Genomic DNA, 72,089 nt, shown 5'->3' with positions numbered 1-72,089 from the left:
ACAAGGAGGCGGATTATCTCGACATGATTGCCCGAGACTGTTAGTTTGAGAGGCTCAGTGGTGTGGGTGATGCGACAGAGAGCACATCCATCCAGCGAGCGGGGCTCAATAGGGGTCTCCAGCAGGGTGAGACTGATGCCAGCCTTTCGAGCTAGGGCCCCGTCAATGAAACTCCCGTCGGCTCCAGAGTCGATAAAGGCGCCGATACTCAGAGACTGCTGACCCCAGGCGAGAGACGCAGGGAATAAAGGAGATGGGGAAGGCTTGTTCGGGGGCAGAGTCATGCAGCTTACTAGAAGCCCCTCCCCTAGTAAGCTCGGCCTTTTGGGCGTGTGGTACAGTCCCAAATGAAGTGTCCGGCCTGCCCACAGTACAAACAGAGCCAGCCTCGCATGCGCTGTTCGTGCGCAGCCCCAGTGAGGCGTGACTGAGCCACCTCCATGGGCTCCACCCCAGGCTCAGGTGGTCGTGGCGAGGGAGTGGGCGGAGCTGCTGGTGCTGGCTGGGGATCCCGGAGGGGGCGAGGTGACTGGGGTTCTCTATGAGCGGGCCCGAGAACCGGGGCTGGAACTGGTGCTGGGGCAGGTTGGTCCGCTTGAGGCGCGGGTTGCGGTGGGCTTACCGTCACGTCCAGGCGATCCAGCCGAGCGAGGACCCGAGCGAAGGCGGCGGTGAGACGGTTCTCCAGCGCCGTCATCCATGTGTCCTGTTGTTGGACTGCTGCGTTGAGTCCTACGATGAGCGGAGGATCGCCAGATCTGCTGGGAGTAGCCGCCGGAGTTGCGGCTGGAGTTCCTGCTGGACCCGGTTCCATCGTGGCCAGATTGTACTGTTGTGAGTCGGAAAGGAACCAGTGCAGGGGTCCTGCAGGGTCAAGCCCGTAGGCACATTTATTTCTATTCAGGGAAGGGAAATGCGGGATGTGTATGGTGCAACTAGAGTCCTGGATGTGGGGTGTGTAAAAGACTGTGTCTGTGTGCAGGGCGAGTGTGGTGCGTGTGTGCAGGAATGTAAATGACTGGAGGGTGTTTGTGCGTGTTGGTGAAGCGCAAGTCCAGGAGTAGGGGTTCTGCGGGAGGCAGTGTGGGAGCACAAGGGAGGGGTCCGAGGAACACAAGGGACGCGAGGAAGACGGAGCTTGAGAAGCACCGGCACCAGGGGTTCTGGGAGGACGGGGGAGAGAGACACAGAATTAGACTCAGGAATCATAACATAGGAATTGTAGGAGAAAAACACAGCCAAAGAGTCTAGCGATCTACTGGGTAACTACTGCACTAGATGGCACAATCTGGCAACAATTGCACGTCAGCGTCCTCTCTTATAGCTGGCTGCAGATTGGCTTCAGGTGCGCTGATCACCGATGAGCCTCTGGTGTGGAGCTGCGCTCTCAACGAGCGCGCTGATTGAACCCTGCCGGTAGACTCAGGCGGAGCTCAACGTCGCTAGATTTCTACATTGTCGACACCAGTGCCCCACCGGTCCTAGCAATGAGAACATGTCGTGATCTAAACTTAGTCAAAATAGTGATGGCTGTGAATGAGGAAAATGAGGGAACAGACATTGGCTCACAGAGAATACTGGAGGAGTACGCAGACGTATTTCAAGGCATAGGCGAATTTCCAGTCGAGTGCACCTTTCGCGTCACCCCAGACGCAACGCCCGTAGAGTGCCAACCACGTAGGATCCCCATTGCGCTATGCAGCAGACTAAAAGATGAGCTCAACAACATGGAGAAAAACAACATAATCTGCAAGGTCACGGAACCCACAGAGAGGGTGAATGCACTCGTAGTTAAAAAGCCCAAGACAGGAAAACTCAAGTGAGTCTAGACCCCAGATCCCTTAACAAGGCGATACAAAGACCTCACTACCCCCTTCCTACTTTAGAGGATGTCACCACGAAGCTTTCTAGGGCACAATTTTTTAGTGTCTTAGATGCTAGGTCAGGCTATTGGGCCATAAAATTAAGCACTGATTCATCACTGTTGACCAAATTCAACACAGTTTTCGGCAGATACCACTTTTTCAGACTACCATTTGGCATTATTTCGGTGTGCCCTGTCCTGGTCACCTGTGCCCAAAGTCCTTGATTGGCTCCCATATGTATATACTATTCCCCCTGGTTACTCTGGCTCCCTGTCGGATTGTCTCACAGAGACACAAACACACACAGACACGTGTTGACCCTTGGTCGCCGGATACGCCATGTCCCATTCCGAGCCTTCTCTGTCGTCTGTAGCGTCTGTACCTGCTGTCTGTTAAGTTCTTGGTTAATTAAAGCGTTGTTATTGCCCAGTCCATCTCTGAGTCGTGCATTTGGGTCCTCCATTCCTGCTTCCTGCATGAGAGTACGATCCGACCCTGCTATGGACCCAGCTGACTCTCCCACGCTAGAATTTGCTCTCCACTCTCGAGACAGGTGCCTCACTCAGCAGGGGGAACAGCTGCGCTCCATATGGCATGACCTCTGGGAGACGGACGCCCATCGCGCGGAGTTTGAGACCTGGCTGACTAACCAGTTGAGTGCACTTGCCGGTCAGTTGCAGCAGCTCCTGGTCCAGGCTGCCCCGCCAACCCCGACTGTAGTGAATGTTTCTCTGCTGGCAGAGTTGCTCAGCTTGCTGTTTACCTGGGAAGATTACATTGTGTTGAGGGTCACCTTCCTGAACGATAAGCCGGGCTTCCTTAAGCTCCTCAATGCCATCTGGACGAGGGATGCTGAGTTTTCCTGGGAAAGAGCTGTGACCCGGTCGCTGATCCTCCCAGGCTCGGCGTCTCGGCCTCTCATGTTGCCACATTGTCACAGCTGTCCCCAAGTCTCAGCTGCCCAGTGTCTTCCTGTAACACAGTGTTCAGCCTGTTCCTGCCGACGTGCAGCCTGTTCCCGAGCTGTCTGCCACCTTTGCCGACGTGCAACCTGTTCTTGAGCCGTCGGCTGCCTTTACCGAAGTGCAGCCTGTTCCCGAGCCATTGACCGCCTTTGCCGACATGCAGTCTGTTCCCGAGCCGTCGGGCGCCTCTGCCGACAAGCAGTCTGCCGAGCTGTTGGCCACCTCTGCCGACGACCAGTGTGTTCCCGGGCCTGTACCCCGAGCGGCTGTCACGCCGCCTCCAACGCCTGTACCCCAAGTGCCTGCTGCGCTGCCTCTGAAGCCTGTACCCCATATGGAGGTCTTGGCTGCGTCGCCGGCCTCACCAGCAGTGGTCCTTTCTGCGTCGCAGCCTCCCAAGCTGCTGTCCTGTCTGCGTCACTGGTCTCCCGAGCGGCTGACCCATCCGTGTCGCCAGCCTTCCGGTCATCCACCTGCCCGTCCGCCGGAGGTGGTCTGCCCTTCAGTCCTGCATCCTGGTCGCCTTCCAGATCAGTTGCATTCATCGGTCCGGCCCTCAGGCCATCCGCCTGAGCTCCCTGGCCCCATTCATCCACTCCCAAATCACTTGACACCGAAGCCATTCCACAGACCCCCTCCGTCCATCCTGCTTGGTTGTCCTGTTTCGTTAGTTTTGGACGTCTGGAATCCATCCCTTGGGGGGGGGGGAGGTTGATGTCATGGGTGTGTGATCTGGGTCATCGGGGCTCACCTGTTCCCCATCCCCTGATTGGTGTTTCGGTTCACTTGCACACCATACGCGTGAGTGACCCTGATTGCTCCTGATCACCCCGGCTTCACTCACCTGTCCCCCTTTCTCCGATTGGCTGTTCTGTTTCTGCCCTGTCCTGCACCCATGCGCCCAATCTCCCTTATTCGTTCCCCTACGTACATATTCCCCCTGGTTACCTTGGCTCCCTGTAGGATCGTCTCACAGAGGCACTCACAGAGACACGTGTTGACCCTTGGTCACCGGATGCGCCAAGTGCCGTTCCGAGCCTTCACTGCCGTCTGCAACGCCTGTACCTGCTGCCTGTTAAGTTCTTGGCTTAATTAAAGCGTTGTTCTAGCCCAGTCCGTCTCTGAGTCGTGTATTTGGGTCCTCCATTCCTGCTCCCGGCGTGACAGTATTGTTTTCCACTAAATGGCGCTTTTTTCAGTCTTAAATACTTTTTTTGACAGAGTAAACGTGGAGGCGGGGGTCTAACAGAAATCAGACATCAGAAACAAGCAGTGCAACACAAAAGGCAAAAACACATATCCAAAAGAAAACGACACCACCAAAAGCATACAAAAACGGAGAGAACAAAGCAACAAAAAATAAGACAACAGCACAGTCCACTCAGTAAATTACACCAGCTCCATGTTATTATAATCATCCAAAGATTGTTAGGGTTTGTGGAAGACCCCAAGCGCACAACACCAGACAGAGATGGGGTTAGCCGAAAAACTGGCGTACTTTATTCAAACATAGGAAGGCAATGAGCGACAAGGAAAAAACGGAAAGTCCAAGGGGGAAAAAAACTCGCGGGTAATCCAAACAGGAACACGGCAGGATACTTCCACGGGGAAACTTTGCAAGGGAAAAACTTGAACCAAGGGCTGGGATGAGTTCATAGAGAAAAGGACCGTGAGAGGAGAGTTGCCGCTACTGCGGGGAGGTTACAACACGAACTGACAACGGGCACGTGGGAGGCCACCAAACTTAAGCCCAGCCCTGATGACTAAGCCCGGCCCTGACGAGCCGATTGGCTGCCGGCGCGGGGTGGGCGGGCCACGGCGCGGGGTGGGGTGGGCGAGCCATAACAAAGATTCACTCAACCAATTCAAAATTGGCTTGTCCAAAAGCACAAGAGTTAGTGAAACAAGACCCCCCGCCGCAGCAGGTAAAGTGAAGGAAGTTTGTCATCATCCATTTACCCTTGTTACACATTCTTAAAGAAATACCGGATTTAAAACTCAGCCCGGGTTGGAGCTGACATTCAAGACAGTCTATTCATTCTCCTTTTCCATGATAAGGCAGATTAATTTATCTACAATTATCAGTCCTGAGAATCTTAAAAAAAAAAAAGACTTCTCGAAGAAAAAGTGCTTGGTTGTTATCAGGAGGGGCAGCACACTGGCGCAGTGGTTAGCGCGGTCGCCTCACAGCAAGAAGGTCGTGGGTTCAAGCCCCGGGGTAGTCCAACCTTGGGGGTCGTCCCGGGTCGTCCTCTGTGTGGGGTTTCCTCTGGGTTCTCCGGTTTCCTCCCACAGTCCAAAGACATGCAGGTCAAGTGAATCGGCCGTGCTAAATTGTCCCTAGGGGTGTGTGTGCGCGTGCACGTGTGTCGGCCCTGTGATGGCCTGGCGGCCTGTCCAGGGTGTCTCCCCGCCTGCCGCCCAATGGCTGCTGGCATAGGCTCCAGCATCCCCACAATCCTGGGAGCAGGCTAAGCGGTTGGGATAATGGATAGATGGATGTTATCAGGAGACATAAAAACACCCAAGTAATGGAAGTCACAAGGGTGCCGCTTGTGTACAAAATCATAGCATGAATACATTGTCAAACTATATCTAGTGAATATGCACTCGTGAGGACAGTATAATTAATCTTTGGTGACATATTTGTGAATATATTCAACCAGTGTATTATTTGCACACTCTGCACAGCTTCATGTTTTCCCCATATTCAGTGCAGCTGTGCTATCAGTGACCTATACATTACTGCACCTTCCACTCCAGTAAGTTTCTCCTGCATGTCCTGCTGCAGGGCGTCCCACACTTACCGGGTGGACCAGACATGCAAACATCTGGATCCTGCTGTCACAGTTCCCTGGGCAGAAACTCACCATCATGGCTCTGGAAAGGACTGGGGCAGTTTTTGTCCTACGCTCTTTGTTTTTCTCTCTGTCCCCAAATTCATAATAGTTGCAGGGAGGCACCACCTTCGAAAATGACATCTGTGGCGGGTCAGTGCGTCCAGCTAATCAGGGGAATGTTTGTTTGGAGTGGAAAACCAGTCCATGTCCCAAGTGTTGTGTTTTTGTTCCACGGAGTGCTTTTGAGATTCCTTTCATTGTGTCTGGCCCCGTTGTACGTCCAGCTTCAGCGCTCCATTCAGTTCTGCTGGCCATTCTCCTCAGGGGGATGTCTTTTTATTGCAGAGCATCACAAAAGCATATTGACTCTCCTTTTTCCATTGTTACTTTCTATTCTGCAGGCCGTTAAGCTGCTGACTCACTAATGAAGGCAGACAAGCGGAACGTCACAGGGAAAAGGAAGTAAGGACAGATTTTTATTTTCCTTTTTTTCAGTTGAAAGGGTGATATTTGGAGAGAAAAAAATTGGTTTAATTTTGTTTTTTTTTTGTTTTTTTTGGGGGGGGGGAGTCCCCCCCCTTTTTCGTCCCAATTGTATCCGGCCAATTACACCACTCTTCCGAGCCGTCCCGGTCGATGCTCCACCCCCCTCTGCCGATCCGGGGAGGGCTGCAAACTACCACATGCCTCCTCTAATACATGTGGAGTCGCCAGCTGCTTCTTTTCACCTGACAGTGAGGAGTTTCACCAGGGGGGGCATAGCGCGTGGGAGGATCACTCTATTCCCTCCCAGTTCCCCTTCCCCCCCGAACAGGCGCCCCGACTGACCAGAGGAGGCGCTAGTGCAGCGACCAGGACACATACCCACATCTGGCTTCCCACAAGGCTAATTGTGTCTGTAGGGACGCCCGACCAAGCCGGAGGTAACGTGGGGATTCGAACCGGTGATCCCCGTGTTGATAGGCAACGGAATAGACCGCTGCGCGACCCGGACGCCTGAGATGTTTCAGTTTTTGTTTCAAACTGCACAACAGTTGTATTTGTCTTACCAAAGATTGTGAGCAGATTATTCGTCCTGTTGCTAGTAGTTTTACTTTGGGTACACGCACTTGGCCCCTTAATGCACTGACACAAGTCAAGGCCTCGCGGACTCGGATGTTCCCTCGTCATGATCTGAAGTTCAGCTGTCACCAAACGAGCTGCCCGAGTGACAAACGACATGACACGGCTGACGTGTGCTGAAGTGACGCGTCTCTCCAGCCTGCTGTGTTGTTGTCCTTGCTCGTAATGCATCAGCTTGTGTGACTGTAATTCTCCTGATAGGACCGCGGAGACCCCCTGCTCTCCACCAATCAAAGTCAAAAGAGAGTCTCACATTGACAGTAAGAGGGCAGCTTTTTAAGAGTCAGCCTTTTTCCTCCGGTTTGTGCCACGGCGGCAGCATGCAGGGGGCACAGGTCATCAAGACTTTAAAAAGAGAGGTCTTATTTTTTATTCTGATAAAATTTCCTCTAACATGGAATTGAAAGTGTTAATTAATTAAATCTGAAAGAGAAAAATGTTTCCAAAAAAATAAAAAAATAAATGGAAAAAACAGCTCTATATTGCCCAAGGACACAAGAATGGCGCTCAAACAAACACCTATTTTACAAAGGGCATTAAAAAACATGCAAATAAATACGTAAAGAAAACAGAGGTCGTACCAACAGAACCACTCCCTGTGCTTTGGGTTGTTTTTTTTCCCCACAGTGGATGGTTAGGGCCAGGATAGGGTGAAAAAGGGAGGGCAAATATTAAAACCTCAGTAAGGGCACTACTTGTGTAAAAAATATTATACAGACATCAAGAGACAGAGGCTGCAAGGAGAAATTCCTGATGAGATGACGGATTCAACCTTTCATCATCTGATACCGTGGGATTGATCCTTGCTGTTTTTACCCTTTAATTAATTTCTGTATGTAGAGATGGCTTTGTAAAGAATACAGAGCTGGGTAGCATAGCTGTCTGTTCCATTGCCTACCAACACGGGGATCGCCGGTTCGAATCCCCGCGTTACCTCCGGCTTGGTCAGGCATCCCTGCGGACACAACTGGCCATGTGTGTGGGTGGGAAGCCGGATGTGGGTATGTGTCCTGGTCGCTGCAGTAGCGCCTCCTCTTGTCGGTCGGGGCGCCTGTTCGGGAGGGGAGGGGAATAGTGTTATCCTCCCACGCGCTACACCCCCCTGGTGAAACTCCTCACTGTCAGGTGAAAAGAAGCGGCTGGCGACTCCACATGTATCGGAGGAGGCATGTGGTAGTCTGCAGCCCTCCCCAGATCTGCAGAGAGGGTTGAGCAGCAACCAGGACAGCTTGGAAGAGTGGGGTAATTGGCCAAGTACAATTGGGGAGAAAAAGCGGGGGGGGGTTTATAGAATGGTTGTGGTTTACAGTAAGTCCCTTCAGGCATTTTCTCCATAGTGTTAACCTAATTCAAGCCTACTGACTAAACGTCTCCTGCAGTACTGAAAGGTGCAAAGGGAGAGCGGTCGTTCTCACAATCTCTCTGTCGATGATCTCACTAAATGAGTGGATGGCTTCCTACCTCATATACACTGACATGATTCTGTAGGTGCGTGCGCAAGCTCACATGCACAGACGCAGAAAGAACTTCCAATTAAGGTAATTGATCCAATGAGTCCTTTGGGACCATTTGCATTGTAAGAGCTGTGCCCTTTCACTGTCTCTCCCAGTCTTATCTTGCTCCGTCTCATTTAACAAAAGCAAGGGGGACAGACTAATGCTTTGTGCCGCAGAGAGACTGCGTTGACCTGGATACGTGCCAGAATCCCCCATCATTCTCCAAACCACACGAACCCGAGCCACACACACACTAGAGCGGAGTTGGATGTGTGCTGCCCTAGACAACACTGCCAGGCACTCAGATGTTGAACAGATGGGGACCTTTTGAGTTTTCCCTTTTCCTCACATGCCCGTCCAACTTGGAGGGCGATGCAGAAACAGCTGCCCTCTAGTGGGCCCAGCTGTCTGGAACTAAACCATTGCACAGACTGTCCCCAACTAGTCACTTATACTGGAGCCCTGTCCGTCACTCCGGGTAATTCGTTTTCCCTTAAAGGGCAACAATTTATATAAGCCACTTATTTTAATGGGGGAAGAATTGAAGGGGGCTGATTCACACAGAAGTAAAGATTCTGTCTGAAGCTGGGTGGCTTTAGGTATGTCATTTGTGGCTCGTAGGGATCGGAGTGATATCAGAGTCAATGTCTTACTGCTTGAGGAGCGGGGGACCGGGCATCATCCATCCATCCATTATCAACATGTGATGAGGTATCTGCTCCTTGTTGGCAGCGCTTTTGCACAGACATGTGGCAGTAGTTGGATGGGAAAACCCTAAACAAGTTGCTACACAAACACAGTGCTGTGTGTTAGACTGTTGGATCTTAGAAGTTGGGATGTGGGGTCACCCAGAGGTAACCGAGGATGTTTCACTTGAAATGGTCCCTGTTAGAAAATGTATAAAAAAAGTATTTTGCAGTCATTTCATGATTACCTCTACTTGGGAAGATGGTGGCGCGAATTCATGTTTGCGGCGGCCTCACCCAGTAGCGTCCGTGCAGTGTCTTTGTCCACGTCTATGTTGAAGTCTTGTCTTAGTTTGATGGCTGGGAGAGCTTTGTCTGCTGCGTCTTTGTGGGCCCAGGAACCAAAGCCCTGCCTGGAGCTGCCACCGAGGAGGTAACACCGAGGGCGGTCTGACAGGACATGGAAGCAGAGCAGGCTAAGCTAACTGCTAGCCCATGCAGACCGGCAGTTCCGATAATACTGAGGGCGGTCTGGCGGCGGCCTCACCTGGCATTGACTGTGGTGTTTTTGGGGTCGTCGTGTGGAGTGCGGAGAGGTTTGTCGAGGGTGTCTGGCTGGGAGAGCTGGCCCTGGATCGGCTGGGGGAGCCTCGTCTGCTGCATCCGGTGGGTCCAAGGACCACGGCCCCTGTCTGGAGCTGTGCCCAAGGAGGAAGCACCGACGGCAGTCTGACAGGACGTGGAAGCAGGGCAGGCTAAGCTAACTGCTAGCCCATGCAGACCGGCAGTTCCGACAGTCATCCTGGCTGGCGTTCCTTCCCTTGAACAGTGATTTTTTTTATTTATTTTTTTTAGTTTGGATATATGTGTTAGTTTTGTTATGTGTGTTTTTGTAGTTTTCGGATATGGGTTTTTGTCTGTGTTGCACTGCTGTGGGCTGGGGGAAACGATGTTTTGTTTCATTGCATGTATGGAAGGACATGAAATGAAATGACAAATAAAAAGTGTTCCTGATTCCTGATTCTATTATCTCTCCACATGCAGTGTAGTCATGATCTGTGCATGTCTAGAGGTACCCATGTGTGGAGACCACTTGGGGAAAAAGCAAGGAAAAATATACTGCACAACTGGGAGGCCCACACTATGGGACTGATGCCGGGGAACAGCCAGAGCTTTCACACAAGCTTTACTTAACTAAGAACAGACCCCCCTTCCCCCCCCCCGATCTGCTGTCATAAAATAAATAATCAATCAGAGAAGTGCAGCTTGTTTAGAAAGCTGCTGTGGGGCAAAGCTGGCCATGATTTGCATCATTTGACTCCTTGTCTCCTTTCCCAGAGCCATCTCACAAGCCAGCCATGCCACACAACGCGACTGATCAGTGCATCGCAACAAAAGAACAATGTTAGAAAAGGATTCACCCTGTTTATTTGCTAAAAAAAGAAGAACAAAAAGAGAGAAAACACAGCCCAGGGCTTTCCTACATACATTAAACACCAACATCTTAACATACAGGGACGGGGTCTGGCATTCTTTCTTGTGTCTCATTAATTCAATGCTGCCTCCATATTAGAAAAATATACTATGTGCTATTTAACATTTTTACAGTCAGAAGGCCATTCAAAAAAAAACAAAATATCCATAAATATTCTTGCAGGTCATAATTTCTAAAAAGAATTTGCTTTCAATTTTTTTTTTGTAAGGTTACAAAAACTTTATTGGCAATAAAAAAAATGTTTTCATAAAAACACCTCTTTTTTTACCTAATTTAATGCAATTCAAAATTGGCTACTTTTTTCAAAAAAGAAAAATGAAACACAGTACAAACAAAAACAAAACAAAACAAAAACAGCAGACTTTAAAAAAAGGATTGGTCTCACATAGGCAATTGCTTTCACAGGTGGAACAGTATGGCCTCAGTATTCCAAAGCTACAAACAACCAGGCTTCCTCGTAGCCCGGAGGAATATCTCAGCAATATCTTGGCACTGACACAAAACAGTGTTTGGTCTCGCTACGCTATAGTAATGGCTTTAAGACTTATCCATCACATTTGACAGTTTGTTTGTTTCTTGCAGCCTTGTACTGGAAACACTTATACCGTATGGAAGACGTAAACACACAAGGCTCGTCACTAGAAAATGAATACTATAGCTGCACAGCCGGGTGCTAGACGCTTGTAGCATTGGCGTCTGGTCACTTCTCCTCGATAAAAGAAGCCCCGTGTACAAGGTGCCACCAGGGGTCAGTCAATTACAAGGCAGATGAAACACCGGTTGAGTGCCGAGACCGGCTCTGTGCATAACTGTAGTCCACTGACTTCCGGTTTCTACTACAGCGGTCATACCAGTTTCCTGTTTGTTGGCGTGTGCTATTGATAATGGCATATTTTTCCGCGATGCTTGCAAGATTTATCATGGATAACTGTCAACGACATGCACTTAATTGTTGACAAACTTTCACCTGCACCTAGCAGCAAACGGGTGAAAAGTTTCAACTTGTACATATCAAGTTACGTCCACAATTACGAGGATGAGGATACTCATCCTCGTAATTGTGGATGGACGTAACTTGACATTTATCCATGGCAAATATTGTAGGCAACACGAAACATATGCCATTGTCAATAGCACACGCCAAAAAACAGGAAACTGGTATGACCGCTGCAGTAGAAACCGGAAGTCAGTGAACTACAGCGATGCACAGAACATGTGGAGGTCGACAGACTGGATTGCAAATGCACTTTCATTAATTTAAGAAGCCGTTCTCGTCTGTTGCCGAGTGACAGCTGGTAAAGCAGTAAAATTGTCATACTACACAACAAACATTCACAAACACAATCAAATGCAGAAGTCACGTCAACATAAAACCATCAGTTGGCTCAGAGAGATAGACACAGAAGACATAGAATGTAGGGACAGACAGAACACAGCTGGACAGAAGCCCCCAGGGAAGATTACAAAAGTTGTTGTGTTTTAAAGTCATTGCTCTTGAGTAGTGTCATTGCATTTTGTTGTTGTTGCACGTTATTGCCTTTGCATTTTCGTGATGTCATGAAGTCACTACAAAATTAAGTCATTCCTTTAGCTTGCCAGGGCATTATTATGATGACATTGCATTCAATTTCCTTTTGCATAATGATGATGCTTCATTATGTTATAATTTTCTTATGTCCAAGAAGTATCATGCAGACAGATTATGAAGTCAGTGTTTTTGCAAAGACCCAGCAAGAAAAGTAGCTAAGCCAAATCTGGGGTCAATCTGATTTACAGCAAAACTCATTATTATCATTCAGTAATTTTCCTCAGCTCGAAATCCTTAAGAATGGATGAACACGGAAGACCACGGAGGTCAAGCATCTGCTGCAGGACTTTGGGAATACAAGACGTGTAAACGACAGACTGTTGCCTAATGTAACTTGTGTTGTGTGATGTTTCAAGTTGGACAGTGACAGCTCGGACAACACTTAGCGCCAGCTGCAGCGCCACGGCTTCTTTACACCTTTGTACGAAAACATCTTCTCCAGCTTGCAGGATTCTCGAAGGCACTACGGTGTTATAAATGTTGACCAAAAAAAAAAAAGGCTGCAACAGCTTTTCTTTTGTTTCATGTCATCCCTTCATTGGTATATACAGGGTGTATATGTCTGTATATTTCCTGTGAGTTAAATCCACACGGAGGGCTTGCCCTCCCCTGACTTGCTGCTGCTACTGTTGCTGCTGCTTCCTCCTCCGTTGCTACCTCCCTTCCCGTGTTTGAAACGATGTTTGCGCTCCTTGTGTGGCTGCGGCTGCGGCTGCGGCTGCGGCTGGGCTTGGGTGATGTTACTCTGGGGCTTGTCGTCCTGGTTGTCTGCAAGCTGCTCCTCGGCCCGGTGCTGTTGACTGTAGGCCTGGATGGCCGCCTCCAGTTGAGCTTGTTGGATCAGGTCTTTATTCAGGGCCACACGGGCCTCCCCTCCGGTGGGGAAATTATCTTCATTACTACCAAACTGCTGCTGCTCCTCCTGCGCGATGTTTGCCCTGTTCTGCTTGCATGCCATCTTGGCGTTGCTCAGATCTGTGTAGGGAATCTGCTCAGGTTTCACCACGATGTTGTAGCCAGGTGGAGCCGACGGCGTGTTCCAGGAGAAGGGGTAGCCTACATAATCGGCGCCCCCATCTCCCACAACCCCTCCCACCGAACCCGCCTCAGGCCCGGGTACCCCTACGGATCCCTCCACGCCCCCATTGGTTCCCAGTAACCCCAGTTGGTACTCATCCTCCTGCGGCGGGCATCTCCGGCGACGCAGGATGTCACAGATGGAGCCGATGCCCAAATGAAGAATCTCCCACACGTTGAGGGTGAGGCAGAGGACCGTGACGCCGTACATGATGCGCAGGAAGATGGTCTTTTCTGTGGGCCGCGACACGAAACAGTCGACGTTGTGGGGACAAGGCTTCCCCGAGCACACAAATATTGGCGCGACGCGGAAACCATAGAGCAAGTACTGGCCCGCCAAGAAGCCCGCCTCCAGCATGGTACGTGTCACCAGCTGCAGGACGTAGATGCGCATCAGCCCCTCATCTCGAATACGCTTGCGCCCATCGTGGCGCACTTTGGGTCGCGGGGTGGGTTGCAGGGGATCTCGCGGCCTTCGTGGGGGCTCGATCTCGGGCACGTCGTAGATCATGGGGTCATCTTCTCTGTCTTCCTCTGTCTCCTCGATACCCTGGTGTTGCCGCGCTGCAAAAAAGATCTTCCTAGCCTTCCTGTGTGTGTACTCCCCTCCGCCCCCCATTCTGACCGTGGTGGTGCCCGTCCCACCTTTGGCCTCATCCAGCCGGGCGATCTTATTGACAGCGTAGCCCATGTACATGAGGGAGGGCATGGCCACCAGGATGATCTGGAAGACCCAGAAGCGGACGTGGGAAAGAGGGGCGAAGGCGTCGTAGCAGACATTCTCGCACCCTGGTTGGCCAGAATTGCACACGAACTTGCTCTGCTCGTCATAGTATATGGACTCTCCCCCAACCGCGGTAAGGACAATGCGGAAGACAATGAGCACGGTGAGCCACAGCTTCCCCACGAAGGTGGAGTGGTTGTGGATCTCCTCCAGCAGCCGCGTGAGGAAGCTCCAGCTCATGGTGTCGCTGGACAGTGGGGCAGACAGGGTCCCTCTCTCGCCTGTTCACAGACTCTGCACAGAGAGAGAGAGAGAGAGAGAGAGAGAGAGAGAGAGAGAGAGAGAGAGAGAGAGAGAGAGAGAGAGAGAGAGAGAGAGAGAGAATAATGGAGGGGTAGTTGAAGAGAAAACGGGGAAGAGGCAAAAGAAGGGAGAGAGAGAAGACAGGGTATGAAGGATTCCAGTTAAATACTCAGCCTTTAACAAAGATTTTTTTCTAGAGCAAAGAATATAGCAACGAACACTGTTTTTTTGTTGCTCTTATCACACAAATTATGAGGAGGCTACATGAACAAAAAGGAGACCAAAGTAGTTTGCACTTGTAGAGAAACAGAGATCGCATGGATTGGCTAAACTAATGCAAAGTGTTTTCTATGAGAAGAGACTTTCATTTCATCTGCTCTACCTGAGAATGTGCGGGTGGCATCGGCTACACGTCCGGGTTTCCAAACTCTGAACCCGGTGCCTCGGCTATCATATTTTCTTTTCTTTCATTTTTTTAGGACATTAGTGTGTGGATTAAGGATATCAGTATTTGAAAACAAACACCATCAGGAAGAAGGAGGAAATGAGAAAATGGGGAAATAACCCCGGCAGGGATCATGCTATCACCAATAACACATTTTATTTAACACCTTCTCTCTTTTTCAGGAAACAAATCCTCTTACTGAGCCCTGTTCTGTGTGAGGTCCTGTTTTGGGGATTGTTATTAACTTAACTGGTTTGTGCTGCTTTAGAAGGTGAATTGCATTATGTGTGTGTGTGTGTGTGTGTGTGTGTGTGTGTGTGTGTGTGTGTGTGTGTGTGTGTGTGTGTGTGTGTGTGTGTGCATGCGTGCAGAGGGACATGTTGCCTATGTAGGTTAGTACTGGGCTCCAGGCGGTCCAACTAAACCAGAAGAATCAGCAGGTGGCCTGGCACAATCCAATGGAGCAAGGAGTCACACAGCAGACCCACATTAGCCCAGGCAGTGGGGTAGAACCAAAGCACTGCTATCCCCAAGGGAGGCTATTGGAGTGTTTGTGTGTGTGTGGGGGGGGGGTATGGACACCTCCAGAGAACTTCCCACCTTACGTAGCAGCAAAGACACATGGCTTATTGTCAGTGGGACTGAGAAGAAAATCCAACCGTGAATACAAGCTTAGTGCTGGAGTTTATACGGCATCCAGGGACTACATGCTTGACAAGCCTGTTGGGGGGGGGGTAACCCAGGGCTGCTGGATGAAAGTTTGCTTTGGAGGGGAGGAGTGGGTGCAGAAGCGCCTCGGCCCCCTGCTTTGTGTCTCCTGCAGATGCAGAGCAGGAGGAGAGATGGGCCGGGAATGTTTGGAAGTGGGCTCGCTATAAAACATGCAGAGTATTGGTTACTCTGACCATAGAAGGACACGGCCCGGGATGGGGAAGGCGGACATAAGAATCCCGAGTGCATGTCTGTGTCTGGGTGCACACACACACACACACACACACACACACACACACACAGTGGTCTTGTGTATAAAGGGGTCTTCGTCTCGCCGAGAGAAGAGCAAGTTTGCGTATAAAGTGAGACCAGTACTACAGTCACACTAACTGGTGATGTTCTGGTGATATTGCACTGCCACAAGCACATGATGGCGTCTTTCGATGATTCGTGAGTGCTGCTTGACTTTTCCCGCATTACGTCAGGAATCAGGAATATTTATTTGTCTTTTCATTTCATGTACGCAGCCCACAGCAGTGCAACACAAAGAGAAAAAACGTATATCCAAACTACAAAAACACATCCAAAATATCAAGAGAGTAAACGCCAGGATGACTGTCCGAACTGCCGGTATGCATGGGCTAGCAGTTAGCATAGCCTGCCCCGCTTCCGCGTCTTGTTCGACCGCCCTCGGTGTTTTCTCCTTGGGCACAACTCCAGGCACGGCCGTGGTCCCTCGGCCCACCGGATGCAGCAGACCAAGCTCCGCCAGCCAATCCAATGCCAGCTCTCCCAGCCAGACACTTTTGACACACCTCCCCGAACTCCACATGACGACAACAAAACCACAGCCAATGCTAGGCGAGGCCGCCGCCAGACCGCCCTCGGTGTTATCAGAACTACCAGTCTGCATGGGCTAGCGGTTAGCTTAGCCTGTCCCGCTTCAGCATCCTGTCAGACTGCCCTCAGTTTTTCCTCTTCAGGCACGGCTCCAGGCATAACCGTGGGCCCTGGGCCCACAGGACAGCAGACCAAACTCTCCCAGACGATCCAGCACCAGCTCTCCCAGCCATCAGATGAAGAGACAACGTAAGCACAGACGTGGACAAAGACACTGCATGAACAGTACTGGGTGAGGCCGTCGCAAACTTAAGTTCGCGCCGCCATCTGGATCGATTCTGGCCTTTGATGAGCTTTTCAAGGGCAGCAAGGCAGTCTAATAATATATTAGTCCATGCAACAAACAGGAGCATCCCAGTTGTAGCCCCTACATCAGCTAATACTGTGTCGTGCGTTCGTGCAAGCAAAGATTTCTTTTTTTTTAAGATGTTTTTTTTTTTGGAGCATTTTCCACCTTTATTGGACAGCGACAGTAGAGAGAGACAAGAAAGACAGAGGCGAAAGAGGGGATGACATGCAGCAAAGGGTCCGCACCAGGTTCGAATCCAGGCTGCTGCGGTAAGGACTCAGCCTTCTGTGATACACGCTCCACCAGGCGAGCCACCGGTGCGCCCCCGCAAGCGAAGGTTTTTGCGGAGAGTGAGTCATTTTATTAAACCAACTGTAGGCCGCATCTTGCAAACAAGGAAGGGGATGTGATTAAAGACTGGTAGGCTGAGGTATTTCCTGCCTCGGTCTGAAAACGCTTTGCAATCATCATTAACCTGGCTTTGTATCTCTGGTAGGGATGATGCTAAAGGCTGTCACACTTCCTCCCGCCCAGAAGAGAGAAGCTCTAACCTCGGCACATGTTTGCCCCTATCCCTCCTGCTACCTCGGTCACATAGAACCTGGTGTTTTGCTTTCTCAACCAATTTATGTCTGCGGGAGCTAGTGGGGGCAGTTCGGAGTAAGGAGCTGACTCTGTGCATTACGTTAGCCTGGGTGAGTCAGCCCACCAAAAAGCACAGCGCGGACATGGTGCATGCAGACACAGATGCAAACAGTGCACATCAACTTGGTAGAAGCCACATCACATGTGACAGCATCAAGGAGACATTTAGGTCCGGGTATCGCAGCAGTCTATTCTGTTGCCTACCAACATGGGGATCACTGGTTTGAATCCCCGTGTTGGTCCCTACAGACACAATTGGCCATGCCTGCGGGTGAGAAGCCGGATGTGGGTATTTGTCCTGGTCGCTGCACTAGCACCTCCTCTGGTCAGTCGGTGCGCCTGTTCGGGGGGGTAACTGGGCAGAATAGCGTGATCCTCCCACGCGCTACGTCCCCCTGGCGAAACTCCTCACTGTCAGGTGAAAAGAAGCGGCTGGTGTCGCCACATGTATCGGAGGAGGCAGTAACGTGCAGTGAGGTTCATGGCTGGGTAGGCAGAAGACGGCAAGCCAGAGGGTGTGAGGGAGTCAAAATACATCCGTTCACAAAACGGGAGGCAGGTTAGCGATGTGCCTCATCGTTGACATTGAAACACTGTAAAAACAGACTACGCATGCGCAAAACTCCGAAAACCGTTCGCTTTCATTCCACACGCCAAAGAGAGGCGCAAGCAGACTCTGCTTCACTAGCCTGCATTCACGAATGCTAGCTTGGGGAGCAAGCCATCCTGAATAGGGCATGCCTTTTATTGATATAACAAGTTTTACATGATTCTTTAAAATTATTTTTTTCAACAATCTTAACAAGTTAAAGTTACAAAAAATAAATAAATAGATATTTTTTCAACTATCATATTTCATTTTTTTCATTTCATTTTTTTCTTATTAGCCTGTGTGAGGCACTGCCTACCCTGCTTGTCCTGACTGCACATCACTGGGAGGAGGCATGCGGTAGTCTGCAGCCCTCCCTGGATCGGTAGAGGGGGTGGAGAAGTGACCGGGACGGCTTAGAAGAGTAGGATAAATTAGCCAAAAAATACAACTGGGGAGAAAAAGGGGGAACCCCCCCCCAAAAAAGGAGACATTTAGATGTGTGCCCAAGTAATCCCTTTTGTTGTTCAGTGTGAATATGTCTTTATATAACTCTGGACAAAGGCCTTCACACGGGAGTCACTTTCAGGATAAATGGTTTTGTTGCCATGAGCCTGCGAGGTCACGGCTGTGTATTCATGTGTCGTCCCACCGGCGGCCCTCTGTGATGTGTTTGGCTCACGCTGCCGCTCCCAGGTCTTGGCCAAGGCCACAGAGTGCCCAGGGACAAGGTCAGGGGTCAACAGAGTCATTTCCCAGGGGCTAGTTTCTCCACATGGCTACCACACACACACACACACACACACACACACACACACACACACACACACACACACACACACACACACACACACTGACTCAAAAAGACAGTTTCAATTACATTCAGCATCAGTGGATGGACCGCCTCCATTGCTGGCTTTCCTCCTCGCACATCTGCATATGCACATGTCCCGCATAAACATGCTGACAGACTACTGATATAAGGACAACCACACAGACATACAGAGAGACACACTCAATAAACACAAACCTACTCATATTCAAGTTTGCAGATATTTCTTTTGTATTACCGGCATCCACGGCCTCCTATCAATGCAGTCAGGCGGGCTGTACAGAGGCTGTGTACATGATGTAGAGGAGACCCCCTATTTTCTAAATTTACATTTTTGTTTGTATTCATTCTCAGTCTTACTTATTCATACATTTTGTTTCAGTTCATATACTCGTACATATCATTATTCTGAGCAAACTTGCTTTTTTGATGAAATAGATACCTATTACTGCACCAAACACACACACACACACACACACACACACACACACACACACACACACACACACACACACACACACACACACACTAACACACACACACAAACCAACACAAATGCAAACACAAAGGCGTACTGGGCATGGCTCCAGTGGGGACAGGCATGGAACCAGAGGAGCGGGACTCCGGGGGGCTTTGAATTGGGCTCAGCTGAGGTGTTCCTTATTCACCACAATGACTCACAGTGTGGACACAGCGGTCCGGCTACTGGGCCCAGGGCTGGGGAGGTACGCAGGGGAAACTAGCCTTCCAAAAGACAGCCCCAGACCCTTGGGAGAGGACAAAATTGGGCGGCAGTGTTAGAATTACATAACAGATGTGCTGTAACTATGGTGGTGCTAGAATCGGCAGGTTGTGCATGTATCAGGTACTCATGACAGTGTGACCATGGTGCCAGTTCAAGGTCCATGCGTGTTATTCAGAGACACAAAATCCTCTGTCCGTCTGTCTGTCTGTCTGTCTGGCTGTCTGTCTGTCTGTCTGTCTGTGTCTCTTCTCTAATATGTCCCCAGTATAGCACAATAAAGCAGTTCTAACATAAAGTTAACCTTTACAAATTGAAGCATCACCTTTTCCCTCTTCGTTTCCTGTTGCCATGGCAGCCTGCTTTTACTCATGGCATCCGCTCTCCCTCTCTCCGTCTCTAATCCCCGCCCCCCACGCACACACACACACACACACAGCTACACTCTCTATCCCTGTTTCTATTGTGTATTTTTCCTTTCAAGGTTGAAATGACTCTTGCCCCCTGAGGGAATGAAAGACTTTAAAACCATTTGCCTACATATTCCTACCAGGCCTAGTTGCAGAAATGCACTTTGACACACAGGCATGTACAAATAAACATACACACACACACACACACGCACACATGCGCTACCCACAGAAACTAGCCAACAGAAGTCTGAATAATGAACATCAGTGGCAATGAACATCAGTGTAACAAAAGCCTTTAATCCGTTTCCAGTCTAGGAATATGGCGGCGCGAATTCATGTTTGCGGCCGCCTCACCCAGTACCGTCCATGCAGTGCCTTTGTCCACGTCTGAGTCTAAGTTTGTGTCTCCGTTTGATGGCTGGGAAAGCTGGTGCTGGATTGGCTGGGAGAGCTTGCTCTATGGCGTCTTGTGGGCCCAGGGACCACGGCCCTGCCTGGAGCTGTGCTCCAAGGGGAAACACCGAGGGTGGTCTGACAGGACACGGAAGCGGGACAGGCTAAGCTAACTGCTAACCTATGCAGACCGGCAGGTCCGATAAAATTGAGGGTGGTCTGGCGATGGCCTCGACTAGCCTTGACTGTGTTTTTAGTGTCATCATGTGGAGTGTGGGGAGGTGTGTCGAAGGTGTCTGGCTGGGAGAGCTGGCGTTGGATCGGCTGAGGGAGCCTGGTCTGCTGCGTCCTGTGGGCCCAAGGACCACGGCCCTGACCGGAGCTGCACCCGAAGAGGAAACACAGAGGGCGGTCTGACAGGACGTAGAAACGGGGCAGGCTAAGCTAACTGCTAGCCCATGCAGACCGGCAGTTCCAACAGTCATCCTGGCTGGCGTTTGTTCTCCTGGACAGTGATTTTATTATTTTTTTTAAGTTTAGATATATGTGTTAGTTTATATATATATATAGCTTTATTGTAGTTTTATTGACAGCTGATGATTGCTTATGGCATGAAACAGGTTTGTTCTGTCTCATAAAGAATTTACTTGAATCACTGGATTATATATATATATATATATATATATGCACACACACACACACATTTATATATATATATATATATATATATATATATATATATATATATATACATATCCCCATGTGTTCTTGCAGTTCTTGCAGTTCTTGCAGTTTTTGGATGTGTGTTTTTGTCTTTGTGTTGCCAGCGGGCTGGGGGGAAATGATGTTTCCTTTCAATTCACGTGTGCAAGTGCATGAAATTAAATGACAAAGTGTTTCTAATTCTGATTAATGAGCGTTAAGAGATTTCCTCTGCTTTTAACATTACCAGCGAAGATCCCTTACTTGCATGGTCACAGGCAAAGCACAGTGTGTTTTCTAATGTTCCTTTAGTTATTACTGTAAGATATTCAAACAACTGTTATCCAACCATAGTATGAAAGAGTTTCTTTCCAGCCTGACACTACACCAGCTGATTTGACTAAGCAGCACAGCATCAGTGAAAGCACGGGGTAAACCAAGTAGTGAAATCAAGCTGGCGAGGTTTTATTCAGAATTTAAAACAATCCGTCTTGAGGGGGTTCATGGTGTGTGGTTAGAGATCACAGTTCATGTTGTTCATGTAAGTTCACACTGTGTCAAGATGGAGGGAGTCGCTGTAAACTGATATTCACCCACTGATTGTTTCAGTTTCTCTCCCCGTCTCTCTCTCTCTCACACACACACACACACACACACACACACACACACACACACACACACACACACACACACACACACACACACACACACACGTGTTTCACACCTGCCGCCAGTTGATGTAAACACATCAAGAGGTTTACGTCCCTTCATTACCATCCCCATGACTTTTTTCCAAGTGGGTTTAAAGGGATTCTGGGGATCCTGGAGCAACGGCATTAAATGTCTACGGCTTCTTTAAAGGTTTTTAAACGCTCTATGTGGCCTGTATTCCTGCCCCCCAGTTATAGGCCTTTCCCTTTTATGTGATCAAGATGACGATTTTTTTGCCTGAACCTGTTATCTCTGGCTTTATCCACTTTTGCGTTTTATCTTTTATCTCTGGCTTTATCAATCAATCAGTCAATCAAGCTGCATTAATTCACACACATGACTGTGTAAGATTTTGTGAGAAAATACAAGATTGAATGCAATATATTGCAATATATTTAAGATATGCAATATATTTAAGAGAATTGGGCTATGTTGCCCACTTCTCTCTTAAAGGAAGGATATTTAATCTCAACGGGACTTTGTGGCTCAATTAAGATTATGCAAGAATTGTTACTGTCATTATCATCACCAACATTGTCTTTGTTAATATCATCATCATCATCATTATCATCTTCTTCATCCTCCCCTCATAAGTATAGCTACTTAGCATACGGATGCCAGTGTGTACATAACAATAAAGAGTTTTCACACGGAACGTGCAAACCTCCTCTCTTCACAAACACATCCATTCATGTCTTGGGCTCAGACTGAGTGGACTTCTACCCAGAGGTCAACCAAGTTTTAAGCCGAGCGCTGTGACATCATACCGCGCGTCCAATAAAAAAAACAAAAAGAGAAAAATATGCTCTAAATTCAAGTTTCCGCCGCTTCCGGTGTGGGAAGATGGCGGCACGAATTCAGCTTCACCCAGTATCGTCCATGCAGTGTCTTTGTCCCAGTCTGCTATTACTATGTTTGAAGGATGACACCATGACACAGTATCATCATCAGCGCTACGTTCATTTTACTCTCCATTTCACAGCCCCTTACCGCAGACTCAACCAATCAATCCAAGAACCGTAAAGGCGTTACATAGCGATTTGAGCACAATAGCACAACAGCACAATATTTAACAGAACTCTGTGGTGACCCACATCTATATAACGAGACATTCACCTAAGAGGACGGTGTACCTTTAAGGGTAGAGGCGAGAGGTCAGATAATGCACTTCCGCTTCCGGTACACAGTTCAGTGTCGTTGTCGAATGTATGACATGCAAAGTTGGAGCTAGTAAACTACCTCGACTACGTCTACTCTCACGTCTCCTGTCTCGTTGTTTTCTAACTCCACATTGGTGACCCCGACGTGATCGAACTACTAATACGAGTATGTCTGACAACGACGACGCCGGTGCTAACAACATGGTTATTGCTAACGCTAGCATTTACACCGCTACTGTGAAGCTACCCGACTTTTGGCAGCATAATCCACGGCCGTGGTTTCAACATGTGGAAGCCCAGTTCCAGCTGAGAGGGATAACGCAGGATGCAACGCAGTACTTCCACGTAGTGGCGGCGTTAGACGCATCGACAACGGCGCGAGCAATGACACTGTTGGAAGCTCCGCCAGCTGCTGGCAAGTACGATGCTATAAAGACATTCCTCCTGAAGCTATTTGAACTGTCGGAGCTGGAGAAGGCAGACCGTTTACTGTCCCCGAATGGCCTCGGCGACGGCAAACCGTCTGAGTTAATGGAAAAAATGCTGTCTGTGCTGGGATCGGCTGATCCGGCCTTTCTTTTCACACACATTTTTCTGAGGCAGCTCCCCGCACCTGTACGCACAGCACTGGCCAGTTCTCCTCTCGCCGCCTCCAAGGACTACCGTTCTCTGGCTGCTGAAGCAGACAGGGTTTTCCTGGCCAACCGGCAACAGTTTGTGCATGCCCTGCTACCCCACCAGACCGCCCCACCACCACCTGTGTACGACTATATGGACACCGCGGCTGTGGTGAAAGCCCGCCGCCAACCTTACGACGGGCTCTGTTATTACCATGCCAGGTTTGGGGCAAAAGCAAAACAGTGTCGCAAACCCTGCAGTTACAGGGTTCAGGGAAACGCCAAGGCCGGCGCTCGTTAACGGCTATGGGCGCCGGCCGTGACTGCAAGCTGTTGTTCATCAGAGACTCCTTGTCGGGCCGGCGGCTGCTGGTTGACTCTGGCGCTCAACGCAGCATACTACCAGCACAAGCTGTGGACACGATGACCGACAGTCACGGTCCCCAGATAGACGCCGCCAACGGCACGTCCATTCGGACGTACGGTATCAGACATGCGGACGTGTGTTTTGGCGGCCGACGTTTCGGCTGGGACTTTGTGATGGCTGCTGTATCCACCCCGCTCCTAGGTGCGGATTTCCTCTGTGCTTTCAACCTGCTGGTGGATGTTAAAAACTGTCGCGTGATTGATGCCGTCTCTTTTGCGTCATACCCCTGCACGCTTGGGGGGGCTGGAGTGCTGTGCCTCGCTAACACACTCTCCACCGGGGATCCATACCAACGCCTGCTCGCCAATTTCCCCGAGCTCACCACACCCACCTTCTCCTCGGTGGTGGCCAAGCACGGCGTGGAACATCATATCACCACAGTGGGCCCCCCAGTTTACGCCCGGGCCCGACGCCTCGACTCGGCCAAGCTCGCAATAGCCAGGGAGGAGTTTTCGACTATGGAGCGCCTCGGCATTGTCCGCCGTTCTGACAGCCCGTGGGCTTCCCCTCTTCACATGGTTACTAAGGCCGACGGGGACTACCGTCGCCTAAACAATGCCACGACCCCCGACCGGTACCCCATACCGCACATACAAGATTTCTCTACCCACCTGGCGGGCGCTGCCATCTATTCCAAAATCGACTTAGTGCGGGGGTATCACCAAGTGCCGGTCCACCCACTGGATGTCCCAAAAATGGCTGTCATCACACCCTTTGGGCTCTTTGAGTTTTTACGTATGCCTTTCGGCCTTAAAGGGGCGGCGCAGACGTTTCAGCGCCTTATGGATTCTGTGCTCCGCGACATGCCATTTTTGTTTGTGTACTTAGACGACATCCTCGTGGCCAGCGCGTCGGCGGAGGAACACATGACGCACCTCAGACAGCTGTTTGACAGGCTCAGCGAACACGGCCTCATCATCAGCCCAGCTAAGTGTCAGTTCGGGGAGTCGTCCATCACCTTCCTCGGGCACCACATCACTCCACAGGGGGCCGTTCCCCTCCCTGCCAGGGTTGAGGCTGTCACCATGTTCCCCCGCCCCCGCACTGTACAGTCGCTGCAGGAATTCCTGGGCATGGTGAACTTTTATAACCGTTTCCTGCCCCGTGCCGCCCACATCATGCGTCCCCTGTATGAGGCCCTGCGGGGTAAGAAGTCTAAGGACGAGCTGGACTGGTCTTCGGGGATGGACGAGGCTTTTGTGGCCGCCAAGACCGCGCTGGCCAACGCTGCGCTGCTAGCTCACCCGTCGCCTGCCGCCCCCATAGCCCTTACAACGGATGCCTCCGACTACGCCGTGGGGGCCGTGTGTGAGCAGTGGGGGGGGGGGCTGGCAGCCGTTGGCGTTCTTCAGTAAACAACTCCGTGAGAGCGAGCGCAAATACAGCACCTTTGATAGGGAACTACCGGGTCTCTTCCTCGCAACCAGACACTTTAGGTTCCTATTGGAGGGCCGACAGTTCACCGCTTTCGTGGACCACAAACCGCTGACGTTCTGTATGGCCAAAACCTCAGAACCGTGGTCTGGGCGTAAGCAGCGCCATCTCGCTGCGGTTTCCGAGTTTACCACGGACATACAACACGTGTCGGGCAAGGATAACTTCGTCGCCGACTGCCTTTCACGGGCGGTTGTTAACGCCGTTCACTTGGGACTCGACTACGCCGCTATGGCAGCGGACCAAGCCAAGGACGCGACCGTTCAAGACTACCGGTCGACCCCTACGGCGCTACGGCTGGAGGACGTGACGTTCGACGCGGCCAACACCACCCTCCTCTGTGACATCTCCACCGGTCAACCGCGCCCCCTGGTGCCTACTTCCTGGCGGCGCCGAGTTTTCGACACCGTCCACGGCCTTTCCCACCCGGGAGTGAAGGCCTCGATCAAGCTGGTGAGCGTCAAGTTCGTTTGGCCTGGGCTCCGTAAGGATGTTAGAGCCTGGGCCGGCTCGTGTGTGGCGTGCCAACGCGCCAAGGTGCACCGCCATACCAAGGCCCCTTTGGCGCCGTTTGTGGTTCCAGAGAGGCGGTTTGACCACGTCAATGTTGACCTGGTGGGTCCCCTGCCCCCCTCCCGTGGTTATACGTTCCTCCTCACTATTGTGGACAGGGCCACCAGGTGGCCAGAGGCTATTCCCTTGTCCTCCACGACGGCAGCAGAGGTAGCACGGGCGTTCATCGGCTGCTGGGTGGCCCGTTTCGGCACCGGGGCTCCCAGTTTACCTCGGAGCTCTGGACGGCGGTCGCTGAGCACTTGGGGGTGAAGATCCACCGCACTACGGCGTACAACCCGCAGAGCAACGGACTTTGTGAGCGGTTCCATCGGGACATGAAAGCCGCTCTGCGGGCAAGCCTCACTGGCTGCGACTGGATGGACCGGCTCCCGTGGGTCATGCTCGGCCTGCGTTCGGCCCCGAAGGAAGACCTCCAGACCTCCTCCGCTGAGCTGGTGTATGGCCAGCCCCTGCGGGTTCCGGGGGACTTTCTTCCGGATGCTACGGCTCCCTGGTCGGCCGCCTCAGTGCGTCCCGGAGCGCTGCCGGTGCCTTCGCTCCCGTTCCGATGTCTCAACACTGCCTCCCCCGGTCCTACGTCCCCAAGGATCTGCCATCGGCGAGGTACGTCTTCATTAGGCACGACAACCATCGGTCCCCGCTGCAGCCCCCATACGACGGGCCCTTCCGCGTCCTGGAGGCGGGGGATAAGAACTTTGTGGTGGACATGGGGGGCAGGCCGGAGCGGGTCGCTATAGACCGTCTCAAGCCCGCTCACTTGGACATCGGGGAGCCAGTGCAATTGGCCCTACCCCCGCGGCGGGGACGCCCTCCTAGGTCGGCTCCGGCACCTGCCTCTGTTCCTGCTTCGGCCCCGCCTATGGCCCGGGTTTCGGCCCCATCTGTTTCCCCTCCTGTGAAGCGCAGCCGTTATGGCCGCAGGGTCCGCCCCCCCGACTCGTCACCTGTTTTCCCCGTGACTTTGCACTATGTCACTGACTGTTCTGTTGTAGAGTCTATTATTATGTTCATGACTTGCGCTTTTGCTGTTTTGCATTGTTTTGTGTAGGTGAATTCTGGGGGGGGCCTGTGTGGTGACCCACATCTATATAACTAGAGACATTCACCTAAGAGGACGGTGTACCTTTAAGGGAAGAGGCGAGGGGTCAGATAATGCACTTCCGCTTCCGGTACACAGTTCAGTGTCGTTGTCGAATGTATGACATGCAAATTTGGAGCTAGTAAACTACCTCGACTACGTCTACTCTCACGTCTCCTGTCTCGTTGTTTTCTAACTCCACAACTCGTTGATTTTCCGGTTTGCCTGTCATTGTCTGACACTATATTTCATTTATGTTATGTAGGCTTGATACAAGCGCATGTAGGCCAATAGATTCTTTCGGTCGTGTTTCCCCACTCCAAATCAAGGCTACTCCCCATAGGGGTTAGGCTACTCACTTATATTTGAATCGGAGTTAAAACTGGGAATGTCTTTCATGAGTCTCTTTTCCATAGACAACATGGCAAGTGAGACGCTCGTTGGTCATTGTGTTTCTGAGAAATGTTTTGATTCTTTTTAGCGTCGAGAAACATCTCTCAGCCTCCGATGTGGTCATCGGGGTTGTGATTTGGATGCGAAGGAGTCTAACGGTCTCGGACAGGGTGAGTTGGAGGTGGTTTTCCACTATGAAGTGGAGCAGAGCCACAGTGCCACTGCACACATGGAACTCCTCTCTCTCGTAGACGCAGCTTGGTCCTGCTGATCATCGGGTATGCCTCAGCTGTGCTGTTGAGTGCTGCGTGAGGGAAGTGCTGTTTGTGAATGATGAATAAGTCGTTCTGCATCAGTGTAGCACTTTGTAGGTGTTCCGTGAATGCAAAGCGCTCCTTAGCATCAGCCAATATGATATGGAACACCTCAGTTTATTGAATAATTTATTTATTACAATACTTATTTTCCAGTTGAAACTGTAGGTAGGGCGGCGCCCTGGCGCCCCTAGTGGACGACACGCCACTGGCGCGGACAGCGGTAGTGAACTGGAAAATTGTCTGTAAGTATCAACATTCAGAAGAGACACGCTTGCTCCAGTGTCCAACAGCAGAGGAATGCACACATCATTGAGGTTGACTGTGCATGATTTGAACGCCACTGGCCCAGGGGTCACATTGGGAATAACGGTGGGTGCAGACTGGGAGGCGTGGCTCTCTGACCCAGCTGGGGAGGAGCGACAGACGTTAACAAAATGATTTTGCTTACCGCAGCTAAGGCGTGTCTGGCCACGGGCTGGACAGCTCTGGGCCCTTGAGGCGTGAGACCGAGATCCACAGTGTACCGCAGGGCTGTTGTGGGCGGAGCCGAGAACGCTGTCGTTGCCCCAGTTGCATGACATCCGAGGAGTCAGGGTCTGCTTCGCTCTGGCTGGGAAGCGTCCCGGGGGGAAACCTCGAGTAAAGAGAGCAATCTGAGGAGGCAAATTGACTGGGGGGTGGCCACTTGCTGTGTAGTTAGCATAGCTGCACACTCAGCTGCACTCTCCACTTGCGATGCAATGGTAATTGCTCTAGACAGCGATAGATCATCTGGTTGAAGTATAAGTGTCTCACGCACCTTCGCGCTTTTGGTGTGTTCAATCAGCTGGTCGCGGACCATCTCGTCCTGCAGCGCGCCAAACTTGCACGAGCTAGCCAGCCCTCGGACATTAGCCACATAGTGCTGCACAGACTCACTCGCAGTAGGTGGTGACGCTGACGGAATAAAAATCGCCGAAGGAGGGCACTTTCTGGAGCAGCAAAATGGGTGTTCAGAAGCCCCACAGCTGCCATAGTCAGTGATGATCCCTAGCGTCCCGAGCACACGCTGACCCTCAGCTCCCAGGCAGTGCTGGAACAGAGCCTTCTTCCGAGCCGCGCTCGCTGCGCTCGGCCCCGAGGCCATGAGGTAAGTTTCGAAGGACTGTAACCGGCGAGTCCAGGGTATTGGACGCTCGCCAGGCAATGCCAGAAAGGTGGCAAGTGGTGGAAGAGAATTATCAGCCATCTTCGTCGCCACTATTATGTTTGAAGGACGCCACGTTCGTTTTACTCTCCATTTCAAAACCCCTTACCGCAGACTAAACCAATCAATCCAAGAGCAACCATAAAGGCGTTACATACCGATTGCAGCACAATAGAACAGTGCTAACCCAGATGCAGCACTGATGACCCAGTGTGCAGACATAACATCTGCGTCTGTTTGTTTTGTCCTCGTTTGATGGCTGGGAGAGCTTGGTCTGCTGCGTCCTGTGGGCCCAGGGACAACGGCCCTGACCGGAGCTGCGCCCGAAGAGGTAACACCGCGGGCGGTCTGACAGGACGGGGAAGCGGGGCAGGCTAAGCTAACTGCTAGCCCCTGCAGACCGGCAGTTCCGTCAGTCATCCTGGCTGGCCTTCAGTCTCCTGTTTGGACTGTGTGGCACTGAGTGGCCTGTGTTATTAACTGTTTTTGTTTTTGTTTTTTGCTTTGTTCTGTTTTTGTATGTTTTTGGGGGTGTTATTTTTGGGGAATTCAGGATGTGAGTTCTTGTCTTTTGTGTCGCACTGATGTGGGCTGGGGGAAACGGAATTTCGTTTCTTTTTGTGTACGCAAGAACATGACAGAAATGATAATAAATTGTTGCTGATAGTTGAGGAAGGACAGAAAGATTAAGAGCTTTGTTTGAAACTCAAGAGACATTCACGTCGCTGAACATGGCGGCCTTGTCAAATATCGTTGGCAGCCTGTTGCTTTTGTCTGAGAAGCAGCGTAAAGGAGTCCCCGCAGAGATGAATAGTAATCTGTAAGTACACACGCCAAAAGTGACCGTGCTCAGTGAAATCACACACACTCTCTCACACACACAAACAGCAGAAAACATATACATCTCATACACTCTCTCTCTCTCTCTCACACACACACACACACACACACACACACACACACACACACACACACACACACACACACACACACACACACACACACACAAACAGCAGAACACACACACAAACACACAAACAGCAGAAAACACGCACACACACACAAACAGCAGAAAACACACAAACCCCTCTCACACACACACACATACACACACACACACACAAACAGCAGAAAACACGCACATACACGCACACACACACACATAATAATAGCATTTAATGTTGCACACAACTATGAAGACTTATTTGAAAAAAATAAAAGTGCATCCAGTTCTCAAATGTAAATAAGTGGTAAATTCCCCACAGCTGAGGAGGAGACAGTAGCATCACTACACCAGCATCTCCCTTATAGAAAGTCCGGTGGAACACTTGATGCATCTCAAACCCCCAAAATTACACAGTTGGCCGTGTAATGCGGGTGATATGAGAACAGAGGGCTATACGACCGTACATCGTTTTGTCAAGGAGGTGAGACTATCATTCAGACAAATGCTCCGGTGGGATGAGGAGGTCTTGAACCTGTCAGTGGGATGGGTGTGCGAGGGTATTCTTTGTTAAGAGGGAGAGAGGAGGGTTCATAAAAGGCCATTTCTCTCTGCAATTGTGAGAAAATAATAATAAAAAAATCTCATTAACAGTGTCCGAAGGGAAGAAACACAAACATAGAAGAGTTCCAGATGTTACAAGAAGAATCCGAGGCAGCACCCGCCCCCCCCCCACGCGGCAATCAAGACATATGTGCTTGTCTGAAACTTTACTTAGATTTTTTAAAAACAAAAAAAAAACAAAAAACGGATACATGATAATTAACTTTTCAGCTTTGCGTATCAACGTGCTCTGGATGAAATCAAAACGGCGTGTTACGCAATCGTAGCCTGGTATCCTGGTAACAGTAAATCTCCGTTGGTCAACGGGATTCTGCTGTGGATGAAGGTGTACTTGACTCATCATCAGTGAGGGACCGCGGTCTTTTTCATATCCCGAGATCTGATTGAGCTGACCGAGTAAAAGAGAAACATGCTTACATGTGTATAAGCGCACCAAATTAAACACACAATTACAGACACACTTTCTCACGCACACACACAGAGCAAAACGTAATGATGAAGCAGCATACTCACAATCCCCCTCACCCCAGTCCCATCAGGTACTGATGGCTCGGACAGTGAACCTGGGCTTGTTAATCTCTCCCTCTCTCCTTCTCTTTGATGTCACCGTATTTCCTTTCTGCGTACTCCTTAAAATAGGTCTACCGGGATTTCACTCCTACCTAACACGACCATGGGCGGTCAAAATTACCGCCGGTTTTCAACTCTGTATTCTATTAAGATAAATACCCAGTTGAGATATTAATGCATTTCATGTGTTAGTATGTCTGTTAGGAAACGACTGACACTAAAATGAACATTTTAACAACTATAATACTACTTTTAAACTATTTAAACTTCAGAGACACATGGTCAACCTTGAATAGCAAAACTGAAAAAGGAGAAATATTACCTGAAAAACAAAACGCAAAACACATATTGCTAATCTAACAAACGTAACAAGGCCTATAAAATGTGAAATGTAAAAAAAATAATAACTGAAAATAACCGTTGAAACAGCCCCAAACAACGACCGGAACTTAACAACTACGGTTTTTAAACTCTATAGTCTGTCAAGATAAATAGCCAATTGAGATATTAATGCATTACATAGTATGTTAGCATGTCGGTAATGAAACTAACTGACAACAAAATTAACATTTTAACAACTGTAAAACTATTTATCAAGCAATTTAAAATCGCCGCTGTCCAACGCCTGTAAATACTGTAACGCCTCGGTGGTAGTCATGGTGCGTCTGTAACGGCGTCTGTAACCAGACATGTTGGTAATAATCAAAAACCAAGTTTAGACTATTATGCTACACTGGAGAACGCTGGTTTTTGTTTTTTATTATTATCTTATTTCTGTAGGACAGAGCAATGAACTTTGCGAAGGAAATGATGTGACCAACACTTCCATAAACAGACGTCATAAATAATGATATGACGCGCAAATTACGAGCGGTCACTTTGACCGCTCATGGTCGTTTTAAGTAGATCTTATCATAACTTTTTGTGCAATTGATCTAAAACTCATCTTAATGCAAATATATGCAAATGTATGCGCATTCAGGGAGCGTCAGGTCTGTATCACCCCCCCCCCCCCTACAAAGTTATTCAATTTAAAAATCCAAAACCGTCAAAATGACCGCCTGGTCGTCTGTCATGCACGGCACCCTGACCTAAAACCAATAACAGTATCAACACAACAACAACTAAACACACGCGCACACACACACACACAAACACGGCTCCACATCCCTTCTCTCAGGCACAGCTTCAGTGTGTGTGCTTAACGGAGCGTGAGCTCTTCTTGAAAGGGGAGCGATGTGTGGGAGAACATCTTGCCTCCCCCCTCATCTCCTCCAAACTGGTTCATGGATGTGTGTGTGTGTGTGGAGTAGGATTCGACTTTTTTTTTGGGGGGGGGGGATTTTTCCCCCTTTTTCTCCCAATTGTACTTGGCCAATTACCCTATTTTTCGGAGCTGTCCCGGTCACTGCTCCACCCCCTCTGCCGATCCGGGGAGGGCTGCAGACTACCACATGTTTCCTCCGATATATGTGGAGTCGCAAGCCGCTTCTTTTCACCTGACAGTAAGGAGTTTCACCAGGGGGTCGTAGTGCGTGGGAGGATCACGCTATTCCCCTCAGTCCTCCCCCCGAACAGGCGCCCTGACGACCAAAGGAGGCGCTAGTGCGGTGACCAGGACACATACCCACATCGACCAAGCCGGAGGTAACACGGGGATTCCAACCGGCAATCCCCGTGTTGGTACACAATGTAATAGACCGCTACGCTACCCGGACGCCCAGCAGGAGTCGACTTGTCGACCTCTCTGATGACGCTTTAAGCTTGACGTCAACTAGTCGCTGATCACGTGATTATGACATTAACAGCATGGACGTCTAAGAGAAGAAGACAGGTGAGGAGCCTGGTGGCGGGTCATCGCAACAAACCAGTAGTTCAGGGGTTGGCAACATGTGCCTGCGGTGGCACGGGAGGCCATTAACACGGGCACGTGGAGCAATTGAATTTAAAAAAAATCGTTTTTGATAACAAACATTTTTAATACAAAATTTTGCCACACATGACTATACCCCTTATGTATAGTCACGTGTGGAGGAGTTTGGGTGGGGGCTAACACCCCCCGGACAGGTAAAGGGAGGGGAAGGGGAGCAGTGTGGGCAGACAGACAGGGTGTCGCTGGGAAGGAGGGGTAGAAGGAAGGATCCGTGTCTTTTTTCGGAGTAAAACATTCACAGTTTATTGGCCGTCTACGATCTATAGTGGCTGTGGCCTTCAATTGCTACGCCACTAATTTTAAGTGTGTTAATAATGATACAGGGAAGAAAGATATGATACTATAACAATGCAACATTACCAGCAGGGGGCACAGTTCAGTGGTAGAGCAATTGACTGTATATCAAGAGGTCCCTAGTCACGTCAACTCTGCTGGGAAACACAATTACAATGACTTTTTGACCGTCTTACTCCTTACTCACTGTCCGTGTCAAGTGTGCTTGTGATGTTTAGGTCTGTGAAGTCATTCTTGTTTTTAATGCACTTTTTGTTTTTAATATTTATTGTGTTATTTTTTTATGTGCCACTGAGGTCCTTGTGAAATGTTATTTTGTTCCCTTGTATGTATGAGACATGCATACAAGGCAATGACAAATAAAAGCAGTCTAGTCTAGTTCAAATCTGGGTGCCACCTAAAACTTTTGTTAGTTAGTATTCATATTTCATAGTTTGTGCAAGAAGCATACTTCCATGGACCACTGAGTGCCAAAAATGTGCAGCTTTTCATTTGCTACACCAGGTGGTTTCACTGATCAAGGTCATTGATCAAGGTTGCCTGAATCCCAAAAATCTGTTAGGGGACTTCTTCCTTTGTGATCAGATGAACTGATGCAACATAGAAACAACCAGCAAGAACACCTGCACGTAACAGCAGGTGTTCATTAGATCAATTTTATAAACATAGATGCATCACGGTACTGATTCCAGGCCCTTTTCCAAAGGCGAGGGTGAGGAGGAGTTTATTTTTCTTGTTCAAAATTGTTCCATAAGTCATTATCGCCCATGTGGATAGAGCACTGTGGATGAAGAGCCCTCCTCCATTTGGTGGGATCGCATAGAGAACAACATCTTTAATGAGAAAGACTGGCTGGAAAACTTCAGGATGCATAAAATAACTTTTACATGTCAAATGTTAAATTTCAAACTTTTAAAATTTAAATACTGGACCAATCACTGGTTCATTGGTTTAATCATATGCACTTTGGCAAGCTTTTCAGCAATCTTCTTGTAAATATACTTCTTTTTCACACACCCCTACAGTGTTTTTGACTATTCCCCTCCCACCTAACATCAAGAAATAATGCTTATCTCCTCATCGAAGACTCTGCAGCCATACGCGTCTTGTCTCTATTATTGTCAGGTGAACGTTTAAAGAATTGCTTGTCTCTTTACTGTTGCTAAGGAACCAAACAAACTCTCTGATGGACTCATCCGGATACCTTGCCATCCAAGTGAATTCACTAGCTTTCACCCAACAATGCAGACAGGACCGGACTGATGTGGACTCATTCCATGGTGTGAAAACCCTACTGGTTGAAATCATATTTGGAACATACATAATTTTCCTGTGGATCAAGAAATCCTCATTTCATCTCTGGGTTCAATTTTGCTCCTCCTCTTTTGGCTGCTCCAGTTAGGGGTTGCCACAGAAGATCATCTGTTTCCACCTCTTCCTGTCCTCTCCATCTTCGCCTGGCACGTCAACCATCTGCATGTCCTCCCTCACCACATCCATAAACCTCCTCTTTGACCTTCCTCTTTTCCTCTTCCCTGGCAGCTCCATATTCAGCATCTTTCTCCCAATATACCCAGCATCTCTCCTCCACACATGTCCAAACCATCTCAATCTTGTCTCTCTTGCTTTGTCTCCAATCTGTCCAACCTGAGATGTCCCTCTAATATAGTCGCTCCTGATTCTGTCCTTCATCACTCCCAATAAAACTCTTAGCATCTTCAACTCTGCCACCTCCAGCTCATCCTCCTGTCTTTTTGTCAGTGCCACTGTCTCCAAACCATACAACATAGCTGGTCTCACAACCATCTTGTAAACCTTCCCTTTCACTCTTGCTGGTCATCTCTGGGTTCAATGTCTTTTTAAAAAGACATGTACATGGTAGCCGATGCTGAGGATACAATTCATTTGAAAAATCAAGCAAAAACATATCTTTCCCTGAGGTCAGCCATTCAGGAAAAAACAAGTGGGTGAAGATATCAAGTGCTACCCAGCTGGCAAAGTTTGGTGGCAGAGCAGTTCAGCTGTGGCTGCCGTTGGCACCTCTAACAACATTACCTAAACAGATACTTCTCCAGCGGTGGCGCTGTTTCCCTCCTCACTGCTTTTATTCCACTGAGCCTGGTCGTTTAACATGTTAACCTGTTGTACCAGGTCTGAAAACCCTCTGACTGGATAGATGGATACCTGGCAGAATAGAAAGCCTGAAGTACTGTGCAGGCCCAAGTACTGAGATTTTTTTTAAAAGTGTTTCATAGTTTATGTTGGAGTCACGATTGCTGTGCACACAAATCCCTCAGTCGCCAGGCTTATATCTGTGTATGTGTCATATACACACATTTATTTCAGGTTGTTAAACAGAAAAGGCCTAGTAATTGTGATTGTGTGTGTCCAGGAAAATACAGCAAAAACGGTTTGTCCACAAGACACACAGTATTGAGATAACAGCAGAAACTTAGCTGAGGGGGTATAGCTCAGTGGTAGAGCATTTGACTGCAGATCAAGAGGTCCCTAGTTCAAATCTGGGTGCCCCCTAAACATCTTGGCTTACAATCGTTATCATATTTCATAGTTTGCAGTTGCTCGGCTTCGTAACTTGACTCTGGCCAATAAAAAAGGCTTGATAGACTCATCAAATGGGCTAGGAAGATGTCAGGGAGAAGTTAAGCCCAGCTTACCAACTGTTATAATATAGTGGGGGAAAGTTAGCAGGAATTTGACCAATCTGGGAAGTAAAGTGTTACCAATAAATTTCTTCACCAATGTGTTCCTTAAGGTGTGTAGTAACATGTATTAAAATGTTGAAATTCAACTCCCGGGGGTAACCTCCGAAAAAATTGCTCAAAGTCAGGGTACCGATAACAGATTTTCGAAAATTGAAAAAAGCTTAAATTGGACTTAACTTACGTTTGAGGGGTCAAACTAGGAATTTGTCATGATTCTAAGTTGATTGCAAGCATTTATTTTTCACCAAGACCCTGGTAGAAAAATATTCACATCCACTTTCCCACTCATCATCCCCCCCCCATGCCGTAGAGGGCACCCGACATGTTGAAGCCATTTACATCCTTTTTCTTTATTGATCACGGGCTGACTGAATATACTGCTTTCAACACCTGATACGTACGCATTCTCAACAATTTTTCTAACAAGCTGAAATGTCTCTCTGCACAACACTGATGATTCTCATTTGTTACATAAAAGGTGTAACTTTGCTTGTTCTTGTTAGCTAGCTAACAGTAAGTAATATGATCGGCTAACGTAAATGTTAACTTCCACTAAAAGTTGTCATTCTAGCTTAACAATACTTGTTAGCTGGCTCATAGTTGTCATACGTTGTCTGACTCTCATGTGTGTACTATACTCCAAAACTTACATCTGATTTATTTATTTAGTTAAATGCTAGCTGTCTGCTCCATTAACTACCTAGCTAGGTTAAAGTGGTGTAGCCTGTACTGCCTCAGATTTTTTTTTTAAATTTATTGTTACGGTTAAGCAAATCTATTCTTTTACACCTCAGTACAATATTTCAGAAACTATGCCTCTATGACAGATTCGGTCTTTATTCTACTTTGTGTAGGCTATGGGTCTTCAGTAGGCTAATATGGAAGACGATGTGAACCCACCTCTGCTCAAGTGCTTCTTCTGTGAAGGCCTGGAAACGCCAGGTGAGAGGCTTTTGCAAGGAACTTCTAAAGGCTACGCTACTTTATTGAAACATGCAGAAGTCATGGAAAATGCTACAATTTTGGAGCGTATGAAGAATGATGAAAATGAAGGAAGACTTAGATACCACATAAAGTGTAAAGATTATTTGTACAACAAGTTTGTCAAGGTCACCAAGACGTCAGCTCAAGCATCAAAGGCAGAGGAAGAGACAGCAAAGCTGAAGCGAAGGCGCACTTGCTCTGAGTTCAGTGCATCAACTGCATGCACCTCTTCAAGTTCACGGTCCGTTCAGCTTCTGTACAAGAATGTATGCATTCTTTGCAACCAACCCGCTCATCTCTACGAACATAAACCAGCAGACGCTAGAAAGAAATATAGAGTGCCTGATAATGTGACTGTGGATAGACTAAAGGCAAGCTTGCTGAAGATAGCAAGGAGTCGTGGAGATGACTGGGGCACAGAAGTCCTTGGACGTCTGGAAGGGATCGATGACTTAGTAGCAGAAGAAACCTTGTATCATTTGCGCTGTAAACTTCTTTTTGAAAAGGGTAGGCCTTACTACAAGACTGCAGATGAAGGACCAAGGAAGAGAGGACGAAAGAAAATAGATGATGAGCGAGAGGTTGTTTTTATTGAATTATGCGAATGGCTAGACACAGAACTCGAGCATGGGGTGATGACGCTTGACCAAGTCCACGAAAAGATGCAGCAGTTTGATCAGTCACCCGATAAGAGCCTCTCTTATTCAAAGAAATGGCTAAGGATGAAACTTCAAGAGAAATATCATGACACACTGTACTTCACATCACAGTCGAAAAGGTCAGATTTACTCTGCCTCAAAGATAACACAAGCAACATTCTGCGAGAGCATCATGCTAATCTTCAGCAAGGAGATGAGAAGGCACAAATCATAAAGACAGCACTAAAGTACATATGCAACGACATTGCCATGATTAATCTAGATCCAAAGTCATACCCCACTGCATACAGTATGGCTGATATCCAGAGTCAGCTGGCACTTGTTCCTGAGAGCCTCCAGATGTTCTTGAGACCAATAGTGAAGACCGATGAAAGAGTAGCTGTTTGGGGGCAGAACTTTATCAAGGCTCATCGGCCTTGATCAGGAGTATTGCCATACCAAATGGGGCTTGCCATACAACTTGATCATAGATTTGGGTCAAAATGGATGATCGACAAGTTACACCGGCTAGGATACACTGAGTCTTACTCAGAGACACAAAACTACAAATACTGCTTCCTCAATGACAGGAATGGAGATGGCATCCCAGATACATCTGGCACACTTGATACCATTGTAGAAGAAACTGATGACCAGATCAATGATGAGGCTGCGATTGATGCCACACTTGAGGATCCAACGGTTCCGGCCGCCAGTGAAAGTGACAATCAGGTGGTCTCCATGGAGGTTGCGGAAGCAAACAATGCAGTCACTCAGTTCGTTGGGGACAATATAGATTTAAACATTGTCTCTGTCAGTGGAAACACCCCGTTTCATTCAATGGTTTGAAGAGAACAACCCATTCGACCACGATCGAGACAAGAATATGCTTGTATCTTTCTCTACAGGATTCACAAGCATGGGGGATGACTCTGATAAAGCTGGATGGACAGTCAGCAACATCAGCCATGGAGGTGAAGTCAAATGTAAGAGCCCTGTCATCACTCAAAAAGATTCCCAAGATCAATGAGAAGAAGATTCATCTTGACTCACTCAAGTTGTTCAACCGACTGATCATTTTTGCTCAACGGGATATGACAGTTGAGACAAGCTTGGAGTATGAGCTAACTCCCGTCCCATTGTCCCTTTTCAGCAACAAAGATCACAAAATAAACAAGGCAAACAAGGCAGTGTTTTCCAAAACTAGCCTGAAGGAGTTGACTGATCCACTTGAACTCACTAACCAACCCTGTTCCACTTTGGTGGTTGATGGAGGATGGCTTCTCTACATGGTGAAGTGGGAACAAGGCCAGGCTTGGCAGGAGATTGCCAACAGTTACCTAAGGTACGTGCAGCGTCTTGGCTATAACTCTCAAAGGATCATTGTGGTCTTTGATGGCTATAACAGATCACCAAAAGATCATGACCACATCCGACGTAGCAAGAAATCATGCTGTGATCTCCAGATTCAACCAGATATGATGCACTGGACACCAAGAGCAAAGTTCTTGGACAACATCCATAACAAGAGTGAACTCATTCACCTCCTCTCCTCAATGTTCAGAAAACTTAACATCACTGTGGAGCAGATTGACAATGATGCTGACACTTCGGTTGTGTTAGAGGCATTGGTTTCTGCTAAAGATGGCTCTGTTGAGGTCAGTAGTTTGTGTAGATATTTAACTTTCATTTGCTTAACTACTTTAAAATAAGAGTTTTGATTTTTTAAAATATTTTCACATGCTCTCTTTACAGTTGCGAGCAGAAGATGCAGATGTGCTGGTAATGCTGGTGCACCATAGCTCGAGCACCAACCACCCACTCTTCTTAACCACATCCAAGGGCTCTTATGATGTCAGGAAGATCCGGGAAGCTCTCTCAGAAAGAAAGAGACGCTACCTGCTCTTTTGTCATGCGTTCACTGGGTGTGATACAGTTTCTGCTATTTCTGGCCATGGGAAAACAACTCTGTTTGACAGGTAATAATAGTAGGCCTATAATAATAAAAGTAATTGTATTTTAGTGAAATATTTGTATATTGAAATATCTTTAAAAAACCTTGAAATGCACTTTTTCAGGTTTTGTGCAGGGGACATTGATAAACATATGGACATCTTCATGGACATTCATGCTACCAAGGGTGCAGTGGTTCAGGCTGGAACTGCGATCTTCCAATATATTTACAATGGACCAGGTACTACTTTGGGTGAAATTCGGTACACCGTGTTCTCACGGAAGGCAGCGGCTGGGCTGATCAAACCAGAGACTTTACCTCCAACAGAGGGTGCGGCTGCACAGCATTCTCTCCGTGCCTACCTACAGACCCGGGACTGGATTCTTCTACAGAGCATGTCTCTGGACCCCAGTGACTATGGATGGACATTCGGTGTTCATGGTTATGAGCCAGTTCCAGCACTAGACCCAATGGCTCCTGGGGAGCTCCTCCAGTTCACAAGCTGTAATTGTAATGGAGATTGCAGCAACAGGCGATGCAGCTGCAAGAAGAATGGTGTCAAGTGCATCTCAGCATGTGGAGTTTGTGTTATGTATGCACACATCGACAGTGCTGCATTTGATTTGGTGCTGTTCTATTGTGCTGGGATCGATTGGTGATGCCTGCGGGCTCTGGGTTGTTTGATCGGGTCTGCCTCTGATGCTGGGTCAGTCTAAATAAAGAATGCCACGGAGAGGTTGTGTCGAGCGACAGCGCTGTGTCCTGACGTGATTTAAAAATACAATATTGGCGACGAGGATGGCTGATATCTCTCTCCCACCACCTGCCCCCTTCCTGGCATTACCTGGCGAGCCTCCGGTACCATGGACTCGCTGGCTACATAGGTTTGAAAATTACATCATCGCCTCAGGGCTCGACGACGTGAGCCAGGCTAGGAAGACGGCTCTGTTGCTACACTGCTTGGGAGCAGAGGGTCATCGTGTGCTCGGGTCTCTGGGGAACGTCACAAGCTTTGCCGAAGCTGTGGGACTTATGAGCACCCATTTCGCTGCTCCACAGAGTGCCCTCCTTCGGCGATTTATATTCCGTCAGCGACACCAACTGCCTGGTGAGTCTGTGCGGCAGTACGTAGCTAATTTGCGAGGGCTAGCTAGCTCATGCAAGTTTGGCGCGCTTCAGGACGAGATGGTTCGCGACCAGCTAATCGAACACACCAACAACGCAAAGGTGCGTGAGACTCTCCTGCTGGAAAAAGACGATCTGCTGCTGTCCAGAGCAATTACCATCGCACTACAGGTTGAGGGAGCAGCTGAGTGTGCTGCTATGCTAAATACACAGCAAGTGGCCACCTCCAGTCAAGCTGCCAACGACTCCTCCCTCTACTCACGGCTGCCCCTCGGGACGCAACCCAACCAGAGCGAGGCGGGCGCCGACTCCACTGGGGACGTCTTGCAACTGCAACGACGGCGTTCTCGGCCCCGCCCTCAACAGTCCTGTGGTAACTGTGGGTCTCGGTCTCATGTTTCAAGGGCTCAGAACTGCCCTGCCCGTGGCCAGACATGCCGTAGCTGCGGTAAGCACAATCACTTTGCCAACGTCTGTCGATCTTCCCCGGCTGGGTCAGAGGGCCACACCCCCCAGTCTTCAACCGCCGTCATTCACAAGGTGAGCTCTGGGCCAGTGTCATTCAAATCATGCACAGTCAACATTAATGATGTGTGCATCCCCCTGCTGTTGGACACCGGTGCAAGTGTGTCTCTCCTGAATGTTGATACCTACAGTCAATTTTTCGGTTCACTGCCACTGTCCGCACCCTCAGCTGTCCTCTGTGGGTATGGTGACTCCAAAATCGATCTGGTTGGCTCTCTCCAAGTGACTGTCCGCTATGGAACCAAGCTGGTGCCCAATGCAGTTTTTCATGTGGCACGCTGTGGGGCCAACCTGATGGGCCTGGACCTGTTCTCCGCTCTGGGGTTCTCCCTCTTAGACACAAGGGGGGCAGCAATCCTGACTGTCGCCACACCTTGGCAGCAGAAGTGGCCATCGCTGTTTATGGGGCTGGGCTGCCTCTCCACCTTCACCCATCAACCTCTCCTCAACCCTGCTGTGAAATCTGTCATCCAACCACTGCGCCGCATCCCGTTGGCTCTCCGTGATGGGGTCTCCGCCGAGCTGCAACAACTGCTGGAAGCTGGCATCATTGAACCGGTGGACGCGTCACCTTGGGTCTCAAACCTCGTGGTGGCTAAGAAGAAGTCGGGGGGCCTGCGTGTCTGCGTCAATCTACATGCAGTAAATAAGGCAGTGGTCCCTGATAAGTATCCACTGCCCACCTCAGAAGAACTCACTGCTCAGTTCTATGGCTCTGAGGTGTTCTCCAAGCTCGACCTCAGACAGGGGTACTTACAGGTGCCCCTCCACCCCAGCAGCCGAAACCTCACAGCCTTCGTGACACATGCAGGAGTGTTTCGCTACACCAGGATGCCTTTCGGTCTCAGCTCCGCCCCTAGCTGCTTCCAGAAAATCATGGTCTCCGTGCTGGCTGGCATACTGGGCGTGGCCATTTATCTGGACGATATAGTGGTACACGGGCCCACCAGTGAAATCCACGACATTGCCTTAACATGGTCTTCGCAGCCCTGTCCAAGCACAAGCTAACTCTCAATACTGAGAAATGTGTCCTCTCTGTGCCAGCCATCGACTTCGTGGGGTTCCGGCTGTCAGCGAGCGGTGTAACTCCACTACAATCCAACGTGGACGCCATTCAGGCCATCCCTGAGCCCAGCTCGGCCGCCCAGGTCGCCTCCTTCCTGGGTATGACAAGTTACTACCTGAGGTTTCTTCCCCAGTACTCTGCGACCACAGCCCCCCTGCGCCAGCTGCTGCGTAAGGACGAGCCATGGGTGTGGTCAAAGGCATGCAGTGACGCTGTGCGTGATCTCAAGACTCAACTGACTTCACCACCAGTGTTGGCTCACTTCGACATCTCCAGCTCCACCTTTGTGACCTGTGACGCATCAGCCACAGCGATAGGGGCTGTGTTGTCTCAAACCCAGAACGGTGTGGAGAAGCCCATTGCCTTCGCCTCCCGTGCCCTCAACCTGACCGAGCAGCGGCACTCCGTGGGTGAGCGTGAGGCGTTAGCCTGTATCTGGGCTTGTGAAAGGTGGCAACTCTACCTCTATGGCCGCTCCTTCACCCTCAGGACAGATCACCAGGCCCTGACAGCGCTGCTGTCCACATCTGGGACAGGCCACAAACCCCTGAGGCTGCACCGCTGGTCTGACCGCCTCCGCCAGTACAACTTCAGCCTGCAGTTCACCCCAGGCAGAGACAATGTTGTCGCCGACCTGCTCTCTCGCTCTGTCTCCACCCCAGCTCCACAGACGGACGCTGACTGTGTGGAAAAGGACATTGTCCAAATGCTACACACACCCCTCCAGGCCACTGTCTCTCTGCAGGAGCTGAGGGCAGCCTCCGAACAGGACCCTGTCCTCTCCCAGCTCCGCACCTACATCCAGAACGGCTGGCCTCACAAGGTCCCAGAGGAGCTGGCTGCGTTCGCCCGAGTCAGACAGGAGCTCTCCTGCTGGAACGACACCTGCGTGGCACGTGGGTTTTGCACAGTGGTCCCAGCTGCTCTCCGTGCACGTATTTTGAATACGGCGCATGAAGGCCACCTGGGCATTGTGAAACTGAAACAGCGCTGCCGAGACCTGGTGTGGTGGCCGGGGATAGACAGAGATATTGAGGCTCTGGTGAAGGACTGTTCTGCCTGCCTTGTGAGTGGCAAGACTGGCCACCAGGCTCCCCCACCCCTGCAACCTCTCGCCTGGCCCTCTCAGCCCTGGGAACACCTGCAGTTGGACATTTGTGGTGAGATCCATGGAGTTCCCCACCACCAACGCTTCATGGTGGTCGCCTACGATCTACACTCAAAATGGCCTGAACTCACCACTTCCGGCACTGTGACCTCACAGATCATCATCGACTTCCTGGACTCTCTTTTCTCTCGCTGGGGCCTCCCAAAGGCCATCACCACTGACAACGGCCCTCAGCTGGTCTCTGCTGAGTTCACTGCTTATCTCGAAAGCAAGGGCATCCGTCATATACGCACTGCGTACTACCACCCCCAGGCCAATGGCGGCGTTGAACGTTTTAACCAGTCACTGAAGAACGGCCTCAGAGCACACATGGCCCAAGGGTGCTCTTTCACGCAGGCCATCCGTCACACTCTGCTGCACTATCGGGCCACACAGCACTCGACCACAGGCGTCTCCCCAGCCTCTCTCATGCTAGGCCGGGAACTGTGCATGCCCCTTGACAGGCTCTGCCCCTCCACACCTCAGGCACCTCCCTCTGGGGTCAGAGCCTCAGTCACTCGTCAGCAGACGCGGATGAAGCAACGGTTTGACCAGTCAAAACGAACCAGGGTGCCAGACATCAATGTGTCAGACTGGGTCAGGGTCCGCAGGCCCCACAGGGACAATAAAATGGCTTCATACTGGTCCTCTCCTCTCCAAGTCACCCGTCAGCTGGGCCCAGCCACTTACCTCCTCAGCGATGGCACTCGGTGGCACTCCAGTCGTCTACGGAAGGTGTCAGCTCCGCCACACACAGCTGGTGACACAACCATAGCCATTCCCTCAGCATGGCGAGACGCCCCGGGGCTTCATGCAGCTCCTACACGGGCCCCAGACATTTCTGGGCCTCAGCTTCCCCTGCCATCTCCCTCCCCACCTCGGCCTGCCCAGCCTCAGGCTGCCCCGCGACCTGTTCGCACACGTTTACGCCCTGGCCACCTAGAGGACTTTGTGTCAACCTTTCATGTTTGAAATCCTGCCGGGGGGGGGGGGGGAATGTTATGTATGCACACATCGACAGTGCTGCATTTGATTTGGTGCTGTTCTATTGTGCTGGGATCGATTGGTGATGCCTGCGGGCTCTGGGTTGTTTGATCGGGTCTGCCTTTGATGCTGGGTCAGTCTAAATAAAGAATGCCACGGAGAGGTTGTGTCGAGCGACAGCGCTGTGTCCTGACGTGATTTAAAAATACAATAGTTTGTAAAGGCATTACATGCAAGAATGGTATTCATGATGGTCTTGAAGAAGACTCAGATATTGACTTGTGAAGCATTTGACATGGATTTTCTCTGACTATTGCAACTATTGTAATAAAGGCAAAAAAAATATATGCAAAAGTTGGCATGGCAGTTATTCCACTAAGGAGTAGATCTAGAGAAAATTAAATGCTAGCAATCAACTCAGAATCATGAAAAAAGTAAGTCTATAGCATTGCTGTGATTTGTTATGATACAAAATTATTTATCTAAATCTTTTTCAAAAAATCACCCTCACCCGGACTCCCCCACTTCCTCTCTATTTTACTACAATATTTTCAAAACAAAAAATGAAAATAAAAGAATAGATGAATTAAAGAACAAGGGTCTCTCACTGGGAGGGGGTGGATGGAAAGGGCTTTAAGAACGGAATAAAAAAATAAAAAGAATAAAAAATAAAAAATCTTTTAAAAATCATAAAAAAATCACACGAGTGAGTTAGAGACTTACCCCAAGAGACTTTTTTGTTCAGAAAATTATGTACAAAAATGTTTTGGTAGCCTTTTTTCCTAAACCGGAAGTTGATTTTTTTTAATACTGGTGTCAATACCCCAAATTTGATCAGGTTTTTTCAGGGTTTCCCCCTGGAGTTGAATTTCAACATTTTAATACATGTTATTACACACCTCTATGAACACATTCATGAAGAAATTTCTTCGTAATGCTTTACTTCCCAGATTTTCCTAATTTTCCCTCACTAATAGGAAGGTGTTCAGAAAGGCTACTTCCCTTCTGGAGCGCCAAGGTCACCCACTTCAGCCAGAGTTTGAGCTGTTACCCTCAGGTCGTCGGTTGAGGATGCCCTGTATTAGGACTAAGACATACAAGGCTTCCCTCGTCCCCACTGCCATTCAATTGTTAAATAGTAGACAGTATGCATCTGTTGTCTGCAGATCGCTTGTCTCCATGGTCTGACTATTTGAACTCCTTTGATTCTCAATGCCCGCTATGTCCTGTTGTTTTGTTTTTGTTTCTTGTTTTTTTTTTTGTCCATGTGTCAGTTCTGCTTTAGTGTTTGTATGTTTTGTTTTGTGAGGGTTTTATATATACTGGCTGCAAACTAATTTCCCTGAAAGAGACAATAAAGATACTTTAACTTTAACATCAATGGACCATTGAGTACCAAAAGTGTGCAGCTTTTCATTTGCTACACCAGGTGATTTCACTGATCAGTGCACCTTCAACCAAACATGACAGACTCATTAAGAGCACCAGGTGTACACTTGGCACTCCATGGCATATGCTTGCATTAGTCTGCTTTACAGTGACCTACAGGGCTTTCACACTTGTCCACTCTGTCATGGATGGACTTCATGAAGCCGGTTGCCTGAATTCCAGAAATCTGGTAAGTGACTTGTTCCTTTGTGATCAGATGAATTGATGCAACATAGAAACAACCAGCAAGAGCACTTAATAGCAGGTGTTCATTTGGTCAATTTTATAAACATGGATGCATCACGATACTGATCCCGGGCCCTTTTCCAAAGGCAATGACGAGGAGGAGTTTATTTTTCCCGTTCAAAAATGTTCCATAAGTCGTTATCGCCCATGTAGATACAGCAGTGTGGATGAAAGAGCCATCCTATACTGGACCTTCCACTGGTCCATTGTTTTAATCATATGCGCTGTAGCGAGCTTTTCAGCAATCCTCTTGTGAATATACTTGTTTTTCACAAACCCCTTCAGTGTTTTTGAATATTTCCCTCCCCCCAAACATCAAGAAATATGCTTATGCCATCATGGGTCAAAGACTCTGCGGCCATATGTGCCATGCCTCTATTATTATCAGCTATCAGCTATCCCGTTAAAAATAATTGTTTTTGTCTCTTTACGGCTGCTAAGGAAACCAACTCTCTGATGGACTCATCCAGATACCTTGCCATCCATATGAATTCACTAGCCTTCACCTAAAAATGCAGAGAGTAGTGGACTGATGTGGAGTCATTCCATGGTGTGAAACCCCTTCTAGTGGAAATTATATTTGGAACATACACAGTCATACTACATAGACATATTACACACCAAGACTAACATCAACCATGGCACAAAAAACCCCCCAAAAAACAAAACACACACACACATACATGGACTTTTAAATTGCTGAATAGGTACGTAAGATATCAAGTTCAGATTCCGGGAGATCTGGCGAGTGAAGCTCAATGATTGATCATTTTCCTGTGGATCAAGAAATCCTCATTTCCTCTCTGGGTTCAATTTTGTTCCTCCTCTTTTGGCTGCTCCCGTTAGGGGTCACCACAAAAGATCATGTTTCCACCTCTTCCTGTCCTCTCCATCTTCCCATCACGCCAACCATCTGCATGTCCTCCCTCACCACATCCATAATCCTCCTCTTTGACCTTCCTCTTTCCCTCTTCCCTGGCAGCTCTATATTCAGCATCCTTCTCCCAATATACCCAGCATCTCTCCTCCACACATGTCCAAACCATCTCAATCTTGCCTGTCTTGCATTGTCTCCAAATTGCCCAACCTGAGCTGTCCCTCTAATATAGTTGTTCCTGATCCTGTCCTTCTTTATCACTCCAAATGAAAATCTTAGCATCTTCAACTTGGCCTCCTCCAGCTCATCCTCCTGTCTTTTTGTCAGTGCCACTGTCTCCAAACCATACAACATAGCTGGTCTCACAACCATCTTATAAACCTTCCCTTTCACTCTTGCTGGTCATCTCTGGATTCAACATCTTTTTAAAAATATATGTGTATGGTAGCCGATGCTGAGGATACAGTTCATTTGAAAAATCAAGCAAAAACATATATTTCCCTGAGGTCAGCCATTCAGGAAAAAACAAGTAGGTGAAGATACCAAGTGCTACCCAGCTGGCAAAGTTTGGTGGCAGAGCAGTTCAGCTGTGGCTGCCGTTGGCACCTCTAACAACATTACCTAAACAGATACTTCTCCAGCGGTGGCGCTGTTTCCCTCCTCACTGCTTTTATTCCACTGAGCCTGGTCGTTTAACATGTTAACCTGTTGTACCAGGTCTGAAAACACTCTGATTGGATAGATGGATACCTGGCAGAATAGAAAGCCTGAAGTACTGTGGAGGCCCTAGTACTGTTTTTTTTAAGTGTTTCATGGTTTATGTTGGAGTCAAAATTGCAGTGCACACAAATCCCTCAGTCGCCAGGCTTATATCTGTGTATGTGTCATATACACACATTTATTTCAGGTTGTTAAACAGAAAAGGCCTAGTAATTGTGATTGTGTGTGTCCAGGTAAATACAGCAAAAACGGTTTGTCCACAAGACACACAGTATTGAGATAACAGCAGAAACTTAGCTGAGGGGGTATAGCTCAGTGGTAGAGCATTTGACTGCAGATCAAGAGGTCCCGAGTTCAAATCTGGGTGCCCCCTAAACATTTCGGCTTACAATCGTTATCATATTTCATAGTTTGTAGTTGCCTGGCTTCGTAACTTGACGTTGGTCAATAAAAAAAAAGGCTTGATAGACTCATCAAATGGTCTAGTAAGATGTCAGGGAGAAGTTAAGCCCAGCTTACCAACTTTTATAATAGGAAGGTGTTCAGAAAGGCTACTTCCCTTCTGGAGCACCAAGGTCACCCACTTCAGGCAGAGTTTGAGCTGTTACCCTCAGGTCGTCGGTTGAGGATGCCCTGTATTAGGACCAAGAGATACAAGGCTTCCCTCGTCCCCACTGCCATCCAATTGTTAAATAGTAGATAGTATGCATCTGTTGTCTCCATGGTCTGTATCTTTGAACTCCTTTGATTCTCATTGCCCGCTATGTCCTGTTGTTTTGTTTTGTTTTGGTTTTTTTGTCCATCACCGATGTGTCAGTTCTGCTTTAGTGTTTGTATGTTTTGTTTAGTGAGAGTTTTATACATACTGGCTGCAAACTAATTTCCCTGTAAGAGACAATAAAGATACTTTAACATCAATGGACCATTGAGTACCAAAAGTGTGCAGCTTTTCATTTGCTACACCAGGTGATTTCACTGATCAGTGCACCGTCAACCAAACAAGACAGACTCATTAAGAGCACCAGTTGTACACTTGGCACTCCATGGCATATGCTTGCATTAGTCTGCTCTTCAGTGACCTACAGGGTTTTCACACTTGTCCACTCTGTCATGGATGGACTTAATGAAGCCGGTTGTCTGAATTCCAGAAATCTGGTAAGTGACTTGTTCCTTTGTGATCAGATGAATTGATGTAACATAGAAACAACCAGTAAGAACACCTGCACTTAACAGCAGGTGTTCATTTGATGAATTTTATAAACATGGATGCATCACGATACTGATCCCGGGCCCTTTTCCAAAGGCGATGACGAGGAGTATTTTATTCTTCCTGTTCAAAAATTTTCCGCAAGTCATTATCACCCATGTCAATAGAGCAGTGTGGGTAAAAGAGCCAACCTATACTGGACCTTCCACTGGTCCATTGTTTTAATCATATGCACTGTGGCGAGCTTTTCAGCGAGCCTCTTGTGAATATACTTGTTTTTCACAAACCCCTTCAGTGTTTTTGAATATTTCCCTCCCCCCAAACATCAAGAAATATACGTATGCCCTCATGGGTCAAAGACTCTGCGGCCATATGTGCCATGCCTCCATTATTATCAGCTGATCATTAGAAAAATTGTTTTTGTCTCTTTACTGTTGCTAAGGAAACAAACTCTCTGATGGACTCATCCAGATACCTTGCCATCCATATGAATTCACTAGCCTTCACCTAAAAATGCAGACAATACTGGACTGATGTGGAGTCATTCCATGGTGTGAAACCCCTTCTAGTGGAAATTATATTTGGAACATACACAGTCATACTACATAGGCATATTACACATCAAGACTAACATCAACCATGGCAAAAAGAAAAAAAAATACACATACATGGACTTTTAAATTGCTGAATAGGTACATAAGATATTAAGTCCATCTTCCTGGAGATCTGGCAGGTGAAGCTCAATGATCGATCATTTCCCTGTGGCTCAAGAAATCCTCATTTCATCTCTGGGTTCAATTTTGTTCCTCCTCTTTTGGCTGCTCCAGTTAGGGGTCTCCACAGAAGATCATCTGTTTCCACCTCTTCTTGTCCTCTCCATCTTCCCCTGTCATGTCAACCATCTGCACGTCCTCCCTCACCACATCCATAATCCTCCTCTTTGACCTTCCTCTTTCCCTCTTCCCTGGCAGCTCCATATTGAGCATCCTTCTCCCAACATACCCAGCATCTCTCCTCCACACATGTCCAAACCATCTCAATCTTGCCTCTCTTGCATTGTCTCCAAACCGTCCAACCTGAGATGTCCCTCTAATATAATCGTTCCTAATCCTGTCCTTCTTCGTCACTCCCTATGAAAATCTTAACATATTCAACTCTGCCACCTCCAGCTCATCCTCCTGCCTTTTTGTCAGTGCCGCTGTCTCAACATCATACAACATAGCTGGTCTCACAACCATCTTATAAACCTTCCCTTTCACTCTTGCTGGTCATCTCTGGATTCAACATCTTTTTAAAAATATATGTGTATGGTAGCCGATGCTGAGGATACAGTTCATTTGAAAAATCAAGCAAAAACATATCTTTCCCTGAGGTCAGCCATTCAGGAAAAAACAAGTGGGTGAAGATACCAAGTGCTACCCAGCTGGCAAAGTTTGGTGGCAGAGCAGTTCAGCTGTGGCTGCCGTTGGCACCTCTAACAACATTACCTAAACAGATACTTCTCCAGCGGTGGCACTGTTTCCCTCCTCACTGCTTTTATTCCACTGAGCCTGGTCGTTTAACATGTTAACCTGTTGTACCAGGTCTGAAAACCCTCTGACTGGATAGATGGATACCTGGCAGAATAGAAAGCCTGAAGTACTGTGGAGGCCCAAGTACTGAGATTTTTTTTTAAGTGTTTCATAGTTTATGTTGGAGTCACGATTGCAGTGCACACAAATCCCTCAGTCGCCAGGCTTATATCTGTGTATGTGTCATATACAGGTTGTTACACAGAAAAGGCCTAGTAATTGTGATTGTGTGTGTCCAGGTAAATACAGCAAAAACCGTTTTGTCCACAAGACACACAGTATTGAGATAACAGCATTAACCTAGCTGAGGGGGTATAGCTCAGTGGTAGAGCATTTGACTGCAGATCAAGAGGTCCCTAGTTCAAATCTGGGTGCCCCCTAAACATTTTGGCTTACAATCGTTATCATATTTCATAGTTTGTAGTTGCCTGGCTTCGTAACTTGACTCTGGCCAATAAAAAAAAAGGCTTGATAGACTCATCAAATGGGCTAGGAAGATCTCAGGGAGAAGTTAAGCCCAACTTACCAACTTTTATAATAGGAAGGTGTTCAGAAAGGCTACTTCCCTTCTGGAGCACCAAGGTCACCCACTTCAGGCAGAGTTTGAGCTGTTACCCTCAGGTTGTCGGTTGAGGATGCCCTGTATTAGGACTAAGAGATACAAGGCTTCCCTCGTCCCCACTGCCATCCAATTGATAAATAGTATTCATCTGTTGTCTGCAGATCACTTGTCTCTATGGTCTGTATCTTTGAACTCCTTTGATTCTCGTTGCCTGCTATGTCCTGTTGTTTTTTTGTTTGTTTCTTGCTTTTGTTTCTTTGCTTTTTTGTCCATCGATGATGTGTCAATACTGCCTTGGTGTTTGTAATGTTTGTTTTGTGTGAGAATTTTATATATACTGGCTGCAAACTAACTAATTTCCCTGTAAGAGTTGCCACGCTTATGTGTCATACACACACACACACACACACACACACACACACACACACACACACACACACACACACACACACACACACACACATTTATTACAGGTTTTTAAACAAAACAAAAGCCTCGTGATTGTGCAGTTTCAGGCAAATACAGCAGAAACGGTTTGTCCACAATACAATTAGTATTGTGATGAAAGCCTTAACAGCAGGGGGTATAGCTCAGTGGTAGAGCATTTGACTGCAGATCAAGAGGTCCCTAGTTCAAATCTGGGTGCCCCCTAAAGTTTTTGGATTAAAATAGTTATGAAGTTTGATAGTTTGCAGTAGTGACATACATCAATGGACCATTGAGTGCCAAAAGTATGCAGCTTTTCATTTGTTACACCAGGTCATTTCACTGATCAGTGCACCTTCAACCAAACATGACAAACTCAGTAAGAGCACCAGGCGTACGCTTGGCCAGAGCCATAGAAAGAGAGAGTTACGTCAACTCTGTAGACGTCAATGGGCCAATTATTTAACAGCAATGGTGGATCATGGGAGCCCCGGATAGTTCCAAACAGTGCGACCCGGGGCAATAGGATTTCTATGGCGAAGGTATGTTTCTCGCATTAATCAAAGGTTAATTTACAGGTAAGAAGCTACAGTTGATATTTTAATGATGACTATTTTACAAGCACGTTTGAATCAAAGTAATGATGTAATTGAAAGCGTGAAAACATTATCTCATTAATAATGTTCCTACACATGCGCATAGAATATGTGTCACATTGGAATATATCTATATCAAAATGTAAAAATCTGAAAATATTGGTTAGTAGTTACCAGAAATCGCGGCTAAGCAGATCATTTAAATGACCCGCCAAGCTTCGTTTGGAACTATTCGGCGGCTACATGAACCACGTGACCCTCTCGCGTTCTGACCCCTCATTGGCGTAACTCTCTCTTTCTAGGGCTCTGCATTTGGCACTCCATGGCACATACTTGCATTAGTCTGCTTTACAGTGGCCTACAGGGCTTTCACACTTGTCCACTCTGTCATGGATGGACTGCATGAAGCCGGTTGCCTGAATTCCAGAAATCTGGTAAGTGACTTGTTCCTTTATGATCAGATGAATTGATGCAACATAGAAACAACCAGCAAGAACGCCTGCACTTGACAGCAGGTGTTCTTTTGATCAATTTTATGAACATGGATGCATCACGATACTGATCCCAGGCCCTTTTCCAAAGGCGAGGGCGAGGAGGAGTTCATTTTTCTTGTTCGCATTTTTCCATAAGTCATTATCGCCCATGTAGATAGAGCACTGTGGCAGCGGGGTGTCCAGGGAGTGACTTGAGCTGGCACGTGCCACCCCTGGAATCTGATTGGCCACCACTATGATTGGCTATCTGCCCAGTCAGTCTTAGTTTGAACTCTTTGAGGAGTAAACCGAACTTTCCCTATAGGCGCGATTCAGTCTTAAACCTGAGAGACAGTAATGAGCCAGAGTAGTGTCTAGGCTGCCAAAAACCCAGAGAATAAGAATACGTTTTGATTTGAAGCGGTCAGTAGATACTTGGTTCCTTGCTGCGCGCGAGACATAGATGCTCTACAACATCCTTGAGGGTGAGGAAGGGGTTAAGCCGCCGCGCGCACGGCTGCTTTATCAACCACACGTCAAGAAGTCTCCGGAGGCTGCACGTGTTCGCTGGTCTTGTCGCTGCTGAAAAAATGTGAGTAGACGTTTTGATACACATGCTGTGCCAGAGGTTAAAAACGTTTTAACTGTAGTAAGAAAAAAAGTTTGCCCCGTCTTTTTTAAATTATTTTCATGATAAGGTGGTGCAGGTCTGTCATCATAAGCTTGCTAGCAAACCTGTCATCAACGATGCTATTGCGACAAATTGCGACAAAGATATTGTAACCACAGTGTGATTGGCCTCGGTGCTGCCTGTTGTTGAGTCCAACCACACCATTTGTATAACATTTCACCAACATCTTCTGAGTGATCTAAACAATATGACAAAGGCAAAGACATCTGTTTGTAGCTCAAACTTTTTGATTATGGCGGTACAAACACACAATGTGACCTATGTGTAGGAATTGTTGTTTTTTCTATTAACTGTACACAGTATTGTGTTTATAAGCTGGTGCAACTGTTTTTCCCTCGTAACTGTACAGTCTGAGGTTATATTTAGATCACTGTCATCGAACCTGACTTAAGTTTTTAAACAACTGAAGCGCCTGCATGTTACAGTGTTGAAACAAGATTTGCTGGTTAGGACAAACGTGAGGAGGGTTGTGAGTCTTTTCTTTTTTTTTTCCCAAGTAAGCTAGTGTGAGTTCGGGTTTCTCTGTTGGTAAGATTACTACAGTGTCTGTTCTTCTAACCAACTACACTGTAGCACATTTGAAGTTTTGCACAATTTTCTCAAGTAAATACTTTGTCCACACAGGCTAATTTATTTTAATTTTGTTGGCACTTTATACTGAATATTGTGACTACTTTTTAATGTGTTTGTTTTCTTTTGTATGTATCCTACGTTTGGAGGTACAATTTCTTTAAAGAATAACGTATGGAAGCTTAATATTAAATTTGTATGGTGCCACTCTGTTGTGTTGTGATTGGTAGGTCTATTTATCTTTAAACACAGGAATTGTAACGTTAGTAGTTAAAGAAGATAAGGGTAGTGGAGACAAAAATGGTCATAAATTGATACAGAAAAGGCACAAATTGGTGCATAAAATTCGCCAGACTGCAGGGAATGAAATGTTCGACACCTAAAATTTCCTGGGGGAGGACCCCCAGACCCCCCGCTTCAGGCCATCCCTGCATAAGTCAGCGCCCCACTTGGGCCACCCCACTCAAACAAAGTCCGGACACGCCACTGCACTGTGGGTGAAAGAACCATCCTCCATTTGATGGGATCGCACAGAGAACAACGTCTTTATGCTGAATATGGAGCTGCCAGGGAAGAGGTAAAGAAGAAGGCCAAAGAGGAGGTTTATGGATGCGGTGAGGGAAGACATGCAGGTGGCTGGTGTGACAGAGGAAGATGCAGAAGACAGGAAGAAATGGAAACGGATGATCCGCTGTGGCGACCCCTAATGGGAGCAGCCGAAAGTAGTAGTAGTAGCACAGAGAACAACGTCTTTAGTGAGAAAGACTGGCTGGAAAACTTCAGGATGTATAAAATATCTTTTAAATGTCAAATGTGTGGCAGGAATAAAGCGACGGTTTCTCTTTTAAGACCCTTGCCGGGTCGTTTTATTCCTCTCACCTCAAAACAGGTCACACGAGTAGATAGCGTGCTAACCAGCTACCAGCTAACCGTTTGGCCCCACCCTCCGGAAGTCTCGTATCACGAGGCCCGTCTAACCTCAACTCTTAAAGGGCCCGCAGAACATTAAGGTGAACGTCTCAAGATCGTATGTGCAGCCGCCACAAATGTTTAATTTCAAACTTTTAAAATTAAAATACTGGACCATTGTTTTAATCATACGCGCTTTGGCGAGCCCTTCAGTCTTCTTGTAAATATGCTTTTTTTTCCCACACACCCCTTCAGTGTTTTTGAATATTTACCTCCCCCGTAACATAAACTAATCTCCTCATCGGTCGAAGACTCCGCAGCCGTACGTGCCATACCTCTGTTACTGTCAGCTGATCGTTTAAAAGGTTGTTCTAGTCTCTTTGCTGTTGCCAAGGAAACAAACAAACTCTCTGGTGGAGTCATCCGGATACCTTGCCATCCTTGGCATACATTTCTGTGTATGTGTCATATACACACACGTGTTTATTACAGGTTGTTAAACAGGGGAGAGAAAAAAACCTCGTAATTGCGATTGCGTATGTCCAGGTCGATACAGCGAAAGCGGTTTGTCCACAGAATAAACAGTATTGAGATAACAGTGCTGCCGTAGCCGAGGGGGTAGGGTAGCTCATTGCTACAGCGTTAGACCGCAGATACAGAGGTCCTTAGTTCAAATCTGGATGCCGCTTGTGTTTTCATCACATCTGAACAGCTACTTGTGTATTTGCACGATGTCAGTGAACACAGTTCTCTTAGTCAGCAATTTTATCTTCACGGCAGAGCGTGTCAGGGGATGTACTACAGAACACCCTGTCAGCTTTTATGCCTTTTTCACAGATTTTTTTGTATTGTACGATGAATTATCAAATCGCGTCACATTTTCTCCCTCTATTGCAGTTTGTCTGTTTTTGTAAGGATTAAATTGATCCACTGATCAATGGCAACAATTAGAAATAAAGAATGTATAATGTGTATGTTATGTCTGAACACATCGACAGTGCTGCATTTGATTTTGGCGCTGTTCTATTGTGCTGGGATCGATTGGTGATGCCTGCGGGCTCTGGGTTGTTTGATCGGGTCTGCCTGTGACGCAGTTAAAATAAACAATGCAACGCAGAGGTTGCGTCGAGCGACAGCGCTGTGTCCTGACGTGATTTCTAAACGCAATAGTGTACGACAGAGTTGCTGTAGTATGTACAGGGACAGCGGTCTTCAGGAGGACCTCCTGTGGAGGACCTGAAGTAGAGGACAGCTGTGTCCTTTCTGAGAGCTATCCTAAATCATTATCAAAATACAAATGCCAAGGTATTACGTATGCATGCAAACACACATGTGCGCGGACACACAAACAGACACACGCCTACTGTGTGTGTGGTCAGTATTTCTGCTATTTATTGCTTTGGGATTTCATCGTGGCGGTTCGGGAAAACAGAAGTGATGTCACACCCCTGTGATTTCTGGCTAAAAGGCATCGTAACCAAACGACAACACGTTAGACTGAGAAGTGGACGTGTTACGTGTTTTTATTGATAGTGTAAAAGTAAAGGAAAAACCTGGAGTTAGCTATTTGATAAAATGTGTGAGTAATAAATTCAAAATGGTCTTTTAGTGAAGACTTTCACAATAATGAGATCACCGGTGCCATTCTGGGTGCGCTTGTACAACTCAGATATGTGATTACGGTGTACGGTGTTGTACGTTAAACCCAAACTGAATTATTGACACACACACATGTGCTAGCATAGCATGTTGTTAGATAGATATAAGTAGAGAGCCTTGCCGCAGTCTGGGGTACACAGCCGTAGTCTCTTGACATATCATGCAGTCATTCGGAATGCATCAGGGGGTATAGCTCAGTGGTAGAGCATTTGACTGCAGATCAAGAGGTCCCCGGTTCAAATCCGGGTGCCCCCTGGCTTGACGCTTGGCCCCAAAAATATGTACATACTGAGGCCACGATCAGAAAGACTCGGCTTTCTTTGTACCAATCAGCAATTTAGGAGGGAAAAAAGGTAAACATTAAACAGTGCATGTCAAAGAATATGGCGGGGGTCTCTATGTTGACATTTTGCTTGAAGAATTGCAGGAGGTTGATCATCCAGCCATTCATGATCCGAACTGCTTATCCTGCTCGCGGAGATGATGGAGCCTATCCCAGCATTCACTGGGCGGCACACAGGGCCGACATACATACACACACACAATCCATACACTAGCGGCAATTTAGTAAGGCCGATTCACCTGACCTACATGTCTTTGGACTGTGGGAGGACAGCGGAGTTCCCGGAGGAAACCCACGCAGACACGTGGAGAACATGCAAACTCCACACAGAGGACGAACCGGGATGACCCCCCCCAAGGTTGGACCACCCCGGAGGCTCAAACCGGGGACCTTTTTGCTGTGAAGCGACCGCGCTAACCACTGCCCCACCGTTCCGACGAGGTTGATCTTATTGTAGTGAATTCAGGGGGCTGCCGGGAAGCTACTAAAGGGCCCGACCCGTTAGCCAACGGGCTAACGGGTCGGGCTACCCCCCCTACACTACCCCCCCCTTCGGTAAACGCGTCCCCGCACTTCAGCATATCAGCTCCCTCGGGCCTCTAAGTACACGCGCTTCCGATGGCCTCACGGTCTCACCATCCCACTTCTTACACCAATGTAGCAAATTCAGGGGGCAGCCGGGAACCACCGCAGCCGGGACGTGAACCCGGGTCTGACCCTTTAGTCGACTGGTTAGTGTAGTGGCCCTTGGTGCGGGCGACCGGGGTTCGCGTCTCGACTGCGGCGGATTCCCGGCTGCCCCCCTGAATTCACTGCAATATATATGCCACTTTTCCCCCCAGTGGATTGTAAATAGTACAGAGAGCTACAAACTACGAAGCTTCCTAAGGGAGATAGTTGTGATGCGCTCTCCAATACTGTATGAAAATACTATTGTGTACACTAACTTACAGTGGATGCAGTCTCCCTTACAGTCGGAGGAGAAAACGTTTACATCGGACTTGTTTCACAAACAAAAAGAGCAACATAACAGAAGAATTATTTCAAGTGTTTCAGTTTCCTCTATCTCCATCTAATGAAAGCAGTCTTCAGACACACGGGTCACAGGTCATCTGACAGCGCAATGCCTCCAACGCATGTAAGCCCTTTAAGATGCTTGTCTGTAATTAGTGTGGAGGAAACTAGTTAACATGAGGTGAACGAAAACTGTGTCAGCTTTGTTAGAACACGCATTTATCATACACAAACATGAGAGGACACCCACACACACACACACACACACACACACACACACACACACACACACACACACACACACACAGTTGAATACAAGCAAACACATGCAAAGGCTCGCACACATGCAAACACACACACCCACGATAGTCCACATCCAAACACTGGCATCTCCTCGGGCTTCTGCTCACCTGCGAGCTGAGGACTCATTAGAGGGAGGAGAAGATGGGGAGAGAGGGGGAGAGCTGGAGGGCAGGAGGGGGGGGGGGCTGGGAAGGAGGAGGAGGAGGAGGGGACAAAGAGAAGAGGAAGGACAGCAGGGTGAGTGGGGGGGTCTGCTGGGTGTGATTTGTTTTGTTTAAGCCATTACCACAAACACAGAAATTGGAAACACTCTCACATCATCACCTGGACAAACACACTCAGCAACATCCAACACACACCTCCTGCCTTCCTGACACACCACTGCCAAAATACTGACCAAGAACCAAACAGCTTGAAGACCAGGCCGTCTATGGAGAATGTTGGTGTGTGTGGGTGGGGGTGGGGAGGGTGGAGGAGTGATGTATTGTCAAGGCAACAGTGTACTGTATATAATGAGGATGAAAAAAAGCCCCTGTCATCCCAGCAACCACAGTCAGACGGTCATGAGTAAAGCAACGTTCTACTGGCCGAAAAAGCCAAGCTCTGTGCGCGTGCACGAGTCAGCCTCAGCGTGACGTAGGATTAGATGTTTCTTGTTGTACCTATGGGCATTGAGATGGCACATTAAATGTGTTTATGTGTGCATCTGTGTGGTTGTGTGTGTTCGTGTTCATGTGCATGTGCATGCACAGCTGTGTATGCATGTTTATGTGTGCACCCTCATGTGCTGAGGCATGTTCAGTGCCACTTCGTCTTTGGTGTTGGGTTTAAGAGGCTAGAGGGAACGTTAGAGGAATGTTACAAGGGCATCCAGGTAGCGTAGCGGTCCATTCCGTTGGATACCAACACGGGGGTCGGCGGTTCGAATTCCCGTGTTACCTCTGGCTTGGTCGGGCGTCCCAACAAGACAATTGGCCGTGCCTGCGGGTGGGAAGCCGGATGAGGGTATGTGTCCTGGTCACTGCACTAGCGCCTCCTCTGGTCGGTCAGGGCGCCGGTTCGGGGGAGGGAGGGGAAAACTGGGGGGAATAGCATGATCATCCCACGCGCTACGGCCCTCCTGGTGAAACTCCTCACTGTCAGGTGAAAAGAAGCGGCTGGCGACTCCACATGTATCGGAGGAGGCATGTGGTAGTCTGCAGCCCTCCCCGGATCGACAGAGGGGGTGGAGCAGCGACCGGGGCAGCTCGGAAGAGTGGACTAATTGGCCAAGTACAATTAGCAATTAGGGAGAAAATGGGGGCAAGAATGTTACAAGACAGGACATCAGATATATCTGAGATGTGTGTGTGTGTGTGTGTGTGTGTGTGTGTGTGTGTGTGTGTGTGTGTGTGTGTGTGTGTGTGTGTTTTACATGTACGTGTATGTTATTCTTATTCATGCTGCTCACATTCTCCAGGGAAGTGGCCGGTTTGTCATTACAGTATGTGTTCAGTTGTGTGACAGATTCTGCCCTGAGTCGACTGCTTGCTGCTGAATAGCACATACCTGGATGAACACTGTGCACACACACACCCCTCTCTCCCCTCGTGCTTTTCATGTCCTCTAAAACCAGATTACCACTACCTTTATTACCTAACAAATCATGCAGCAACCTTCTGGTGTTGATGAGTCAACATCAGGGCGCCTTGGCACACGCAGGACTGGGGATGACGTCACGGAGGGCAGGGCACCTATCAAAGCGCAGAAGCGCCAAAGGCTGAGCAAGGGAAGACCGGTGCATGAGAGGACCAGGTCTATAAAAAGCGGCCCAAAACAGAGGTAAATACCAGCGGTGTTCCCAAACGGTCTGAGCTTAAATCACCGTCTGTGTTGCATAATGTCGACAAAAACAAAGGAGCACGACTTGGATAGTGACCTCTTCAACCCTTTGTGTTACCCTGGGATATATGCGCGTTTGTGCATATTCAAATGTGTGTCCGTGTGCATCTTTGGTTCTGTGTGCGTGTATGTGTGAAAGTGTGTGTGCATATTTTTCTGTGCCCACACATGCACACGTTCACATGCAGATGCAGAGCACACTGCCTTCAGTAGACAGGGTAGAAACGTGTAGAGAATGTACATGCTTATGTGTAAGAATGCGTGTGTGTGTGTGCGTGCTTGTGTGTGTGCGTGTGCGTGTGTGTGTGCTTGAGGCTGTACTCCTGCCCTCATATAAAAATGATTTCAAATATTTGTGTTAATAATTATTCATCATTTACAAGTAATGACATTGCTACCGTGTACATATATCTGTGTTTGAGAACAATATTTCCTGATTAATATCATTACTATAACACTTAAGTTAGAGTAGTACCTCATCTTTGAGAATACATTATTGCTAGAGTGTGTTTGAGAGGTGAAACATTTGCAATACTGAGATGTTAGGATGTGAAAAAAACTGCATGAACGTTTTTACAATATTATATTTAGTTACTGATTTTAGAATTAAGCAAACAGCAATTTTCAACTTCTGAGTTTCACTGAAGTTGACCGGAAGGTGTGCTCCAATTATCGGGGCATCACACTGCTCAGCCTATCTGGGAACGTCTACTCTTGGGTGCTGGAAAGGAGGCTGCGACCGATTGTCGAAGCTCGGATCCAGGGGGAACAATGCGGTTTCCGTCCTGGCCGTGGAACAACGGACCAACTCTTTACCCTTGCGGAAGTGCTGAGGGGGGCATGGGAGTTTGACCAGCCAGTGTACATGTGTTTTGTGGACTTGGAGAAGTCTTATGCCCGTGTACCCCAGGGCACTCTGTGGGGGGTACTGCGGGAGTATGGGGTACCGGGGCAGTTGCTACAAGCCATCCGGACCTTGTATAACCAAAGTGAGAGCTGTGTCCGCATTCTTGGCACAAAGTCAAACACGTTTTCGGTGGGTGTCGGACTCCGCCAAGGTTGTCCTTTGTCTCCTATTCTGTTTGTGATGTTCATGGACAGGATCTCAAGGCGCAGCCAAGGCGAGGAGTGTGTCCGTTTTGGGAACCTCCGAATTGCATCTCTGCTCTTTGCAGATGATGTGGTTTTGTTGGCTTCATCAGGACGCGACCTCCGGCGCGCACTGGGGCGGTTTACAGCTGAGTGTGAAATGGCCGGGATGAGAGTCATCACCTCCAAGTCTGAGCCCATGGTTCTCTACCGGAAAATGGTGGCTTAATCCCTCCAGGTTGGGGATGAGTTGCTGCATCAAGTGAAGGAGTTCAAGTATCTCGGGGTCTTGTTCACGAGTGAGGGTAGGATGGAGCGGGAGATTAACAGGCGGATTGGTGCAGCATCAGCAGTAATGCGGACGTTGTGCCGGACCGTTAGGGTGAAGAAGGAGCTGAGCCAGAAGTCAACGCTCTCAATTTACCAGTCAATCTTTGTTCCAACCCTCACCTATGGTCATGAGCTTTGGGTAGTGGCCGAGAGGGTGAGATCAGCTGAAATGAGATTCCTCCGTAGGGTGTCTGGGCTCAGCCTTAGAGATAGAGTGAGGAGCTCGGACATCCGGAGGGAGCTCGGAGTAGAGCCGCTGCTCCTTCGCATCAAAAAGAGCCAGTTGAGGTGGATCAGGCATCTGATTAAGATGCCTGCCGGTCGCCTTGCTTTGGAGGTTTACTGGGCACGGCCAACTGGGAGGAGACACCGAGGTAGACCCAGATCTCGCTAGAGGGAGTACATGTCCATTCTGCCCTGGGAACGCCTTGGGATCCCCCAGGAGGAGCTGGAGGGCGTTGCTGGGGGGGGGGCGTCCGAAGTGCCCTACTTAGCTTGCTGCCACCGTGACCCGACCCCGGAGAAGCGGTTGATAATGACATGCGATGATGAGATGAGTTTCAGTGATATTTGCCCCCCTTAGTGAGATGGAAATCCTGCACAATTGATGTAACTCATTGTGGTGGACACGTATTGGGGACAGAATTCAACCCAGGAACTAAGGGTTAAGTCATGGTTGCCCTGGCAGGTTAACGCAGGGTTAAGTTATGGTTGTCCAGCCAGTTTTCTGGTTATTCTTGCCACCTCCGCTCAGTCGAGCTGTGGGTTTTGTTTGTCTCGCTGATTTACCGTGGATTAAAGAAAGTTGCCTACACGGCTAAAGTGTGAACCTACGGTCTTCTCCGTTACTTCGGCTCTACACTGGTTATGAAACCGCTTATCCTGGAAGCCGTAGCGCACCCCAGCGCTGCCACTACGTAGTAGTACCTGGTCTCGTCTGCTGTTATGTCTCTGAGCGCGAACTGTGCCTCAGCCTGCGCGAACCATGTAGCCGCGGAAGACTCCCAAAACTCCGGCAGTTTAATTGCAACGGCGTTCGTAGCCATAATGTGTGTGGTTTCAGAAAACTTATCCGAAAACCGACGTCGGGGTCACCAGTGTAGAGCCGAAGTAACGGAGAAGACCGTAGGTTCACACTTTAGCCGTGTAGGCAACTTTCTTTAATCAACGGTAAATCAGAGAGACAACAAAACCACAGCTCGACTGAGCGGAGGTGGCAAGAATAACCAGAAAACTGGCTGGACAACCATAACTTAACCCTGCGTTAACCTGCCAGGGCAACCATGACTTAACCCTTAGTTCCTGGGTTGAATTCTGTCCCCAATACGTGTCCACCACATCATCTTTATTCAGCGCTACATATTTGTATATCATTCCCATTTGGTAAACATAACAGATTAAAAGGCTGACATTTGAAAAAATGATGTTTAACCACACAGGCCTACGGTGTTTCGACATCCTCTCCTTTGTTTCGGTAAAGGACTCGGTAACCCACTTATGCAGCTGGATTTTCATTGGGTGAACTCAAGTGAAAGATTTAAATGACATCAGTCTTACCACTAAGGCAACACACAACATGGGACAAACAGGGAGGTGCAGTGTTCTATGTGAAACTGTGCATTTGTGTGTGATTGTGCGTTTCAGTTTGCTGTTGTGTGTGGAGGAGCGTGGGGAGTCAAGTCCCTTGCCTCCACTCAGCGTGTGCAGCAGCAGCTGCAGCTTGCAGCCTCGGTCTGCACCGTAGGGGCCATTCGGTGGTCTCGGAGACTGGCATACAAATGTATAACGGTGATGAGTGATGACCCAGCGGACGGCTCTGCTGGTGCATTTCAAACTCAGGGCATCACGATAGAGAAAGACTGGGCCCTGCCGGAGACCTTAATAATGCAACATTCATTGGGACTTGCAATAAATAAATAAATAAATAAAATTTTAAAACGAAGAAGAAACATAGTTCCAGGTCAATCATTTCAACTATCCTTAAAAATAAGGGTCATGTTGGAGGAGCATTTTTGTTGTTGTTGTTGCTCTTTTCGTGTGTGTGTGTGTGTGTGTGTGTGTGTGTGTGTGTGTGTGTGTGTGTGTGTGTGTGTGTGTGTGTGTGTGTGAGAGGGGGGTTGTAATGCAGTGATCAAAGCATGTTTCAACTTCACAACAACCCGAGGGTTAAAGGACAGAATCCTGATGGACAGTCGGACCCCATCTCTCCTTATAGTCCCCCCTATCACGTCACCTTACTTCTATCTGCAATACCAAGCAAGTGCTGCACGCGCGCACACACGTGTATAAGCAAGTACAACCCTGCAAACAATGAAATCAGACCTCACACATGGAAATGTTGCAGAGAGAGGAACCACATGCACGTGTTCACACTCAAACACAAACACACACACACACACACACACACATTTATTATTTTTTAACATTTTTCATAAATGAATGTTTTTTGTTTTGTTTTTTGCTTTTTTTATTTCCCTTTTTCTCCCTAGTCGTATCCGGCCAATTACCCCACTCTTCCGAGTCGTCCCGGTCACTGCTTCACCCCTTCTGCCGATCCGGGGAGGGCTGCAGACTACCACATGCCTCCTCCGGTACATGTGGAGTCACCAGCAGCTTCTTTTCACCTGACAGTGAGGAGTTTCACCAGGGGGACGTAACGCGTGGGAGGATCACGCTACCCCCAATCCCCCCGGTCCCCCCTCCCGACCAGGCGCCCTGACCGACCAAAGGAGGTGCTAGTGCAGCGACCAGGACACATACCCACATCCGGCTTCCCACCCGCAGACACGGCTAATTGTGTGTGTAGGGACGCCCGACCAAGCCAGAGGTAACACGGGGATTCGAACCGCCGATCCCCGTGTTGATATGCAACGGAATAGACCGCTACTCTACCCGGACGCCTCACTCACACTCACTCTCACTCTCTCACTCTCTCACACACACACACACACACACACACACACACACACACACACACACACACACACACACACACACACACACACACACACACACACACAAACAAAGGCAACCCAGAGCGCTTGGCACCCACCGAGAAAACCAGAGAGTGTGAATGGAGCGGCGTGTTCCAGCTCCATCACGCCCACAACGCAAAAACAATGCCCTCAATGTGCCATTCCATTCATATTCTGGCACTGGGGGAAGATGGGAGAGAAGAGCTCCGGGGATTCTCTCACAAGATGGCTCAGAGCGTGGAGGCATTATAATATCTGAGAGGGTGAAATCAGCTCACTGGTACCCCCACCCCCACCGCACCTTCCTCCCATCCCCCAGCTTTCTCTCCAGGCCCTCGCTACCCACCCCCACAAATCCCAACACCTCTCATCTCTCCTCTAGCCTACTGCCTTTTTTTTGTGCCTCTCTACCATTTTTGCCTCTGCAATCCCATCCCCCCTCTAATGAAATCTACTCATCATGATCTGCCAAGGACCCCCAGGACTCAAACTCACAGCTTACACCTCACAGAAACAGCAGCCCACTTGGATGTGAACGTGTTCCTTCTATGAAGTCGGATGGTCGTCTGTGTGAGTTCTGTGTCTGTGTTGAGCAGAACCACACCAATCATGCTGTGTACTACATAGCTACCGCCATCCACACATAGGCTGAGATCTGCCTTCATACAGGCACAAAACAGCAGGGTTTGTTTTTTAAGGTATTTGCAGTATCAGATCCTTGCCCTCTATACAGCAAAATACTATAATCCCTGCGGTTTCTTCACGATTATACGTCCTGAAAGCCATACACTAATGTATTTCATATATATATATATATATATATATATATAGTATATATATATATAGTATATATATAGTATATATATATTATATATATATATATATATATATATACTATATATTTTTCCCCTTTTAGTTTCTCCCTAATTGTATCCGGCCAATTACCCCACTCTTGCGAGCTGTCCCGGTCGCTGCTCCACCCCCTCTGCCGATCCGGGGAGGGCTGCAGACTACCACATGCCTCCTCCGATACATGTGGAGTCGCCAGCCGCTTCTTCTCACCTGACAGTGAGGAGTTTCACCAGGGGGACGTAGCACGTGGGTGGATCACGCTAATTCCCCTAGTTCCCCTTCCCCCCTGAACAGGCGCTCCGACCGACCAGAGGAGGCGCTAGCGCAGCGAACATGACACATACCCACATCCGGCTTCCCACCCGCAGACACGGCCAATTGTGTCTGTAGAGACGCCTGACCGAGCCGGAGGTAACACGGGGCTCCGAACCTTCATTACCTCATTACTTATTATTATCCAATATTTAAGAATATCTGAATAAAAACATTTTCTAAATGTCTATTTTTAGAAATTTAACACTTGTGTGTGTGTGTACAGGTTGTGCGAGTGTCATAGTCATCTGTTTATGAGAAAGTTCCCCACCCTACCAGTGGAAATTATATTTGGAACATACACACTTATACTACATAGACATATTACACACCAAGACAAACATCAAACACAGCAAGAATAACACACATACATGAACTTTTAAATTACTGACTAGATAGGTAAGATGCCAAGTCCATTTTCCCGGAGATCTGGCGGGTGAAGCTCAATGATTGATCATTTCCCTGTGGATCAAGAAATCCTCATTTCGTCTCTGGGTTCAATTTTGTTCCTCCTCTTTTGGCTGTTCCCGTTAGGGGTCGCCACAGCAGATAATCTGTTTCCATCGCTTCCTGTCCTCTGCATCTTCCTCTGTCACGCCAACCATCTGCATGTCCTCCCTCACCACATCCACAAACCTCCTCTTTGGCCTTCCTCTTTTCCTCTTCCCTGGCAGCTCCATATTCAGCATCCTTCTCCCAATATACCCAGCATCTCTCCTCCAAACATGTCCAAGCCATCTCAATCTTGCCTCTCTTGCATTGTCTCCAAACCGTCCAACCTGAGTGGTCCCTCTAATATACTCGCTCCTAATCCTGTCCTTCTTCGTCACTCCCAGTGAAAATCTTAGCATCTTCAACTCTGCCACCTCCAGCTCTGCCTCCTGTCTTTTCACCACTGTGTCCAAACCATATAACATAGCTGGTCTCACTACCATCTTGTAGACCTTCCCTTTAACTCTTGCTGGTCATCTATGGGCTTAATGGCTTTTTAAAAAATACATGTGTATGCCTATGCTGACGATACAATTAATTTGAAAAATCAAGCAAAAACATACCTTTTACTGAGGCCAGCCATTTGCGAGAGAAAAAAAAAGTAGGTGAAGATACCAAGTGTTACCCAGCTGGCAAAGTTTAGGGGCAGAACAGTTCGGCTGTGGCTGCTGTTGGTACATTACACCGAGATGGGTGCTCGAGTCGTACTTAAGTCACACACGGCGACTTGAGACTCGTCCTCAAAAGACTTGAGACTCGACTCGGACTCGACATTTGGGACTCGTGAACAATCTTTATTTTATTTATTTATTTTTTGGCGCATTAACATTAAGGAAATGTCTGACGAGCTGAATGTAACCCCCTCCCTTATTATCATGCGTAACTGTTCGCGGCCACATATGACTGTAAACTGCAGCAACAACACCATGGCGAGCACGCCTGCAGCTGCTGTGCCATTTGCGATAACCTTTGACTACAATGCCTTAACACAAAGCCCAAACAGAAGAAGCATGGTTAAATGCAAGGTGTGCGGTATCAAAATAAAGGACGCTGGATCGACTGCATCAAATTTTACACATAGGCTGAGATTGCAAGTATGTGTGTAAGGTAATTTTGGGCATCCCTCACTTCCTCAGGATGTTATTGTAAAATTAGGATTTGGAGTTAGGATTAGGTTCATGTTAGTTTAAGGGTTTCGGTTAGCCATGTAGTTCTGATGGTTAGGGTTAGGGCTAAGGGATAGGGAAGGAATGTAGTCAAGTCAATGAGGGTCAAAGAAACACCAACGTGTGTGTGTGTGGGGGGGGGGCTAATGCTAAAAATGTGCTCATGCTGCATTAAGAAATCGTGTGCTATGCAATGTTTCAATTAGCACTTGCGGCTATGTGTGAGTGTAAAGGTCAATTTATTCTTCTGCGTAGAATTTGCGCTGTACGTCCGGCGTTTGTACGGTGTAGCCACGTACCCTACTCCGTAGCCTGACGTGCACCTCCCCAAAAATGTAACTAGACGTCGCAGCGACGCAGACGCCAACAATAGCCTGGGTGTGTAAGATGGCGTCGTTCGACTTCCGACGTACGAGTACTTGCACAAGAACTTCCGGCCTGGTTTGTTGAGAGAAGAGATGGCTTTATTTTATACTCGGTGTTTGCAGGACCTCCCTAAAATCATGGTCAGTGGAGTATATTGCACCGTGAGTGCTTCCTCGGTAGCTCAGACGAGCAAAAAAGAAAAGGGGTTTAAGATGTATATTCCGAGCTGCATTGACAACTACGAGGGTGAGTAACGGCATCACTAGAACTATGCTAGCGCGGGTGACGCTCACAATTTTGGAGGTAGACGGCTCGATCAAGCACCAGAAGCACACGAAATGCTCATAGGTAGCAAACCTTAGAACACAAGTCATAATACATGACATGATAGTTTCACATGTATTGTCTGTACAGTTGTTAAAGTATAGCCCAGTACTTATTGCAATCTACTATGTGTGGGTGTGTGTGTGAGAGAGGCATGGTGGGGGGTGGACTGAACAGGTGAGTTAATTTGGCAGGGGCGATTAAATGAATTTATACAAATCAGACATACCTGGTGTAAAACCGAATGTCCTCATCGGAACTTAAAAATCACCTCAGGCTGAATTTGGACTGTAGCTGGACGGTCTAGTTGTTTCTGGAGCATTTCTATTTGTTTCTTCATTGGCTCGTTTTTGGGCCAGGGCATCATCCAAAGCGGCAGGATTAGGAGCCACGCAGTAGTCATGCTCTTGCAGGCAGCTGCTGACATCCATCTCATTATCAGAAGAGTCCAGAGCTGGCAGAGGGGCAACAGCAGGATGCTCCTGGCGCTCCCACACACCTAGCCTGGGTGTGGGTTTGGAGTACTCATTCTACGCAGAGTGTGGGGACAGCTGTCGTCTGGCATTGCTGTGTCAATAACGTGTTCCGATCCGGTTAAACGGTTTTACGTGAATGACGTAAGTGAACATTGGTAGTTGTGTTCGTTGATTAAATGGAGTACGCTTCGACTAGAGCTTCATCTGTCATGTCTTTTTTCACAACATAACAAGCTCCTTTCTCGAGCCTCCTCAACACACCTGTTGCTGGCACAGTGAAATCACCCAGTTCATAATGCCGACTACACACTTTTGTACTCTTGGTGACGGTAAATGCATCCCTCCAAATCTTCGCTAGCCACTTAGTTGTTTCCTCGCAGTTACTAGGAAATGAATGGAAACTAAAAAGAGCATTATAGCACACCGAATTCGTACACTGTGGCAGACAACAGTGCTCAGTGGAGCCGGAGTCACTGTGTTTATACTTGATTGCCGTTTTTTGCCCAGTTTGATTCATTGATTTTTTCGGACGAAATTAAGATTTCGGACGGATAAGTTAGCAGCTAACTAATGATTCAGTAGGACGTTAGCATCCGGTTGTACCGGAAGTTCTTATGCAAACAGACCCACCCGGAAGTTCCGCAGCGCAACATTAATGCACAGAGCCTATAACTTGTTTGCAGTCACGTGATTCTGATGACGTGCGCGATTCAGATGGAGGGCAGGAAGTGAAGAGCGGAATGGACGAGATGGAGCTAGTTTAGCGTGAGAAAGGTAGAAACAGAAAGATATGTTGGACATGATCCTTATGTTACGAAGAGTGATTTTTTTTTTTGACGAAGTGGTCACTGCATACACACATCCGACTCCGCTCCTCCCGACCACAGACGACGGTCTGCAAGCCATTTTTTTCCAGCGTTTTCGGTCAATTTCTTACATTTTTTCCCCCCTCATGAACAACAACTTTTGGTACTCAATAACTCAATAAAACTCCTTGTGGTTTCTCAGTTAATGACGCCAAACATAGGCATTTCGAAAGTTTGTGATAGTGATTCCTATGTAGAAAATCACTTCCTGCCATCCATCTGTAGTTCGTGACGTCATATGCAAACAACCTATTGTGACTGGTCTCCTTGGTATTATCACATTTCCTCCTACGCATTCGTCCACGTCTCTCGGTGGCCGTAAAAGCACAGGAAATTCACCCTCAATCCGCATCAATCAGTCAGTGGTCACACAATCCTCAGACGTCTTCTCTTTTCTGCCTTGCATGTATTTCAGTACAAGTAAATGTTGTTCAACATTTATTAGCTCCAATTCCAACATGGCCCGCTCAGTTTTAGTCGTCATTACTTGAAGTACACGAAGAAAAAAAAACTTCTACTGTCAATGAGAACCTCAACACAGTGGCCTACAAACCCCGCCGCCATCTAGGGTTTGGATGGTGTAATTACAGAGCGACGCAGACACCAGCGCACAACAATGGATGCTCACAATGGCTTAGGGCACTTGCGTAGGCTACGGCGTAGGGTCTGCGTAGATTCTACACAGAAGGATAAATCAAGCTTCACAGAGAGCACCACGTGCTGATCCACGTGGTACTTCACATCTGACAAGATATAGGTTCCGTCATGGGAGGTTTTCCTCCATAATAAAACTGACTTCGTAAAACTCAGAACAACAGCAGCAACAATAATAACACTAATTATAACAACAATACCACTACTACTACTACTACTACTTCTTGTTACGATGTTACAATTTAATTTAGCAGACGCTTTTATCCAAAGTGATGTACATTTGAGAGTTAATATAACACAAGCAAGGATCTACTACTACTACTAATAATAAAAATAATTACAACAATAATAATTATTATTATTATCATTGTCTTTTCTAATAACACTTACTTTTATTTGCACTTTTAATACTACAAGTAAATACTAGATATCACAAGACTTTTATTCAATTAATATTCTTAAGACTTTCAGTTTTATCAAAGGGATTTTCTAGTACAATGTTATTGCTTTCATAATGTATGGATTCAGTCATGTAAAGATTTTGGATGTTATTTCCGACTGTATTTGAATAATAATGAGCTGGTGTCAGTATGGGGGTATCTCTCAGTGGTAGAGCATTTGACTGCAGATCAAGAGGTCCTCAGTTCAAATCTGAGTGCCCCCAAATGACCTTTCCATGTTTAAAGACGACACCAGTCTTCTCATAATTTAACATTATTGATAATATTACTTTGCTAGTTTTTAATATCTATGTCTTTAGAGCAATGTGAAGGCAAAAACCACATGGAAATGTAAAACATGATTTTCATTTTTGATTTTAGCCACTTTCTTATGTGGTCTTATTTATGCGCCCCCCTCCCCCCTAAAGAATCCTTGTTCTCTACATAAAAGCACATCACCAAGTGTGTTAACATGCTCCGACATCCCGCCTTGTAAACAAGCCCAGTTCAATTCATTTTTACCCATGAAGCTGTATTATCAAGCTGGCTAAACTGCTCGGGCATCCCGACTCCCCCGCTTTGATTCATTTTGTACTTGGAAAACTGCATCACCAAGCGTGTTTACACGCTCCGACATCACGTCTTATAAACAAGCCCAGTTCAATTTATTTACATATAAAGCTGGTTAAAATAACCCGACATCCCGCCTGGGAAAACATGTCTCGTGAGGCCCCTGGTCCTTGGTCGGAGCCCAGGCCCCAGGAACTTAAGTCTAGGAAAGCCCGTGCATTTATTTAGGTGCCCATGGTCAGAGGGTGATGCACACTTAGACAATTTTCCCACTAAGTGAGGTTCCAATTATCCACTAACCACCTCGCCTCACAGCAAGAAGGTCCTGGGTTCGAGCCCCAGGGTAGTCCAACTTTGAGGGTCGCCCCGGGTCGTCCTATGTGGAGTCTGCATGTCCCTCCTGTGTCTGCGTGGGTTTCCTCCGGGTGCTCCGGTTTCCTCCCACAGTCCAAAGACATGTAGGTCGGATGAATCGGCCCTACTAAACTGTCCCTAGGTGTGAATGTGTTTGTGTGGGACGGCCCTGTGATGGCCTGGCGGCCTGTCCAGGGGGTCTCCCTGCCTGTCGCCCAATGACTGCTGAGATAGGCTCCAGCATCCCCGTGACCCTGAGAGCAGGATAAGCGGTTTGGATAATGGCTGGATGGATAAGTTCCAAGTAGCCAACTGGCCCACTGTTGCCTCACAGCAAGAAGGTCCTGGGTTTTAACCCCAGGAGGTCCCAGGTCCTTTCTGTGTGGAGTTTGCATGTTCTCCCCGTGTCTGTGTAGGTTTTCTCCAGGTGCTCCGGTTTCCTCCCACCATCAAAAAGACATGCATGTTAGGGTCCTGCCTGTGTCCCTGAGCAAGCCAATGGAAAGAAGAACTGGAGTAGGTCCCCAGCTGCCCACTGCTCATCTATACAATAGGATGAACTAAATGCTGAGGATTTATTTTCTTGTGTGCATGCTTACAATTACAAATAAAGTTTCTCTCTTTTCTCTTTAAAAAGGCAGCGTAAAACGTTTAACTGTGTCCCAACCCATCTTCTCCAAATCTGGGCCTTGATACTTGATTCAGTTTGCTTCTTAATGTCATTATGAAAAATGCCAACAAGCGCACTCAAAAAATTAAATAAAACAGGTCCCACATTCAACCCTGGGTGCTCTTTTCTTTTTTATATTGCGTTATTGTGTCTTCCATATCAAAGTGTATTCTAAAGCCAAAGTCATGATGTTTAAAATCTTATCTTAAAGCATTTCCTGCTCAAAGCAGATCCTGGCTGCACAGACAGAGAATGATAAAAATCCCTTTTTATTTTTTTTAGGCAGCCATGGCAAGATAGACTCTATGCAATCAACAGCATATTTCCTGTGTAGATACAGCCCTGCGCAGGCACACACATGTGGATCCAGCAATCGTGTGCTTTTAAAGGGACTCGCTTCACTTGTGAAGCTGTTGTCAACAATCACTGGATATGAGAAATAACCC

The 72,089-nt window shown here is 47.9% G+C and overlaps 1 protein-coding gene and 6 non-coding genes across 8 annotated transcripts; 6 read left to right on the top strand and 1 right to left on the bottom strand.

The window, feature by feature from the left end:
* Positions 1-12,637: 12,637 nt before the first annotated feature.
* On the bottom strand, positions 12,638-14,098 carry gjc1 (gap junction protein gamma 1). Of its 2 annotated transcripts, XM_056287718.1 has the most exons (3): positions 13,249-14,098; positions 12,845-13,146; positions 12,638-12,757 (listed from the first exon to the last, which is right to left on the bottom strand). In XM_056287718.1, the coding sequence occupies exons 1-3, from the start codon at positions 14,096-14,098 to the stop codon at positions 12,638-12,640; spliced, it is 1,272 nt and encodes a 423-aa protein (XP_056143693.1). The 2 variants fall into 2 exon arrangements, with proteins under 2 accessions (XP_056143693.1, XP_056143692.1); XM_056287717.1 differs by having other exon boundaries at positions 12,638-14,098.
* A 21,447-nt stretch (positions 14,099-35,545) lies between these two features.
* Positions 35,546-35,617, top strand: trnac-gca (transfer RNA cysteine (anticodon GCA)). The gene has a single exon. It is a non-coding gene; the product is annotated as a tRNA-Cys (tRNA).
* A 12,186-nt stretch (positions 35,618-47,803) lies between these two features.
* Positions 47,804-47,875, top strand: trnac-gca (transfer RNA cysteine (anticodon GCA)). Its single transcript has one exon. It is a non-coding gene; the product is annotated as a tRNA-Cys (tRNA).
* Positions 47,876-50,588: 2,713 nt separating this feature from the next.
* On the top strand, positions 50,589-50,660 carry trnac-gca (transfer RNA cysteine (anticodon GCA)). Its single transcript has one exon. It is a non-coding gene; the product is annotated as a tRNA-Cys (tRNA).
* A 761-nt stretch (positions 50,661-51,421) lies between these two features.
* Positions 51,422-51,493, top strand: trnac-gca (transfer RNA cysteine (anticodon GCA)). Its single transcript has one exon. It is a non-coding gene; the product is annotated as a tRNA-Cys (tRNA).
* A 4,856-nt stretch (positions 51,494-56,349) lies between these two features.
* trnac-gca (transfer RNA cysteine (anticodon GCA)) lies at positions 56,350-56,421 on the top strand. Its single transcript has one exon. It is a non-coding gene; the product is annotated as a tRNA-Cys (tRNA).
* Positions 56,422-70,201: 13,780 nt separating this feature from the next.
* trnac-gca (transfer RNA cysteine (anticodon GCA)) lies at positions 70,202-70,273 on the top strand. Its single transcript has one exon. It is a non-coding gene; the product is annotated as a tRNA-Cys (tRNA).
* Positions 70,274-72,089: the final 1,816 nt, after the last annotated feature.

Source organism: Lampris incognitus, chromosome 10 (assembly GCF_029633865.1).
Source record: "Lampris incognitus isolate fLamInc1 chromosome 10, fLamInc1.hap2, whole genome shotgun sequence".
Taxonomy (NCBI): Eukaryota; Metazoa; Chordata; class Actinopteri; order Lampriformes; family Lampridae; genus Lampris; species Lampris incognitus.
Note: the sequence above shows the minus strand (reverse complement) of the source record. Positions and strands in the feature narration are given on the sequence as shown.

What these genes read in the sequence shown, in the direction of transcription:
- gjc1 (XM_056287717.1), bottom strand. Translation starts at nt 14,098, where the DNA reads ATGAGCTGGAGCTTCCTCACGCGGCTGCTGGAGGAGATCCACAACCAC.